Source organism: Phaethon aethereus (assembly GCF_964289735.1).
Source record: "Phaethon aethereus genome assembly, chromosome: 18".
NCBI classification, from domain to species: Eukaryota; Metazoa; Chordata; class Aves; order Phaethontiformes; family Phaethontidae; genus Phaethon; species Phaethon aethereus.
The window spans coordinates 429900-498022 of NC_138594.1; the positions used below are offsets into that span (position 1 = coordinate 429900).

The 68123-nt window shown below is 55.6% G+C and overlaps 1 protein-coding gene across 1 annotated transcript; it reads left to right on the forward strand.

Moving 5' to 3' along the window:
• Window positions 1-36337: 36337 nt before the first annotated feature.
• On the forward strand, window positions 36338-36667 carry LOC309411586 (beta-keratin-related protein; the record flags this gene model as incomplete). The annotated part of the gene is made up of 1 exon (XM_082008258.1): window positions 36338-36667. One exon carries the CDS (start codon window positions 36338-36340, stop codon window positions 36665-36667), a length of 330 nt encoding a protein of 109 aa, XP_081864384.1.
• Window positions 36668-68123: the final 31456 nt, after the last annotated feature.

Here is a 68123-nt window from a genome sequence, read left to right on the forward strand (position 1 = left end):
CCTGCAGGTGTTCCTGTTTTCCTTGCTTCTTCGTAGTTGTTTACCACAGCTCCTTCTCCTCAAGGCCGAGCCGTGCAGGTGTCCAGCAGTTTACCAGCTTCTCAATGCCGCAGCTCCTTCTCCTTAAGGTCGAGCTGTGCAGCTCAACGCCACAGCTCCTTCTCCTTAAGGTCGAGCCGTGCAGAGTGATCCCAACAAATCCCATTTCCCGAAGGTCTTTCCCAGGCCTCTAATTCTTTAGGTAATTGATTTCCAAAGATTGTGGGGCTGTTTTTAAATCCTTGGGGTAGCACTGTCCGGGTTAGCTGGGTTTTCCAATTCAAAGGAGAATAAATTGCAGCTTTCAGGGGCCAAGGTGAGGCAAAAGAATGCATCTTTCAGATCTAATACTTTGAACCATTCATAGGTTTCTTTTAAATTAGTCAATAAGGTATATGGGTTTGCCACTACCAGGTGTAAATCTTCAGCTATCTTATTTATTGCCCACGGGTCTTGTGTCAATCTGTAGGCTTTGCCATCAGGCTTTTTGACAGGCAGAATAGGAGTGTTACACTCTCAAGAGCATTCAATTAATAATCCGAATTTTATAATTTCTTCTATAATCCTTTTCACTCTTTGCCTGGCTTCCAATTTCAGGGTATAGTGCTTTACCCTAACAGGCCGTGCTCTCTTTTTAACAACAACCAATTCTGCATTTTTAGCCTTTCCAGGTATTCCTGAAGCCCATACTCTTGGGTATACCTGGCCTTTTATTTCTTGTATAATTTCTTCTTCCCTAATTTGAGGTTCAGTAAGAGCCAAACTTAAAATTTCATCATAGTTCTCTTCTGGTATTTTAAATTCAATTTCTCCATCTCTAAATCCTATTTCAGCATTCAATTGCTCCTAAACCACTTCCCAAAAGTGGTTTAGGAGCCTCAGGCAGGCAAAGGAATTTAAGAATCCCTTCACTTTTCCCAATTTTAAATTTTAGTGGTTTCAAAAAGAACGCCTTTTCAGCCTGTCCAGTTGCTCCCACAATATTAACAGTTTGCCTACTCACGGGTAATAAGGTCTGATTTAATGCTGAAAATGTGGCACCTGTATCTATTAAAAATTCTGCAAGTTTCTCTTCTTTCCCTAGCTGAACTTTTACCAAGGATTCCGTTAGGGAAAATTCCCCTGGTCCCTGTCAATTATATTCCAGGTCGGTAATCGTCACTGACTTGCCCAATCTCGGGCAATCCTTTTTCTAATGTCCCCTTTGCTTACAATAAGCACACTGATCTTTTGGGAGGGGTTGATTTCCCCTAGATGGGGCACTTACGCTACTTCTCATGGCTCCTCTCCTCCCTGTTTCCTGGTGGGTTCCCAGAGGTTACCTGGCCCCTGTGGTGTGCAAAGCAGCCGCTGTAAGCCCTGGCAATTATTTTGCATATTACTCTCTCTCTTTCTAACTATCTCTATTCCAATACACTTGCCAAACAGTCTCCAGCAATTTCTTTAAATCTCTCACATCTGTTCCTTGCACTTTCTGTAACTTTCTCCTGATATCATCCCTCATCTGTCCCAAAACCAGGAATATCAACTGACCCTTTCCCTCCTGAGGTAGGGTTTAAAGAAGTATATTTCTGCATCCCTTCTTTTAAGTAGTTCAAAAAATAAGTAGGGGATTCTTTTCTATCTTGTTTAATTTCATACAATTTAGACCAATTTACTGATTTTGGGACAGCATTTCTTATTCCATAAGCAATCCATTCCCTGTTCCGCATTAATAAGTCCTGGGCTCCTGGCTGGTTAAAGTCCCAACTGGGATTGGTAATGGGAACATGGTTATCTGCTGTTCCCGGAAGAGTTCCAGCCAAAACCAGAGCCTGTACTTTAATTTTCATGAGGCTTGCTTTCCATGTGGTTAACTGCGTACACATAGTTACAATGTTAGCATTGAGGCAAATACAGCCTAAGGACTATGAGAGTAGGCCATTAAACATAATCACATGGTTCTTAGGCTAAAGAATTCTATACTAAAATTAAACTAATGATGTAATCAATAACCTTCCATATATTAAGAAATTTGCAAAACTTACAGCTGATTAGTTACACATGCTAAAACCTTATACTTGTTTTATATCCTCGTTTCAGTATGTTTAACCTGCAGGAAGGGACTTTGCATTCCCTGGATGTCACTCTTGTTCCTGTGAGATGCAGAGCTGCAAGCAGGCAAATGCAGTGGATACAGTGAGGGCTGTGGTGGCTCTAGTGCTGTGAGTGAGCGTGTGATCTCCTGAAGGTGCGTGTTAGTACCACAGAGATAGCCACTTTCTGCACACACTAGCCACTCTCTCCAGAAATACAGAGGGTGCAGCCCCAGCCCTGCTGCTGTGACTAGTGTGGCAAGGAGCCCAGGCATTCCTCAGGTACCCTGGTTTCTGAGTCTGGTTTTTTGTGGTGCATATGGGGATACTGAAACAGCCTGACTTCATGTCAGCCCTATGCCTGAGGTAGAAGTTGCAGGAAAAGGCTGAGAAACTGTGGTCTCAGGGCGAGAATTTAGCTTTAAACATCTGCTTTTTTCCAGGGTGTTTTTAGCATAGAGTGATGGCAGGAGAGATGAATTCCTGGGACATCCTTTTGGAAGCAATGGAGGATTTTGTGTTGGACATGTTCAAGAAGTTCAAGCTTAAATTATCACATACTGATCATGAAGGCACTTACAATCTGTCTAGAGGTTTACCTGAAGAAACGAATGACCCAGTCAGCCTTGCTGACCACACGTGAACACTATGGACTAGACACTGCTGTGGACGTAGCCATCTGTGTGCTGGAAGGGATCAAAGAAAGAGACGCTGCAGCTAAGCTGAAGCAGAAGAAACAGCAAAGTGAGGAAATGGGAGATTATGAATACTTTTTCTTTCTTTCTCTTTGACTGGTCCCTGGAAAAAGCATAAGTGACTTCTTAGCAGTGGTGAGAGCGAGCAATTTTCAAGCCCTGGGGAAGGAGGAGGAGAGAAATCCAGTGCATTCCTTCCTAGGGAGAGGAACTGCAGGGACTCCTTCCTGCTGCTGCTCTACATGCCCTTTTCAGGGACTTCTGTTCTGATTCTTTTCTTTCTCCCTGGTGTCTAAGCTCTTAGAGCAGGTCTCAGCTGAGACCTCCAGGAAAGGCAACATGGAGCAGAGGTGTAAGGCGTGATGTTTCTTGGAGAGAACTATAGGCAGGTTGAAAGAAGAACTCTGGGATCTGCCTGGATTTTCAGGGGGTGAGGAGCATTCACTGTGCTGATGTGCCAGCATCAGTAGCAAATCACTGACTTTGCACTGTCCTCTGGGATTTTAGGCAAGAACTGGGTCCTGGAGGAATCTGCTGCCCCTGAGGATTGTCCATAGAATGCTGTTGCATGAAAGTGCTAATACACATGTTCAATACCTGTTTCAGTTTTGGGTCCTGTAACGTCAGTTGAAGGTAAGTGCCATTTCTGCAGAAACCACTACGCTATGTGCTACTGTTTCATAGAGTCATAGAATGATTAAGATTCTATGGAAGGACCTTTAAGATCATCGAGTCCAACCATCAACCCAACACCACCATGCCCGCTAAACCATGTCCCAAAGTACCACATTTACACATTTTTTGAAAGCCTCCAGTGATGGTGACTCCCTCCACCACTTCCCTGGGCAGCCTGTTCCAATGCTTGATCACTTTTTCAGTAAAGAAATTTTTCCCAATATCCAATCTAAACCTCCCCTGGTGCAACTTGAGCCCATATCCTCTCGTCCTATCACTAGCTAGTTGGGAGAAGAGACCAACACCCACCTCAGTACAACCTCCATTCAGGTACTTGTAGAGAGCGATAAGGTCTCCCCTCAGCCTCCTCTTCTCCAGACTGAACAAGCCCAGTTCCCTCAACTGCTTCTCATAAGGCTTGTTCTCCAGACCCCTCACCAGCTTCGTTGTCCTTCCTTGGACATGCTCAAGCACCTCAGCATCCTTCTTGTAGTGAGTGGCCCAAAACTGAGCATCGTATTCAAGGTGTGGCCTCACCTGTGCCAAGTACAGGGTCATGATCACTTCCCTACTCCTGCTGGCCACACTATTTCTGATACAGGCCAGGACACTGTTGGCCTTCTTGGCCACCTGGGCACACTGCTGGTTCATGTTCAGCCGGCTGTCAATGAGATCTCCCAAGTCCTTTTCTGCTGGGCAGCTTTACAGCCACTCTTCCGCAAGCCTGCAGCATTGCATGGGGTTGTTGTGGCTGAAGTGCAGGACCCTGCACTTCACCTTGTTAAACCTCATACAGTTGACCTTGGCGCATCGATCCAGCCTGTCCAGATACCTCTGCAGAGCCTTTCTACCCTTCAGCAGATCAACATTCCTGCCCAGTTTGGTGTCATCTGCAAACTTACTAAGGGAACACTCGATCCCCTCATTCAGATCACCGATAAAGATATTAAACAAGACCAGCCCCAAAACTGGGCCCTGGGAAACATTGCTTGTGACCTGCCACCAGCTGGATTTAACTCTGTTCACCACAAATCTGTGGGCTCAGCCATGTATGCTCAGCCATGGGCATCACATGCACAAGCCTCCAGTCATCTGGGACCTCCCCTTTTAACCAGGACTGCTGATAAATGACGGAGAGTGGCTTGGCAAGCTTCTCCGCCAGCTCTCTCAGTACTCTTGGGTGGATCCCATCAGGCCCCATAGACTTGTGGGTGTCCAAGAGGCATACAGCTCCTTAACTGCTTCCTCCTGGATTACAGGGGGTTTATTCTGCTCTCCATCCCTGTCTTCCAGCTCAGGGGGCTGAATACCCTGAGGATAACTGGTCTGACTATTAAAGACTGAGGCAAAGGTGGCATTAAGTACCTCAACTTTTTCCTCATCCTTGGTGATAATATGCCCCCCCCCCATCCAATCAAGGATGGAGATTCTCCTTGGCTCTCTTTTTGTTGTTGATGTATTTGTAAAAACATTTTTTGTTACCCCTTATGAATGTGGTCAGATTGAGTTCTAGCTGGGCTTTTGCCTTTCTAATTTTCTCTCTGCATGACCTAACGAGATCCTTGTACTCTTCTTGAGTTGCCTGCCCCTTCTTCCAAGGGTGATAAACTCTCCTCTTTTTCCTGAGTCCCAGCAAAAGCTCCCTGTTCCGCCAGGCTGGTCGCCTTCCCCACCAGCTCTTCTTACAGCACATGGGGCCCGCCTGCTCCTGCGCCTTTAAGATTTCCTTCTTGAAGACTGTCCTGCCTTGCTGGACCCTTTTGTCCTTCAGGACTGTCTCCCAAGGTACTCTCTCAACCAGTGTCCTGAACAGGCCGAAGTTTGCCCTCCTGAAGTCCATGGTAGCAGTTTTGCTGACACCTTCTATCATATCATGGTCGCTAAGCCCAAGATGACCTCCAACCACCACATCTCCCACCAGTCCTTCTCTCTTTGTAAACAGCAGGTCAAGCGGGGCACCTCCCCTGGTAGGTTGAAGTATTTGAAATTTTTCCATAGTACTATTCTTCATATATTATTACTTTTTCTTCCCCCCCTCTCCCTGATCATTTTGTCTGGACCAATAAGAATTCTTCAATTAAACTTGATTTTAAGTTTACTAAGAATAAATCCTTGGCTTTATGTCTAAGGTGTTTCCTTTTTCCCCATTAGACATTTCTGAACATAACACCACCACTGCGCATATTTTCAGTAATCAGTGCTTGCAAAAGATGAGTTTGTTATTCACATAGGACAGTTCCACGGAAGAGATACACAGCCTTCTCTTGAAGAAAGCAATCCAGAGAACTCTACCTCCTTTAACTGAGGAATAAACCATTGTAAACATCAGCTGGCACCTGCCTGGCTACAGAGAGTGGATTAGATAAATTTTCTCATTTCACAAGTAGTTAAAGCATCAAGAGCTCTGACCAGATTCCATGGGTCCAACAAAAGACACTTCCAGATGCTGCAAGTTTTGATAATGCTGGTGGGAAAAAAGGGTTCTCCAGTGTGAATGTGGGCATTGTGTCATGGGTCCAATGTATGCCTGACAGCATTTTCCCCAACTCTATTCATGCAACAAGAGAATGGCCTGGTGTCATCTTGCAATTAAAGGATCCTGACTGCGCCACTCTATCCCCAACCTAGGGAAAAAACAGGCTGGTTCTGGATCACTGACCTGAACAACCCCTGCAGCACAATATAAGGGTGTGAGGTCATTGGGATGAATGTCCTTACGCAAAAAAAAACAGCTTCGTTTGGAATGACTTTCAAGTAATCACTCAGCAGTCTCTCAACCCTCTCTGATGCTCAGCGGCTTTCCCTCTCACATCTTCTCCACTTCCCAAGCAGGATGGGTGCCGCCACTTGGAAGAGTGAAGCCAAGAAAGTCAAGTCTATGGAGCAATGGCTATGCAATTTGCAGAGAACAGTTTGACCTTTCTTCACTTGAAGAAGTCACAGAACACCTTGCATGGCAGGAAAATGTGTGAACCATGGGTGCTGGAGGTAAGCAGAGGCCCACTGTGAAATGGTCTGGGGATCTGAGCCTCCTTCATTCTCTGCCCTTCGGGCAGAGAGGCCTCCTGCAGGGGCTTAGCTGTGCTCTGAGCTCTTCCATGGCTCTGCAAGGACTTGTTTTTCTCAAGTCAGCCTTAAGGCCAACCTCAAGGCTGAGGTCAGCCTCAGCCCCTGAACTTGAGTTGCGTCAGGAATCCTTCACATCTGAAATCTGAACAGAGTAGTGGTCAAACACCTGTGGTGGATTGGCCCCAGCCAACAGCTAAGCACCCACACAGCCACCAGCTCACTCTGCTCTTCTGCAGGACAGAAAGAAAATAGAGGGAAGGCAAGATTTCTTCATCAAGATAACAGAAGTTTTATAGGTGAAGAATAAGTTGCATGTGCAAACAAAGCAAAAAAAAAGCAATATATTCACTACTTCCCATAAACAAGCAGATGTTTAGCCACTTCCTGGAAAGCAGAGCCTCAGCATGCATAAAGGGTTTCTTGGGGAGACAAATGATATAACCACAAACAACCCCCATTTTCATCCTTTCCCTGAGCTTTTCTTGATCAGCATGACATAACATGGCTTGGAATATCCCTTTAGTCAGTTCAGGTCAGCTCTCCCAGCTCTGCCTCTTCCCAATTTCTTGCCCACTCCTAGACTACACTATTAGGGAAGGAAGGGAGTGGGAGGGGGCAGAGTGGGAAAAGAGAAAGCCTTGATGCTGTGTAAGTACTGTTCAGCAACAGCCTAAACCACATGGTTTTAGTCATGAACGCAAAACACAGCACCATACAGGCTGCAATGGTGAAAATTAACTCCAGTCAGACCCAGTACCATTCCCCATGAAGGGGAGGATGTGAACAGCACATTCATGTGGCCTGAAGGTACTGAAAGGTTCTGTCACAATCTGACATGACATCTCAAATGACCATTGCTTTGAGGAGGGAGCAGAAATACTGCTGTACTCTAATGTATCACCATGCTCTCAACCAGGAGCAAATGCAAACCAGACCTTTCAGAGGAAACAGACGAGTTTTTTGTCTCATGGCCATGTTTTGCAAGCCTAAAATTGCTGTTTGTTAATACACTTCACAATGAAGAGGGGTATCAGGCTCCCCAGGGCTATGGGACACCATTTCACAGAATCACAGAATAATTTAGGTTGAAAAAGACCCTTGAGATCATCAAGTACAACTGTAAATCTAACACTACCAAGTCCACCACTAAAACGTGTCCCTAAGCACCACATCTCCATGTCCTTTAAAGACCTCCAGGGATGGTGACTCCACCACTTCCATAGGCAGCCTGTTTGGATAAGAAATTTCCAATAAGAAATTTTCTCTAATATCCAATGTAAACCTCCCCTGGTGCAACTTAAGGCCATTTCCTCTAGTCCTGTCACTTATTACTTGGGAAAAAGAGATGAATACCCACCTCACTACAACCTCCTTTCAGGTGGTAGTAGAGAGCAATAAGGTCTCCCCTCAGCCTCTCTTCTCCAGACTAAATGACCCTGGTTCCCTCAGCCACTCCTCCTAAGACTTGTTCTCCAGACCCCTCACCAGCTTCGTTGCCCTTCTCTGAACACGCTGAACACATGCAAAGAAGAAGCCAGTCTGTGAGCTATAGTCAAAGGCCCCCTGCATTGGGTCCCACCCCTACGGGATGACCATACGGTATTGCTGGGACTGACTCTGGGCTTTGCACAGTGCTGCTGTTGGAGATATGTGAGGAATGAAGCTACGGGTATTGTTTAGTCTCTGTGACTAGTTGAAGTTTAGTCTCTGTGATTAGCTCCTCTTGAAACCCCAGAAGCTCACCAGTGTTGAGTGTGTAACTCCCACTAATGTCCATTTATCCCAGCAGACACTGGACAATTTCTTCAGTGTTCCTCTCCATTGTCTTTCCTTCCATCTGGGACTGGCCCTGGTCATTCTAACCTGCTATCTCCCACTTGAAGGAGATAACACCTCTGAGTAAAACAGAAGAGGAATGCTGAGGAAACTCACTCTGGGAGGAGACAACAGTGATGGGACCAGATCTCCCATGAAAATTCCTCTTCGTGTCAAGAATGACCAAAACAGGTTACTGCACTATAGATGGGGGAGAAGCACCTGGTAACTGATTAGAGAATACCAGCACTATGCCCTGGCTTCAACAGAGCCACTGCCAAAAAGGAAACCAGCTGACTACCTCTTGGAAGGAATACGAAGTTCCAGTTTGGATTAATCTCACAGAAGAGGGACATACACCTTTTTTTGTTCCAGAACATATGTCAGAAGTATCATGCCCAGAAGAGAACCAGTCACCCTGACAGGAATCCTGCCAGCAGAAAGAGGAGCAAGTTCAGACTAACCAAGTTTGCCAGGGAGGATACAAGGGTGGGAGAGCCCGGAGTGGCACAGGCTTAAGTAGTAAGACCAGTTGTTCTCAGCCCACTGAGCTGGAAGACAGAGACAGGGAGCAGAATGAAGCCCTCAGTAATCCAAGGGGAAATGGTTAATGACCTGCTACACCACTCAGATGTGCACAAGCCTACGGGGCCAGGTGGGATCCACCCAGGGGTACTGAGGGAGTTGGCAGAAGTGCTCACCAAGCCGCTTTCAATCATTTATCAGCAGTCATGGCTTAACTGGGTAGTTCCCCGTTGACTGGAGGCTTGCCAATGTGGTGCCCATCTACAGGAGGGGCCAGAAGGAGGATCCGGGGAGCTACAGGTCTGTCAGTCTGACCTGGGTGCCAGGGAAGTTTATGGAGCAGATCGTCTTGAGTGCCATCACACAACACATACCGGACAACCAGGTGATCAGGCCCAGTCAGCATGGGTTTATGAAAGGCCAGTCCTGCTTAACCAACATCTCCTTCTATGACAAGATGACCTGCTTAACGGATGAGGGAAAAGCTGTGGATGTTGTTTACCTGGACTTTACTAAATCCTTTGACACACCCTCCCACAGCATTCTGCTAGAGAAGCTGGTGGCTCATGGCTTAGACAGGTGTACTCTTCACTGGGTAAAAAACTGGCTGGACGGCCGAGCCCAGAGAGTTCTGATGAACAGAGTTGAATCCAGTTGGTGGCTGGTCACAAGTGGTGTTCCCCAAGGGCTCAGTTTGGAGGCCCATTTTGTTTAATACTTTTACCAATGATCTAGATGAGGGGATCAAGCTCACCCTCAGTAAGTTTGCAGACTAAACCAAGCTGGGTGGGAGTGTTGATCTGCTTGAGGGTAGGAAGGCTCTACTGAGGGATCTGGACAGGTTGGATCGATGGGCCAACACCAACAGTGTGAGATTCAATAAGGCTAAATGCCAGGTCCTGCACTTGCATCATAACAACCCCATGCAGCATTACAGGCTTGGGAAAGAGTGGCTGGAGAGCTGCACAGCGGAAAAGGACATGGGAGTGTGTGAGAGACCAAACCGTGGGGCAAACCATGGGGCCTTTGTCTCAAGGATTGTTTGTCTGGGTAAGAATTCCTTCAGCTGGCGATGGGAGTGGCTGCAGGGACAGAGAGACCTCCAATTGGGGCTACAAGGCCCAATCATGCACCATCGCGTCATGCGATAGCCGCATGACAGTTGCGTGAGGAGTGGGGCTGGAGCCATGTGAAATATACGTGCATGTGCAGACGGGCAAGTACGTGTCGTTTTCATGGAAATGGCAGCCCTTGAATGAGAATACAAGGGACTGCCAAGACAAGCCCTCGTGCGTGCCGCCGCCACGATCGCTCACCACCGAAACATCGAGAAGCTTGGACTCCAGGACGATGTGGATCCATGGTGGTGACTTGCAAGTCTATCCTGAATGTTTGCTTGATTTCTGTCTTTTTATTCCATTCTGTCCTATCGCTACTAATTTCTTACTATTAATAGTAAGTTATTGCTACTAATTTTTTATTTTATTTTTGATAATAGAAGTTGTTTCGGGTATATGGCATTTGACCTCATTTGTGTCTTAATCTCGCTCTTGGGACCATACCGAAACCTCCCCCAACATTGGACCAGGACAGGCACCTCCTCCTAGGGAGCCAAGTCCTTGGCTGTGAACCTGGAGGTGACCTGGGGACAGACTGCTGGGCCTTGCAGGGTGATCAGCCGAGCTGGGAGGCAGCATGCCTGCTCTTCTTCAGCTGGAAAGACCTGTGTTATGCTCTTAGCTGATTGATAGGGAAGAAAAGAGAAAAGGTGTGTCTGTCCTTTCCAACAGTATGGTAGATCAGTTGCTGGAAGGGACAGCAGAGAGAGAGGAGAAGAAAGGCTGCACTTTGCTCATGCGCTACTCCACAGCTTCATTCTGTGCAGACCTCTTGTTAGAGCATTCATCCCGTAACCACTGGACAAGAATTCAAGTCCCATTAAAGCCTGCATCCTATTACATCCTACTACAGGCTCTAACCAATGATGTTTACCAGGCATCCACTGCCAAAAACACTGTGGGTAAGGGTGGAAGTTGAGTACAGCCCTTCTGCTCCTCTCTCCCTCTGCCCTCCCTGCCAAGTACAATTCAGGAACCTTGCAAAGAGAGAAAAGCCAGGACAGAGACACCTTTTCTTCCCTGCCCTGCCCTCCTTTCCCATTAGATGAAAGCATAACTCAACTCTTTCTACCTCAAGGCCAGCAGGCAGGCAGTGCTGTATCCGTGGTGACCCAAGCTTCGACTGGCTGCCCAAGGTCAAACTGCCCAAGAGATGCCTCAGGGAAACTTGGGTTTTGCTGAGGCTGAGCAAAGCTGAGGGGAAAGGAGAGGGCACGCCTCTCCACCTAACTCAGTAGGCTTGGAGTGCCAGCTCTGGGCACATGCCTGGAAACCCTTGAGGGCAGGAGGCAGCCAACAAGGGCCTGACTGAGTTCCCAGACACCTTCCCCTTGGCGCTGAGACTTGGCAGGAGGAGGCTGTGAGGGGGGCAGGTCTGAAGAACAAAAGTGGATCACAAGTCTATGCATGCTTCTCCTCAGCCACCTCCTTGTCAAATCAATTGGGGCAATTTCATACCTTTAAAACAAGAACAAAAAAGCCCAAATCAGGAAGACTGCACTGCCCAGCACTTCAGATTTATTGTCTGGCTTTCTACTTCAGCTGCGTTAGGGCACTTGGCGTAACCAGCAGCACAGAGCGCTGGCAGACGTTTCCCTGGCTTCTTCACAGGTATTGTCAGCCTGGTAACTTCTATTCAATCTACCTTTGCTGTGAAAAAAGTTCATTTGTCAGACAGTCCTGCTCTCATCACATTCACAAATTCTCCTGCTTCAGGGCTGAGTGTGCATGTGTGCACGTGCCTCTGTGTGTGTGTTTCTGTTGAGTATCTCCCCTTCCTTGCATGCACTAGCATTCCAGCAGGGAGGCACAGAATGAGGTCAGTGTCTAATGGGAGCAGTTAAAGCTCATCTGTTTAAAACTTGCTTTGTCAAATCTAGAGCAAGCAAGGAGGCTGTGCTCCTTGGGGATGGGGAAGGACACCCCCCCTCACATCTACGAAGGGGTGCCTAAACTCTGAGCAACAAAAGAGGGATTTCATGCTCTTATGTTTTCAGTTATGGCTGAAAATACAGCTCTGGCCCCTGCTGTGATCAATCAGGAGATGACAGTGGCAATACCTGTGAAGCCATGAGCCCATGGTGCTCACAGGGTTGCTGCTGCTGCATCCTCTCCTGCACAGAGCCAAAGCGACAGGGAAAGGTAGGTAACAAATTCTGTGCTCCAGCCGAAGCATAAACTGGCACCTGTGTATCACAGCAATGAGAGCAGAAGTCAGGTTGGCAATGGCCTCCGGAGGTCATCTGGACATCGGCCCTGCTCAAAGCGGGGCCAAAAGCAAAGCCTGATCAGGTGAACATTTCCCAGGATGGAGGAGCTGCAGTCTCTCTGGGAAGCTTGCGCTCCTATTGATCGGCTCCTGTGGTAAGAGCATTTATTTTCTCATGCTCTTCCTGCAACTTGCCATCATTGCCTCTTGTCTCCCTGCTGTGCACGTCCAAGAAGAGTCAGGTTCCACCTCCTCCCTGCCTTCCTGTGGGCACCTGAGGGAAACCACAGTGTCCCCTCCTCAGCTTTCTCTTTTCAAGGCTCAATAAATGCCCTGGTGAGTGCTTGTTTGTAACTAACTTAACCATGATCCCGGAGGGTCTGTCCAAACAGCCTCTTGTCGCATGCTGTGTGCCTCAGATCCTGATGGCCTCCTCTAGTCACTGACCACTTTGTCAGTGTCCTTCTTATTCTGGCGGTAATGGAGCAGACCCAAGACACTGAATGTCACGCTGAGAAAACCCAGAGCGGCGGAGGGGGACAATGATCACTTCCCTTGATCTGCTGGTTGTGCTCTCCCTTTTGCAGCTACTCTGAGCACACCCTGCATCTGGGTGTTTTGGAAGAGTGATCTGACTCTCAAGGAAAATCCCAACCCTCCCCTGGGCCACATGTGTGATCCCTGGAAGTAGGAAAGGAGGTGGGAGGGTGGTTGCAGGAGGGGCTGACAGCCCCGATTGTGGCAGAGCCACGCTTCTGTTGCGGGGGCAGGACAGCGAGGCTTTCCCTGTACCATCCTCGGTCCACCTTCCCTACTTCCTTCAGGCACTCAGGGAATGAGTCTCCAAGCCCAGGGAAGGGCTCAGTACCATTTGCTGTGAGTGTCTACACACCTGTTGTGCCCACCTCCTTCCCCCTCGATCAGGCTCCTGAGCTTCCTAGGCAGGAGCCCTCTCCCCCTCTGGTGCTCTCAGGCTGTGGCCTGAGTCATTGTTGAGTGCTCTAGAAAGGCACTGGCACTCATCCCTTTTCAGCTTCTCCTCGCATGTGTTTTTGCTGGGGCCTGGCCCCCTGGGGCTGGGTGGCTCTCCATCCCGGCAGGTGGGAAGGTCTGGTCTCCCCCCAGTTTGGTGCTCCAGTGCTCAGGATTTGCACTCCCTCTGCACCAGCCTGAGCTTCAGTCCCAGCCAGGGAGAAGGGTCCTTTTGCCATGCAGGATTTCACCCTTCTCTGTGAGTGGTGCTGCCCAAATTTGGCTCAGGTGTCACAGCCTTGCCCCTGGTGTCAGCAGCCTTTTAGCACTGTTGGCTGCAGATCAGTCTCTTGCTCTGATGCACAAGAAAAACATCTTCCCAGGTTTCTGGTCTTTGGGCTGGGACAGACTGAGGGAGGCTTCTGCACCTTTCCCACAAAGGTCTTAGTGCAGTGGGGGAACATATGTTTCAGGATTCAGCCTGGGAAAGGTTCTGCCCTGCCCACATGGCCCTTACAAGCAGGACCCTGCTAAAGGCATCTTGAAGAGCAGCACCCAATTTGACTGATCCTCTCTGGCCCCTAACCATGACCCTCCTTGCCTTCACTTCAGTTCCCCCTTGGAGGCCTGGCTGGCTGCTGCCTCCTCTTGGCTGCATCTTGGCCCTCACTGCACACTTCCTGCACTGCAAATTCCTTTCCTGCCTCACTGAACAGGCCCTGGTGCCCACCCTCCGCCCCCTCCGCCGCCCCTGTGCTACAGACCCTCAGTTACTGGGAAGGACCCGGCCTTCTCTCCTCCTCCTCCAGCCTGCCTGTTTCTCCTTCATGTGGTCTGGTAAAGGAGCACAGAAGGGCACTGGGCTTTTGTGTCCTGCCCTCTAACCTCCCATGTACTTTTCCCTGTGTCCCCAGGCACCAGAAATGCCTTGTGAGCAGAAATGTTCACAGCAAAAATGAAGGTCTCAAGGCTCAGCTACTATCAGTCCTTGTCAGGGGTGGGATTCAAACCAACCCGCCCCAAGAGTCTTTGACCTTAGGCCAGCACCTCTGACCTGCCCTTGGCTGGACCGTGCATGAGTGAATAACGGACCCCCACAGGCCTCTCCTCGGGAGCACAGCGGTGTGTGTCCCACTGCTGCTGTGGGAGATGCATGCTAGCTTCCACAATGGCAAAGAGGTGTGGAAGGGCTGTTCCCTTCCCTTTCACAAAAGAAAAAATTTTTGAGACGGACCTTCCATCCTAGCCCAAAGTGCCCTGGGCTGCCGCTCCCTCCAGTAAAGACTTGACACTTCCAGTGCAGGAGCAAAGGGGACTGAAGGGGGAGGCCTTTTACTCTCTGCTTTGAAGGGACAGCTTTGGCTTCTGGGCTGGACTTTCCCTCCTCACTTTTCTACATGGCTTTCTGTAGGCATTGCAGCTTTGTTCTGCCAACAGCTTTGTTGTGCCTACAGCAGCAGATTGTGATGGATGCACTCGAGTCCTTAACCAAACTAGTGGTAGTTTGGTACAGGCTCCAAAGGAGGTAAAGGCCTAAGCCATTGAAACTAGGATCTAAAACAATTATAAGGTTTTAGCATGTGTCACTAATCAACTCTAAGTTTTGCAAATTCCTTAATATATGGGAGGTTATTGATTACGTGATTAGTTTGACTTCAGTATAGAATTCTTTAGCCTAATAACTATGTGATTATGTTTAACAGCCTACTCTCATGGTCCTTAGGCTGTATTTCCTCAATGCTAACACTGTAACTATGTGTAAACGGTTAATAACGAGGAAAGCAGGCCTCACGAAAATTAAAACAAAGAAGGGTTAAGTGCAAGGACTGAGAGATTAAAGAGAACAGAGAAGATATCTTAACCTTGAGCGTAGAGACAGACTGGCAGGAGTGCTCTAACAAGGATGATAAGAAGGAACCACTTGGCTGGACAACAGAAGGGGCAAACATCCAAGGAGAAGAAATTATCCTGGAGACCCGTGACCATAAAAGGGAAAAAGGAGTAGGAGATTAACTCCCCAAACGACCACTGACGACCACCCGAGACCCCCGCGCATGCGTAGTGTAGTTTTGCAACGCCAGCATTATGTAAATGTAATAGATAAGCAAGGAGGCGTTGATTTCTTGGAAAATGTGTGAATATTCTTGTCTTTAAGGTATATAAAGGATGAACTTCTGTTTCAGCACATGCATGTTAGGAGGAGATATCCCCCATGTGTCCAGCGCTGCAATAAAGATGTCTGCTTAATAACACTTTGATGTTACTGAGTTTAAATTTCTTAAGTTTGGATTTCTTTGAATCACCATAATTGGGTCAAGAACTTCTCTAGCTCCAGTCTGTTCTCTGGAAACCCACAAAGGAACAGTGACATGGTGAGCATCGATGCATGTGAGCTTGGAACACTGATAAGGCGGTTAACACAGGAATAGCAAGTGGCTTTTCCAAGACTGCTTTATCACAGAACAAAGAAAGTTGTGCATACAAGAAGTCTCCTGCATACTTTTTCCATCACATATGATTTGGCTACAAGCCAGCCACTTTATTCCATAAATACGACAGCCTAAGTGAGCCTTTTATGAGCTCTCCCTGCTAAGCAGATGGCTGCATGGTGGTGATCTCCCCTTGAGCTGGGACACCTCTCAAGGCATTGCTCCTCAAGGCAGAGAGACCGCTTACCAACTGCAGATCTTTGGTATTATAGCATAACTTGTATTACAGAATCATAGAATCATAAAGGTTGGAAAAGGCCTCTGAAATCATCAAGTCCAACCGACAACCCAACGCCACCATGCCCACTAAACCGTGTCCCAAAGTGCCAGGTCTACACGCTTTCTGAATGCCTCCAGTGATGATGACTCCACCACTTCCCTGCACAGCCTGTTCCAATGTTTGACCACTCTCTCAGTAAAGCAGTTTTCCCTAATATCCAATCTAAACCTCCCCTGGTGCAACTTGAGGCCATTTCCTCTCGTAAGTTGAAGTCCCACATGAGAAGAAGGGCTAGTGACGGTGAGACTTTTGGCAGCTGCTTGTAGAATGCTTCATCTACCTCTTCATCCTGGTTGGGTGGTCCATAACAGGCTCCCAGCAGGATATCTGCCTCGTTGGCCTTCCCCCTCATCCTTACCCATAAGCACTTGACCTTGTCATCACAATCATTGATTTCTATACAATCAAAACACTCCCTAACATACAGAGCCACCCCGCCGCCTCTCTTCCCTTGCCTATTCCTTCGGAAGAGCTTATAGCCATCCATTGCAGCACTCCAGTCATGACAGTCATCCCACCATGTTTCTGTGATGGTGACTAAGTCATAGCTATCCTGCTGCACAATGGCTTCCAGCTCCTCCTGTTTGGTGCCCATGCTGCGTGCATTGGTGTAGATTCACTTGAGCTGGGCTATTGATTTCACCCTCAACGCTGGCATGTCACCCCGAGGACCCTCTCTAGGGAGCCTGGTTTTATCCCCTTCCCCCTTCAAACCTAGTTTAAAGCCCTCTTGATGAGCCCCGACAACTCATGAGCGAGAATCCTTTCCCCACTTGGAGATAGCTGAACTTCATCTGCTGCCAGCAGGCCCAGTGCTGGCCAGTAAACATCCCCGTGGGCAAAAAACTCAGAATTCCACCAGTGGCACCAGCCTCTGAGCCACGTGTTAATCAGGTGTGTTTTTCTGTTCCTTTCAGTATTCCTCCCTGCCACTGAAGCGATTGAGGAAAACTCTACCTGTGCACCTGATCCTTCAACCAGTCGCCTCAGTGCTCTGAAGTCCCTTTTGATCACTTTTGGACTTCTCTCCACAACCTCAACACTGCCAACCTGCATAACCAATAGCCAGTAATAATGGGTGGCCTGTACCAGACCAGGGAGTTTCCTAGTAACGTCTCTCACCTGGGCCCCAGGGAGGCAGCACACTTCCCTGTGGATTGGGTCTGGTCGGCATATTGGGCCCTCTGTTCCCCTGAGAAGGTAATCACCTATGACAGTTACCCTCTGTTTTTTATTAATCGAGGCAGTTGTAATGCATGGGGCTGACTGACTGACCCTAGGCAACCCCCTCATGACCTTCATCTACATCCTTATTAGCCCAGCCCTCAAGTTCCAGAGCCCCATATCTGTTGTGCAAGGGCAGCTGGGAAGATGACGGAGGCTGGGAGGGGGTTTGCTTCTAATCCCAGGGAGAGTGCACTGAGATTCTGTATTGGTAAATTTGATCCTGTATTGGTAAATTTGATTCTGTATTGCTAACTTTGAAGCATTGTTATGTCCTTTGTGCAGTAAGTAATAGAGTGAACCTTGCCATTAAACTTTGTTAAGTTGCACCTTTACAACATCATATTTCAATAAAACCACTTTTGTGGATACCTTTGGCAGTGGTTCTTTAAGCGATCTAAATCAACCATTCACAACACCGATACACATACCATGGAGACAAAGAGAAGTGTGAAGTTCCTGCACAGTTGCACTGTTGCACTCTTAGTGGGTTCACAGAGCTGGAGTGGGATATTGGGCATGAGTGGAGTGCTGCCCTGGATGTGGAGGAGCTCCTTAGAAAGGACAGTGATGGAAGCTAGGGGAGGGGTGGTTGTGCTTCCTGCAGGGAACTGGCCACAATGCACAGAGGTTTCCCATCGAGTGGGTGAGGATCCCCTCAAGAGCCTGTTCCTCAGGACTGGAGGGAAGGCCATCCAGTCAAGGGGAGGACATGGTGATAGGATGTTAAATGGCAGAATGATGAACGTGGGAGCTCATGAGAGCCTGAGAGCCTTGAAGCTTCAAGTTTCAAACTTCAAGAGGAGTCTGGCTTGTTCAGTGTACAGGTAGACAGGATCCTTTGTCTCGCTCCTACAGTCTTGCACACAGACACAAAGAGGCCCTATGGTGTTGCTGGCAGATGGCCAGGACCCTCTGGTGCCTCTTGTAGCCAACTCCTTCTGTGACCTCGCTCTTAGAGGTCCACATCCATACGTGGCTCCCAAGCCACTTTTCCCATTCACTGCATCATCTAGCTTGATACTCGAGACCAGTCACACATTGACTTGCATAGCGTCACATGCTCCACGTCCTGGCACGCTATGTCTACGCACCCTGGCCTGTCCAGGTGCCGCCACCCCAAACAAACAGTCCCTATGACGTCTGTTCCCACTCCAGTGACTGTCACCACTGAGGCATGAACCACAGCAACCTGTGGTTTGACTCCAGTTGCTGGCCCCGAGACTTCCATACACACACATACACGCAGATCTGAGAGCCCCTCACATGGGAAACTAGTTACAAACAGATCTTAAGTAGAAGATAAGTCTGTAAGTAAGGCTGCACTGATCAGAAGCAGGACATGGCCAGGCAAGCATCCTGAACAGCAACCAGTTCTTGAGTGACAGCCATGTTATCCCATCTTCCCTCTAGTTTTCTCACATTTCTTCCTCCCAGTACTACCCTGAACCCTCCCTTCCCCCACCTCTGGTTCCTCCCCCAAAACACCCCATGCTAAGTCTCGTTCTGTCCCGTCATGCTCCTCCCCTGCATTCGTCGTGGTTTTGCAGTTCTTAAAGGCCGCTACAAAGAGGATGGAGGCACTTTCTTAACACAGAGCCGCATGGAGAGCAACCAGGAGAGGTTTCACCTTGGTATAAGAAAGACATTTTTTACGGAGAGAACGATCATTCACTGCAACAACCTCCCCAGGACCAAGGTGCAGTCCCCATGACTGGAGGTTTTCAAGATGCGATTGGACAGGGTGCTTTCCCACAAAAGGTTGGACCAGGTGACCTTTCGAGGTCCCTACCAATCGGGGCGATTCTGTGATTCTATGACTATTCAGCCTTCCTTCATACTTTGCTTTCGAGGTGTGACGCTGGGTGATGGGGCTCCTTCCACAAGAGCTCCCCCCCGCAAACTGGCCTTGTCTCCATTGCTATGGGATGTCAGGGGCGAAAGGCAAGACTCGCTCAAACCCAGGAACTCCTGGGTTTCTCCTGTGGAGAAACCCGTAGTTTTACCAAGGGAGGAACTCTTTTGGGTACTCAGCTGGCTGGGATTGGAGAAGAGGGAAGAACGAAACATGACTCTCTTGCAAAGCTGATGCCCACTGTCTTTAATGAGACCATCGAAGGAAAATGGAAAAGGAGAGAGCTTAAGCAATGCATTCTGGGGGGCTGAGTAAAGCTCAGAGAAGTGCTGCCACCTGAAGGAAAACCTCCACGCCAGGGATGCTTCTTTGCCGGTTCTCCTTCCAGGCTCTGGCAATCACGTATCACCTAGGCCCTTTGCTACGGAAGGAAGGAGGAGGTACTTCACGGGGAGCATAAGGAGCACGGCGGAGCAAGAGGGGGAAAGAGAGAGGCTTCCTTGGGAAGAGACGGAAGGCCAGCGCAGGCCCCTTCCGCCGTGGCGGCGCTCTCAGGGCTTTCCTCGAGGCTCCTGGCGCTCGAGCATGGGCAGGCAATCCACAGGCTTCAGCATAAGAGATTGCCCCGTCCCAGAGGCCCGCGGAGCCCACGGCCCAGACCAGACCACCCAAAGGCCCCCAGCCCCAGGGAGCCCCCAGAAGCAATGGGCACGCTGCCAGCGCTGAGAGAGCTCCCCACGGCAGCCGACGCGGTGGATCCCACGGCTGTGCTCTGAGGGAAGGAGCTGAGGATTGGGCCCGGCAGCGTCACCAGGACTGGCGGGGGCTGGATCGCAACGCTGGAGTCGGCGCACCGGATGACGCACGGCTCGTTGCAGCTGTTGGCAAGCGGGGCTGGGCCGCAGGCAGCTGGCAGGCACGGGCTGTAGCACGACATGTCTCGCGGCGGGAGGCGACCCTGCAAGGCCGGGAGGGAGCAGAGGGCCTTAGCCGTGGGGTCCTTTCAGTTCCCCATCCTGGCTCCTCTGAGAACGAGCAGCACCTGGGTAGGGCCAGATCTCCCTGGAAAGTTGCTTTCCATGCCAAGAGTGACCAAGGCAGGTCGCTGCACTATAGGTGCGGGAGGAAGCCCCTGGTGACCACTTAGCCGGTACTGGGCGTCCAGCCTCAGAGTTCAGCAAAGCCACTGCTACAAAAGATCCCAAGTGGCTCCCTCCCGGAAGGGAACAAAGCCTTCCCTCTTGCCTCACCAACTCAGCACCCAGAAGAGGGAAGCACAGTGTATTTTCAAGCCTGCACCACGTATCAGAAGGGCCACGCACAGGAGGGAGGCAGTCCCCCTGACAGAAATCCTACCGTCAGGAAGAGGAGGAGTGAGTTCGGCCTTACCAAGTTCACCGTGGAGAGCACGGGAAGAGATGTGGATGGAAGGGCCTGGAGTGGCACAGGCTTTTTATACGTTGAGCCAGCGCCTCAGGAGACGTGGAACACACCTTCTTTGTGGAGCACGTTAACAAACAGCAATTTGAGGCTTGCAAAGCACAGCCAAGAGATGAAGAGCTTGTCTCTTTCATCTGAAAGGTCTGGCTGGCATTTCCCTATTGGGTGAGAGCACGGTGATGCATTAGATGCCGGCTCCTCAAAGCAACGCTCATCTGAGGTCCTATGCCAGTTCCCAGGAGAGGGTTTCAGTAGCTCCAGGCCCTGTGTGTGGGTTGTGCCCATCCTTGCTGGGGAACGTGACTACCACCCTCAGACAGGCCTTGAGCTGATGAAGGCCACTCACGTGGGTCTCCTGTTGAAGGGCTGAGGCTGACCCTGAGAAACACAAGGCCCCGCGGGGCCATGGGCGGGCCCAGCCACCAGACAAGCCCCGGCTGGATGCGTGTCCGACCGAGGGACACACAAAGGAGGGGACTCAAATCCCCAGAGGTGGCTGAAAGGCGAAGGCCAAACAAGGAGCCTCTGTGAGAGGGAAAGAAGCACCGCTGTGTGAAGGGGTGGGGGCACTGGGGCTGTTGCTAGAGGTGGCCAGGCAGCTCTGTGGCGGCCTCAAAACAAAGGAAAAAAGGGGAAGGAGGAAAAAAGGAAAAGGTCTCGTTCTATGGAAATCTGTCGGTTCTCATTCTCAAAATTCTCATTCTCAAAGTGGGTAGTCAGCCCCAGGGGTGCAAGGTCAAAGTGGCTGAGGAGTAAGCTCATAGGCATTTGACTGAGGGTGCTTTTCACTTTCGGTCGCCTTGCCAGCACGGGGAAGGATGTGTCCTCTTGTGGCTGCAGTTCGAAGCAGAAGGCATCTTGCGGAGCGAGGATGGGCCTGCGCGGTCTGCTTCCTGCCCCCGGGCGTTACCACACACCTGCTGAGGCGGGTGGACGCTTGTGCCCTCTCCCGCTGCCTCAGCTGTGCTCAGGCGCAGCAAATGCCAGGCTCCTCATGCAGTAGGGGAGTGACGCTCCACCCTTCCCGCGTCCAGCAGTGGGGCAGGATGGCAGGACAAGGAGGAGAGCAGCCCAGCGATGGCACTCACTGCCTGCTGTAGCGGAGCTGTGACGGGCTGTGTTGTGCTCCCGTCTGGTGGCAAAGGAGGCTACGTGAGGAGCAGAATGTCTGTCCTGGCGTCTGCTCCTCTTTGCGTGCCCTCTCAGGTGCCAGTAGTGAGAGCAGAGAGGGAGGAGCAGCAAGGCCGTACTCGACTTCTCTCCTTACCCACTGCGGCCTTTGGCATTTGCTGGCGCACATCAGCAGTCTGAGCGCTCGTGCACTAGTGTGCCACCCGGGAACAGAACAGCCACAGGGCAGGATGCCCCATTCGGGGAGTTTCCCTCGGGGGTGGTTCCTGCTGGCAGCTTCCCCCATGGAGATTGCTGTGGGCAGCCCGTGCCTCTTCTGCGGGACCGGTCCGTGTCTCAAAGGGCCACACCCCGGGCCTTTGGGGGCTGGAAGAGATAGGCAGCCACTTCCCTGCCCTGACTCCCAGTTGAGGACATGCTGGGGGTCGAGTGCCTCGCAAGTTCCTCACAGAGCCTCAGAGCCTTTCAGGAGGGAGCATCACTGGCTGCTTTGTCAGTACACTTCCAGTGCCACCTGGAAAAGAGGCACGGGTGGCTGCCTCCCACCATGGTGCCCTGCAGACTCCTGGGACCTGTTTCTGCCTGTATGGAGCGAGCATGTTTCTGTTGTGAGCTGTGGCACTGCGTCGACCGTCCTGGCGGGAGGATGGCAGGACAGCCCCAGAGCATGGCCCTGCTGGAAACTACGGCAGAAGTGAGACAGAGCTATCGATCCTTTTCAGGAGAAGGCAACACTGGCCTTTGAAGACCCTTCCCCCAAACGGCACGGCCGCCGGGCTGAGAGCGTGGCCCATCTTCCCAAGCAGCACGGGCAGTCAGAGGCTTTTTCCAGGCAGCTCTCAGGGCTGGTGACACACGCCTGGCCTTTGAGCTTCCCCCAGACCTTTCCAGACCGGCACAGTCTCCTCTACGTCTCGTAGGGTAGCAAGGAGCACCATCTGGTGCCACTCGGTGGCTGCAGCCTGAGGCCCACTGGTCTGTCACAATGGTCTGTCAAAAAAGCAGGCTCCCCAGGCCCTGGACACAGAGGGGCGGCGGCAGCTTTCCTCAACTTGGTCTGTGCTCCAGAAACGTCCGGGGGTGGAACGTCAGCGCACATCCGTGCTGTCCTCCTTTGGCTGCTCTTTCACCAAGAAAGAGGAGCGTGACAGGATTTCAAGGAGTCACCAAGCGGTTGGGCAAGACGCTAACAGCCATGACGACGCTGTACAAAAAGCTGCATTTCTGCAGGAATGAGGCCTGAGGTTGCGCCTAGGGTCCCGTACGTGTCTGGATCCTTTTCCCCGAGAGCCCCTGATGCCAGCGCATGGATGATTCGCACCGAGGGGGAGCTGAGGTCTCTCCTAGTGCCTCAGCACTTTTGGGTGACTCACGGGTGACTCCGAGGTGGCCTGCTGGTGCCACCTTGCAATTAAAGGGACCCGAGTGTGCCAATCCATCCCTGAGCCAGGGAAAACAAGCCAGACCCTCTGGGTCGGTGAGCTGAACAAGCCACCCGGCAATGATGCAAAGGTGAGTGTTGTTTGAGAAGACTGTGCCGAAACATAAAGGTTCATTTGGCGATGGCTCACTTTCAGGCATGAGTCAGCAGGCTTCTTCACCGCTCTCCAGGGCCACGTTGAGCCGTTGCTTCTCCTCAGGAGAGCACTGAGTAAAGTCCTGGCAGGCAAGGCAAGGGCTGTGCAGTTCCCAAAGAGAACGCTCTGGCCTTTCCTGTCTGAAGAGAACAGCTGAACCGCTGGGCTCCCTTTGCATGGCTGGAAAGCGTGTGCATCACCGAGGCCCGAGGCACGCAGAGATCTGCACCCAGGGGCCTGACCCACTCCAGCCATGGCCTCAGCGTCCCCATCCCTGCGCACAACGGGGTTTCTCTCCAGACTCGCAGAAGGGCCTTGTTTGACCATCACCTTCCAATCACCCTGGGGACCTGGGTCTCGTCCGGTTCTCCGTCCCTCAGCAGAACCGCCATGCTGCAGAGGCTTGACTGGGCTCTGAGCAAGTCCGTAGCCTGCAGGCACTGGTGTTGCTCAGGGTCAGCTTCAGCCCGTGAATGAGAGAGAGACCCTTCTGAGTGGCCTTCAGGCGTGCTCCACAGGCAAAGTCCTAAGGAAGTGGTGGCCATGTTCCCCCGGAAGGGCAGGATGCGCACAGCACCTGCTCATGGCCTGAATCTGCTGCAAGGCTTCACCAGCAACGGGAATGAGACCTCAGGCGAGCATTGGTCTGGGGAGGAACCATAATTGCCTTCAACAAAATCACTTCAGCGCTACCCAGGATGAAAAGGGAGACAAGCATTTCAGGCAAAGTGGGCATGTCTTTGATCTACCAGCTGAGCTTTGAGAAGCCAAAATTGCTGTTTCTCAACATGCTTCATGTTTGTGTCATTTTTCAGCTCCCCTGGGGCTCTGGGGTGCAGTACAAAAGTGTGCCCAACTCCCAGCTCCTCTATCTTCTCCTCGTGCCTTCCTCTGCTCTGTGAAGCTGGTAAGCCTCAGCTCATTTTGCCTCTTGTCTCCCCAGACAGTTTTTGTGGAGAGGGCTGCATGCGTTTTGCCTCCCTTGTCCTCCGTGAATGGTCTAGGACGTGAAACAGGGCATTGGTTGGTTTCTTTGCCAGCCGTAGCTCTTTGCAAGGCTCAGGACGTACGGCCAGCGCTCTCTAAGCCACAACCAGGCACTGCCTCCACCATCCGCAGTTCAGCTATGCTCCTTTTGCATTATTGGCATGACAAGGAGCTTCCTCAGGAGAGCTGGTCCCACCATAGATGTCGTCTTCCATAGTGGCTGCTGTTTTCAGAAGCCCCGTTGTGTTTTACTCAGACATGTCTCCTCCTGAGAGGAGTGGGTGAGAGAAGCCTGTCCTGACAAGACTAGGGGTCTCGAGGGTGGGGCGGGAGGACGAGACCCGTTTGGCTGGGGGAACAAATTGATGCTGGTACGAGGGCTGATGATCCGGCAGTACACAGCCCGATGCCAAGAAGAGGGACTCTCTGGGTCGGCAGTAGAAAATCTTTCCCTGACTAAGGTTGCAGCATCAAGGCTATGCTCAACCCCTCTGAAAAACCTGGCATCCATTTCCTCATACCGGTGCGGGGCTTACTGAGGACTCTCTCGGGGGCACCTTCCCTACCAAGCCTTCAAGGCTCTGAGCAGAAGGATCGTTGTGAAACATCCTCGCAGCTTGCAGACGTACCCTTGGTAATGGAGCAACCGTAGGTAGCAGAGTGGCTCCGTGGGGCAGGCATGCCTGCGAGTGGCAAGGCCAGCTGAGGTATAGGCTGCGAAGGAGCTTGACTTGGGCAGGGGGAGCTTCCTTGCATGTGGACGGACCCTCTCGGATCACCCTTCAATTACAAACAAATGCCCGCCGCAGGCCCACCAAAATGCCCAGAAACCCCTTCTCTGCAGACACTGGAGGTCCATCAACTGTTGGGCCATGCCACTGCCTCCGCCTTTGAGACTGTTTACCAGGTGGGACCCTGCATTTCATGGGGCCGTTGCAAGTAACACTGGCCAGGATAGCCCGGGTGCCTGTGGGTGAGACATCCCAGGCGGGTGAGAGAAGAGGTCTTCAGATATGGCAGGGAGTGACGAGGCAGCGGGGAGGTTCAGGCGGCAGAGAGGAGGCTGCATTGTGGTGTTCTGCCAAAAGCAGAGCAGGGCACCATTGCTGGCCCTCCTGCAGGACACGGCTTGCTTGACTCGTGCCCCATCCCAATTCTCCCTCCGCTGAGTTCGCAGTCACTGCTCGTTCTCAGAGGAGCCAGGATGGGGAACTGAAAGGACCCCACGGCTAAGGCCCTCTGCTCCCTCCCGGCCTTGCAGGGTCGCCTCCCGCCGCGAGACATGTCGTGCTACAGCCCGTGCCTGCCAGCTGCCTGCGGCCCAGCCCCGCTTGCCAACAGCTGCAACGAGCCGTGCGTCATCCGGTGCGCCGACTCCAGCGTTGCGATCCAGCCCCCGCCAGTCCTGGTGACGCTGCCGGGCCCAATCCTCAGCTCCTTCCCTCAGAGCACAGCCGTGGGATCCACCGCGTCGGCTGCCGTGGGGAGCTCTCTCAGCGCTGGCAGCGTGCCCATTGCTTCTGGGGGCTCCCTGGGGCTGGGGGCCTTTGGGTGGTCCGGTCTGGGCCGTGGGCTCTGCGGGCCTCTGGGACGGGGCAATCTCTTATGCTGAAGCCTGTGGATTGCCTGCCCATGCTCGAGCGCCAGGAGCCTCGAGGAAAGCCCTGAGAGCGCCGCCACGGTCTGCAGAGGAGCCGAGCTCCCACCGCTCCGCCTGGAGGAAGGGGCCTGCGCTGGCCTTCTGTCTCTTCCCAAGGAAGCCTCTCTCTTTCCCCCTCTTGCTCCGCCGTGCTCCTTATGCTCCCCGTGAAGTACCTCCTCCTTCCTTCCGTAGCAAAGGGCCTAGGTGATACGTGATTGCCAGAGCCTGGAAGGAGAACCGGCAAAGAAGCATCCCTGGCGTGGAGGTTTTCCTTCAGGTGGCAGCACTTCTCTGAGCTTTACTCAGCCCCCCAGAATGCATTGCTTAAGCTCTCTCCTTTTCCATTTTCCTTCGATGGTCTCATTAAAGACAGTGGGCATCAGCTTTGCAAGAGAGTCATGTTTCGTTCTCCTCTCTTCTCCAATCCCAGCCAGCTGAGTACCCAAAAGAGTTCCTCCCTTGGTAAAACTACGGGTTTCTCCACAGGAGAAACCCAGGAGTTCCTGGGTTTGAGCGAGCCTCGCCTTTCGCCCCTGACATCCCATAGCAATGGAGACAAGGCCAGTTTGTGGGGGGGAGCTCTTGTGGAAGGAGCCCCGTCACTCAGTGGCACACCGTGAGAGCCACAAAAGAAAGCATGAAGGAAGCCCGGAATTCTTTCTGAATTCTGCCCGTGCTGCAGTGATTACTGCAGGGGCTCAACAAACTGCTGGGTTAAGGAGAGCCAACGATGGCCCTCGCTCCTGCCCCAGAGGCAATTGTGAATCTGCCAGTCCTCCTTGTTCACGTGTCTCTGCAATTACCGGCCCATGGGTGGGCTGGGGCTGGAGAAACTACTCAGAGTGAGCGGGGAGCAAGTGGTTCCGGTCCCAGCTCGCAGGCTGTGGGCTGCGCTCCTCTCCTGCTTCCAGGACAGGACTTGACCAGGCGAGGAGAAAGAGAGGCTCCCAGGGTCCTGCCGTTAGTGTGCATCCCACGGTGCGCAATTCCATACCCACCTTTCTGTTATCCGCCAGGGGCACCAAGCCTGGCCTCTTGCACCCTCTCCCCCAGCTCAAGGTCTGACCTTCAAGGCACAGGGAGGTCTGGGCTCAGGGGGAGCACTGCAGTGGTTTCAACTCTGCAGCACTGGACCTCTGGCGGGTAAAAAGAGGAGTTGTGCGCAGTGGGGCTGGTGCCCCTCAGCTCCCTCTTCATTCCTGACCGTTAGCTGTGCTGGGAGAGAAGCAGTCTGCCATGAGATCCCGGGTGAGCGCCAGGGGGAACGGCACGGAGTCGCCACGGCCAAGCCTGAGGCACATGCTCTGTCCTGGTGAAAAGTGCATCAGCCAAGGGTCAGTGACTCCTGTCCATATGAGCTGGTGGTATCCTTCCATGATGTGGGGGGAACGTGGCTGGTGACAAATTAACCTCAAAGGCGGGCTCAAGTCCTTTGGAGGCGCTAAGCCACTCTGGGCTCACCGTCCTGTGTTGCTTCCCAGGAAGGAGCGTGGGGCTCTGCTGTTCAGTCATTTTGTGATGTGAACGCTGGGACCTATTTCCCAAAGGTCCCCGGAGCTCAGCCCAGCTATCGGGAGAGTGGCCCAGTCCCACAAGGCAAAAGCTGGAGGCTGGCTCCTTCTCCCCCATGTCAAACAGTATGAAAAGGTGTAGGTGTCAAGAGCAGGAGTTGGAGCTGGAGCAGGAACAGGAGCAAGAGCAGCAGGAGCTGCAAGATCAGGAGCAGTGTCCGCAGCAGTGTCAGCAGCGGCAGCAGGAGCAGTAGGAGCAGTGTCAGTGTCAGCGGTGGCAGCAGCAGTGGCATGAGCAGCAGCAGCATGCTGACGAGGTGGCCGAGTGGTGAAGGCGATGGACTGCTAATCCATTGTGCTCTGCACGCGTGGGTTCGAATCCCATCCTCGTCGGCCAGCCCAAAAATGCCCAGAGTTTCTGAGTGTGAGCAGCTGGATGTGTGCCCCCAAGTAGGCCTTTGTTTTGAGTTGAGAGTTGCCTGAAAAGAACTCACAAGGTTTTGAGGTGGCTCAGGACACACCTCAACCTCTTGACTGTCTCCACCTCGGCAAGAGGAATAAGAAGGGGAGAGAGGAAGGAAGACCCAGGGGCCTCACAGGACGGCCAGCCTCTCCTCAGCCCCTGGGAAGGTGATAGAGCAAAACATCCTGGACTTTCCATTTCCAAACATAAGTAGCACAGGCAGGTGGTTGGGAGTAGCAAGCATGGGTTTACGAAGGAGAAGTCGTGCTTAACCAAGCTGGTAGCTTTCTACAGTGAGGTGACTAGCTTGGCGGAGGAGGAAAGAGCAGTGGATGTTGTTTACCTTGCCGCCTTCTGTAAGGCTCAGCCAGCCACGGGAACGAAGAACAAGAAAAACAAAATACGCGTAAACCACTTTCTGTCACAGAACAGTTCAAGTAAGGTATTTTTTTATGGCAGGCATTGCCCTTATCTGTTCGCAGAATCCCAGAATCACTGCGGTTGAAAGGGACCTCCTGAGACCCTCTCGTCCGAGCCAACTGCTCCAGCAGGGTCAACTTGAGCTGGTTGCTTAGGACATAGTCCAGTTGGGTTTTGAGTGTCTCCAAGGATGGAGACTCCACAACCTCTCTGGGCTCCCTCTTCCATCAGGTATGAGAAGAATCCCGGCTCTCACAGCCTCCGCTCATACTTCAGACACATCAAGCCCTTAACCAGCTTTGTGACAAAGCAGGGGTCTGCAGGGAAGACCCACGTGGAGGCAGGAGTAGCCAGCAGCCAGCCATGCCACCAAGGGATGTGCTGTCCTGGGTGGTCGGGAGCGACTTGGCAGGGGTCAGACGGCCAGGGACGGTCCGGTGTGGTTATGAAAGGCACAGAGGTGGCTGGAGCCTGATCTTAAAGGTCTTCTCCAACCTTAATGATTCTATGATTCCTGCCCACATGACCTCCCCTCTCTTACGCACATTTGCACTTCTGCCTCTCCGGCCACCTGCCTCCCTCTCCCAGTCCCTGGACATTTCCTTGGGATATCTCTTCCCCACGACTGTGGGCCTCTTGCTCTCCCCACCCTGCTCTCCTCTGGGCGCCCTTCCCTGTAGTTTTGCCATTCCAAGGATGCCTCGCGGCTCATTGGTGATCCCCACCTGTGAGCAGCGTGCCTGGACACACCAGCATGCAAACAAGATGCGAGAAGGAGAGGCTGGGCTTTGGCCAAGGGGCTCAGAGCTCAGAATGTTGCTGACCCCACCCCGCTACCCACCCCGCCGCCAAGCTTGCTATCCCTAAGGCCTGCGAGCCAGGAAAAAGGGGACCACTGCCCCCGCTGCCAGCCCCGTTGGGTCTGACTCCAGAGGAAGAGCCTGTGGGAGATGAGGAAGGAGCTGCCTGCTGCGGAGAGGTCAGCTTCTTCATCGGCACCTTAACCTCACCTGGCCAGCGTCAGGGAAGAGAAGAAGACTAGAGCTCTTTCTCATCGACAGACGAGCTCAGCGTTTTGGAGAGCCCCGAAGAACCCCTTTCTGTTTGGTGGCTGCTGAACCCAGGAGCCCAGCAGAGCTCAGGCTGCCACAGCTCCATGCCCCCAGGCCCGGCCAGCAGCGAGGCCGAGCATCCCTCCCAGGAGGCTCACACGCACACATCCATGAATACAAACCATACACACATGGGCGACGGCACCCATCGACCCGGGCAGAAACACTCAGCACTCAGCAGACGGCACTGAGAGCCTCGTCCAGGTCCCCTTTCTGGCTGATCACGATGAAGGTTTGTGAGTGGGAAAGTATTACACACGGGTACAACGTGGATCCCTCCATCAGCTGGGCTGAGACCACTGCAGTGACTGTCACCACCGAGGCATGAACCACGGCGACCTGTGGTTTGACTCCAGTTGCTGGCCCCGAGACTTCCATACACGCAGATCTGAGAGCCCCTGAGAACAATCATTCACTGCAACAACCTCCCCAGGACCAAGGTGCAGTCCCCATGACTGGAGGTTTTCAAGATGCGATTGGACAGGGTGCTTTCCCACAAAAGGTTGGACCAGGTGACCTTTCGAGGTCCCTACCAATCGGGGCGATTCTGTGATTCTATGACTATTCAGCCTTCCTTCATACTTTGCTTTCGAGGTGTGACGCTGGGTGATGGGGCTCCTTTCCACAAGAGCTCCCCCCCACAAACTGGCCTTGTCTCCATTGCTATGGGATGTCAGGGGCGAAAGGCGAGGCTCGCTCAAACCCAGGAACTCCTGGGTTTCTCCTGTGGAGAAACCCGTAGTTTTACCAAGGGAGGAACTCTTTTGGGTACTCAGCTGGCTGGGATTGGAGAAGAGGGGAGAACGAAACATGACTCTCTTGCAAAGCTGATGCCCACTGTCTTTAATGAGACCATCGAAGGAAAATGGAAAAGGAGAGAGCTTAAGCAATGCATTCTGGGGGGCTGAGTAAAGCTCAGAGAAGTGCTGCCACCTGAAGGAAAACCTCCACGCCAGGGATGCTTCTTTGCCGGTTCTCCTTCCAGGCTCTGGCAATCACGTATCACCTAGGCCCTTTGCTACGGAAGGAAGGAGGAGGTACTTCACGGGGAGCATAAGGAGCACGGCGGAGCAAGAGGGGGAAAGAGAGAGGCTTCCTTGGGAAGAGACGGAAGGCCAGCGCAGGCCCCTTCCGCCGTGGCGGCGCTCTCAGGGCTTTCCTCGAGGCTCCTGGCGCTCGAGCATGGGCAGGCAATCCACAGGATTCAGCATAAGAGATTGCCCCGTCCCAGAGGCCCGCAGAGCCCACGGCCCAGACCGGACCACCCAAAGGCCCCCAGCCCCAGGGAGCCCCCAGAAGCAATGGGCACGCTGCCAGCGCTGAGAGAGCTCCCCACGGCAGCCGACGCGGTGGATCCCATGGCTGTGCTCTGAGGGAAGGAGCTGAGGATTGGGCCCGGCAGCGTCACCAGGACTGGCGGGGGCTGGATCGCAACGCTGGAGTCGGCGCACCGGATGACGCACAGCTCGTTGCAGCTGTTGGCAAGCGGGGCTGGGCCGCAGGCAGCTGGCAGGCACGGGCTGTAGCACGACATGTCTCGCGGCGGGAGGCGACCCTGCAAGGCCGGGAGGGAGCAGAGGGCCTTAGCCGTGGGGTCCTTTCAGTTCCCCATCCTGGCTCCTCTGAGAACGAGCAGCACCTGGGTAGGGCCAGATCTCCCTGGAAAGTTGCTTTCCATGCCAAGAGTGACCAAGGCAGGTCGCTGCACTATGGGTGCGGGAGGAAGCCCCTGGTGACCACTTAGCCGGTACTGGGCGTCCAGCCTCAGAGTTCAGCAAAGCCACTGCTACAAAAGATCCCAAGTGGCTCCCTCCCGGAAGGGAACAAAGCCTTCCCTCTTGCCTCACCAACTCAGCACCCAGAAGAGGGAAGCACAGTGTATTTTCAAGCCTGCACCACGTATCAGAAGGGCCACGCACAGGAGGGAGGCAGTCCCCCTGACAGAAATCCTACCGTCAGGAAGAGGAGGAGTGAGTTCGGCCTTACCAAGTTCACCGTGGAGAGCACGGGAAGAGATGTGGATGGAAGGGCCTGGAGTGGCACAGGCTTTTTATACGTTGAGCCAGCGCCTCAGGAGACGTGGAACACACCTTCTTTGTGGAGCACGTTAACAAACAGCAATTTGAGGCTTGCAAAGCACAGCCAAGAGATGAAGAGCTTGTCTCTTTCATCTGAAAGGTCTGGCTGGCATTTCCCTATTGGGTGAGAGCACGGTGATGCATTAGATGCCGGCTCCTCAAAGCAACGCTCATCTGAGGTCCTATGCCAGTTCCCAGGAGAGGGTTTCAGTAGCTCCAGGCCCTGTGTGTGGGTTGTGCCCATCCTTGCTGGGGAACGTGACTACCACCCTCAGACAGGCCTTGAGCTGATGAAGGCCACTCACGTGGGTCTCCTGTTGAAGGGCTGAGGCTGACCCTGAGAAACACAAGGCCCCGCGGGGCCATGGGCGGGCCCAGCCACCAGACAAGCCCCGGCTGGATGCGTGTCCGACCGAGGGACACACAAAGGAGGGGACTCAAATCCCCAGAGGTGGCTGAAAGGCGAAGGCCAAACAAGGAGCCTCTGTGAGAGGGAAAGAAGCACCGCTGTGTGAAGGGGTGGGGGCACTGGGGCTGTTGCTAGAGGTGGCCAGGCAGCTCTGTGGCGGCCTCAAAACAAAGGAAAAAAGGGGAAGGAGGAAAAAAGGAAAAGGTCTCGTTCTATGGAAATCTGTCGGTTCTCATTCTCAAAATTCTCATTCTCAAAGTGGGTAGTCAGCCCCAGGGGTGCAAGGTCAAAGTGGCTGAGGAGTAAGCTCATAGGCATTTGACTGAGGGTGCTTTTCACTTTCGGTCGCCTTGCCAGCACGGGGAAGGATGTGTCCTCTTGTGGCTGCAGTTCGAAGCAGAAGGCATCTTGCGGAGCGAGGATGGGCCTGCGCGGTCTGCTTCCTGCCCCCGGGCGTTACCACACACCTGCTGAGGCGGGTGGACGCTTGTGCCCTCTCCCGCTGCCTCAGCTGTGCTCAGGCGCAGCAAATGCCAGGCTCCTCATGCAGTAGGGGAGTGACGCTCCACCCTTCCCGCGTCCAGCAGTGGGGCAGGATGGCAGGACAAGGAGGAGAGCAGCCCAGCGATGGCACTCACTGCCTGCTGTAGCGGAGCTGTGACGGGCTGTGTTGTGCTCCCGTCTGGTGGCAAAGGAGGCTACGTGAGGAGCAGAATGTCTGTCCTGGCGTCTGCTCCTCTTTGCGTGCCCTCTCAGGTGCCAGTAGTGAGAGCAGAGAGGGAGGAGCAGCAAGGCCGTACTCGACTTCTCTCCTTACCCACTGCGGCCTTTGGCATTTGCTGGCGCACATCAGCAGTCTGAGCGCTCGTGCACTAGTGTGCCACCCGGGAACAGAACAGCCACAGGGCAGGATGCCCCATTCGGGGAGTTTCCCTCGGGGGTGGTTCCTGCTGGCAGCTTCCCCCATGGAGATTGCTGTGGGCAGCCCGTGCCTCTTCTGCGGGACCGGTCCGTGTCTCAAAGGGCCACACCCCGGGCCTTTGGGGGCTGGAAGAGATAGGCAGCCACTTCCCTGCCCTGACTCCCAGTTGAGGACATGCTGGGGGTCGAGTGCCTCGCAAGTTCCTCACAGAGCCTCAGAGCCTTTCAGGAGGGAGCATCACTGGCTGCTTTGTCAGTACACTTCCAGTGCCACCTGGAAAAGAGGCACGGGTGGCTGCCTCCCACCATGGTGCCCTGCAGACTCCTGGGACCTGTTTCTGCCTGTATGGAGCGAGCATGTTTCTGTTGTGAGCTGTGGCACTGCGTCGACCGTCCTGGCGGGAGGATGGCAGGACAGCCCCAGAGCATGGCCCTGCTGGAAACTACGGCAGAAGTGAGACAGAGCTATCGATCCTTTTCAGGAGAAGGCAACACTGGCCTTTGAAGACCCTTCCCCCAAACGGCACGGCCGCCGGGCTGAGAGCGTGGCCCATCTTCCCAAGCAGCACGGGCAGTCAGAGGCTTTTTCCAGGCAGCTCTCAGGGCTGGTGACACACGCCTGGCCTTTGAGCTTCCCCCAGACCTTTCCAGACCGGCACAGTCTCCTCTACGTCTCGTAGGGTAGCAAGGAGCACCATCTGGTGCCACTCGGTGGCTGCAGCCTGAGGCCCACTGGTCTGTCACAATGGTCTGTCAAAAAAGCAGGCTCCCCAGGCCCTGGACACAGAGGGGCGGCGGCAGCTTTCCTCAACTTGGTCTGTGCTCCAGAAACGTCCGGGGGTGGAACGTCAGCGCACATCCGTGCTGTCCTCCTTTGGCTGCTCTTTCACCAAGAAAGAGGAGCGTGACAGGATTTCAAGGAGTCACCAAGCGGTTGGGCAAGACGCTAACAGCCATGACGACGCTGTACAAAAAGCTGCATTTCTGCAGGAATGAGGCCTGAGGTTGCGCCTAGGGTCCCGTACGTGTCTGGATCCTTTTCCCCGAGAGCCCCTGATGCCAGCGCATGGATGATTCGCACCGAGGGGGAGCTGAGGTCTCTCCTAGTGCCTCAGCACTTTTGGGTGACTCACGGGTGACTCCGAGGTGGCCTGCTGGTGCCACCTTGCAATTAAAGGGACCCGAGTGTGCCAATCCATCCCTGAGCCAGGGAAAACAAGCCAGACCCTCTGGGTCGGTGAGCTGAACAAGCCACCCGGCAATGATGCAAAGGTGAGTGTTGTTTGAGAAGACTGTGCCGAAACATAAAGGTTCATTTGGCGATGGCTCACTTTCAGGCATGAGTCAGCAGGCTTCTTCACCGCTCTCCAGGGCCACGTTGAGCCGTTGCTTCTCCTCAGGAGAGCACTGAGTAAAGTCCTGGCAGGCAAGGCAAGGGCTGTGCAGTTCCCAAAGAGAACGCTCTGGCCTTTCCTGTCTGAAGAGAACAGCTGAACCGCTGGGCTCCCTTTGCATGGCTGGAAAGCGTGTGCATCACCGAGGCCCGAGGCACGCAGAGATCTGCACCCAGGGGCCTGACCCACTCCAGCCATGGCCTCAGCGTCCCCATCCCTGCGCACAACGGGGTTTCTCTCCAGACTCGCAGAAGGGCCTTGTTTGACCATCACCTTCCAATCACCCTGGGGACCTGGGTCTCGTCCGGTTCTCCGTCCCTCAGCAGAACCGCCATGCTGCAGAGGCTTGACTGGGCTCTGAGCAAGTCCGTAGCCTGCAGGCACTGGTGTTGCTCAGGGTCAGCTTCAGCCCGTGAATGAGAGAGAGACCCTTCTGAGTGGCCTTCAGGCGTGCTCCACAGGCAAAGTCCTAAGGAAGTGGTGGCCATGTTCCCCCGGAAGGGCAGGATGCGCACAGCACCTGCTCATGGCCTGAATCTGCTGCAAGGCTTCACCAGCAACGGGAATGAGACCTCAGGCGAGCATTGGTCTGGGGAGGAACCATAATTGCCTTCAACAAAATCACTTCAGCGCTACCCAGGATGAAAAGGGAGACAAGCATTTCAGGCAAAGTGGGCATGTCTTTGATCTACCAGCTGAGCTTTGAGAAGCCAAAATTGCTGTTTCTCAACATGCTTCATGTTTGTGTCATTTTTCAGCTCCCCTGGGGCTCTGGGGTGCAGTACAAAAGTGTGCCCAACTCCCAGCTCCTCTATCTTCTCCTCGTGCCTTCCTCTGCTCTGTGAAGCTGGTAAGCCTCAGCTCATTTTGCCTCTTGTCTCCCCAGACAGTTTTTGTGGAGAGGGCTGCATGCGTTTTGCCTCCCTTGTCCTCCGTGAATGGTCTAGGACGTGAAACAGGGCATTGGTTGGTTTCTTTGCCAGCCGTAGCTCTTTGCAAGGCTCAGGACGTACGGCCAGCGCTCTCTAAGCCACAACCAGGCACTGCCTCCACCATCCGCAGTTCAGCTATGCTCCTTTTGCATTATTGGCATGACAAGGAGCTTCCTCAGGAGAGCTGGTCCCACCATAGATGTCGTCTTCCATAGTGGCTGCTGTTTTCAGAAGCCCCGTTGTGTTTTACTCAGACATGTCTCCTCCTGAGAGGAGTGGGTGAGAGAAGCCTGTCCTGACAAGACTAGGGGTCTCGAGGGTGGGGCGGGAGGACGAGACCCGTTTGGCTGGGGGAACAAATTGATGCTGGTACGAGGGCTGATGATCCGGCAGTACACAGCCCGATGCCAAGAAGAGGGACTCTCTGGGTCGGCAGTAGAAAATCTTTCCCTGACTAAGGTTGCAGCATCAAGGCTATGCTCAACCCCTCTGAAAAACCTGGCATCCATTTCCTCATACCGGTGCGGGGCTTACTGAGGACTCTCTCGGGGGCACCTTCCCTACCAAGCCTTCAAGGCTCTGAGCAGAAGGATCGTTGTGAAACATCCTCGCAGCTTGCAGACGTACCCTTGGTAATGGAGCAACCGTAGGTAGCAGAGTGGCTCCGTGGGGCAGGCATGCCTGCGAGTGGCAAGGCCAGCTGAGGTATAGGCTGCGAAGGAGCTTGACTTGGGCAGGGGGAGCTTCCTTGCATGTGGACGGACCCTCTCGGATCACCCTTCAATTACAAACAAATGCCCGCCGCAGGCCCACCAAAATGCCCAGAAACCCCTTCTCTGCAGACACTGGAGGTCCATCAACTGTTGGGCCATGCCACTGCCTCCGCCTTTGAGACTGTTTACCAGGTGGGACCCTGCATTTCATGGGGCCGTTGCAAGTAACACTGGCCAGGATAGCCCGGGTGCCTGTGGGTGAGACATCCCAGGCGGGTGAGAGAAGAGGTCTTCAGATATGGCAGGGAGTGACGAGGCAGCGGGGAGGTTCAGGCGGCAGAGAGGAGGCTGCATTGTGGTGTTCTGCCAAAAGCAGAGCAGGGCACCATTGCTGGCCCTCCTGCAGGACACGGCTTGCTTGACTCGTGCCCCATCCCAATTCTCCCTCCGCTGAGTTCGCAGTCACTGCTCGTTCTCAGAGGAGCCAGGATGGGGAACTGAAAGGACCCCACGGCTAAGGCCCTCTGCTCCCTCCCGGCCTTGCAGGGTCGCCTCCCGCCGCGAGACATGTCGTGCTACAGCCCGTGCCTGCCAGCTGCCTGCGGCCCAGCCCCGCTTGCCAACAGCTGCAACGAGCCGTGCGTCATCCGGTGCGCCGACTCCAGCGTTGCGATCCAGCCCCCGCCAGTCCTGGTGACGCTGCCGGGCCCAATCCTCAGCTCCTTCCCTCAGAGCACAGCCGTGGGATCCACCGCGTCGGCTGCCGTGGGGAGCTCTCTCAGCGCTGGCAGCGTGCCCATTGCTTCTGGGGGCTCCCTGGGGCTGGGGGCCTTTGGGTGGTCCGGTCTGGGCCGTGGGCTCTGCGGGCCTCTGGGACGGGGCAATCTCTTATGCTGAAGCCTGTGGATTGCCTGCCCATGCTCGAGCGCCAGGAGCCTCGAGGAAAGCCCTGAGAGCGCCGCCACGGTCTGCAGAGGAGCCGAGCTCCCACCGCTCCGCCTGGAGGAAGGGGCCTGCGCTGGCCTTCTGTCTCTTCCCAAGGAAGCCTCTCTCTTTCCCCCTCTTGCTCCGCCGTGCTCCTTATGCTCCCCGTGAAGTACCTCCTCCTTCCTTCCGTAGCAAAGGGCCTAGGTGATACGTGATTGCCAGAGCCTGGAAGGAGAACCGGCAAAGAAGCATCCCTGGCGTGGAGGTTTTCCTTCAGGTGGCAGCACTTCTCTGAGCTTTACTCAGCCCCCCAGAATGCATTGCTTAAGCTCTCTCCTTTTCCATTTTCCTTCGATGGTCTCATTAAAGACAGTGGGCATCAGCTTTGCAAGAGAGTCATGTTTCGTTCTCCTCTCTTCTCCAATCCCAGCCAGCTGAGTACCCAAAAGAGTTCCTCCCTTGGTAAAACTACGGGTTTCTCCACAGGAGAAACCCAGGAGTTCCTGGGTTTGAGCGAGCCTCGCCTTTCGCCCCTGACATCCCATAGCAATGGAGACAAGGCCAGTTTGTGGGGGGGAGCTCTTGTGGAAGGAGCCCCGTCACTCAGTGGCACACCGTGAGAGCCACAAAAGAAAGCATGAAGGAAGCCCGGAATTCTTTCTGAATTCTGCCCGTGCTGCAGTGATTACTGCAGGGGCTCAACAAACTGCTGGGTTAAGGAGAGCCAACGATGGCCCTCGCTCCTGCCCCAGAGGCAATTGTGAATCTGCCAGTCCTCCTTGTTCACGTGTCTCTGCAATTACCGGCCCATGGGTGGGCTGGGGCTGGAGAAACTACTCAGAGTGAGCGGGGAGCAAGTGGTTCCGGTCCCAGCTCGCAGGCTGTGGGCTGCGCTCCTCTCCTGCTTCCAGGACAGGACTTGACCAGGCGAGGAGAAAGAGAGGCTCCCAGGGTCCTGCCGTTAGTGTGCATCCCACGGTGCGCAATTCCATACCCACCTTTCTGTTATCCGCCAGGGGCACCAAGCCTGGCCTCTTGCACCCTCTCCCCCAGCTCAAGGTCTGACCTTCAAGGCACAGGGAGGTCTGGGCTCAGGGGGAGCACTGCAGTGGTTTCAACTCTGCAGCACTGGACCTCTGGCGGGTAAAAAGAGGAGTTGTGCGCAGTGGGGCTGGTGCCCCTCAGCTCCCTCTTCATTCCTGACCGTTAGCTGTGCTGGGAGAGAAGCAGTCTGCCATGAGATCCCGGGTGAGCGCCAGGGGGAACGGCACGGAGTCGCCACGGCCAAGCCTGAGGCACATGCTCTGTCCTGGTGAAAAGTGCATCAGCCAAGGGTCAGTGACTCCTGTCCATATGAGCTGGTGGTATCCTTCCATGATGTGGGGGGAACGTGGCTGGTGACAAATTAACCTCAAAGGCGGGCTCAAGTCCTTTGGAGGCGCTAAGCCACTCTGGGCTCACCGTCCTGTGTTGCTTCCCAGGAAGGAGCGTGGGGCTCTGCTGTTCAGTCATTTTGTGATGTGAACGCTGGGACCTATTTCCCAAAGGTCCCCGGAGCTCAGCCCAGCTATCGGGAGAGTGGCCCAGTCCCACAAGGCAAAAGCTGGAGGCTGGCTCCTTCTCCCCCATGTCAAACAGTATGAAAAGGTGTAGGTGTCAAGAGCAGGAGTTGGAGCTGGAGCAGGAACAGGAGCAAGAGCAGCAGGAGCTGCAAGATCAGGAGCAGTGTCCGCAGCAGTGTCAGCAGCGGCAGCAGGAGCAGTAGGAGCAGTGTCAGTGTCAGCGGTGGCAGCAGCAGTGGCATGAGCAGCAGCAGCATGCTGACGAGGTGGCCGAGTGGTGAAGGCGATGGACTGCTAATCCATTGTGCTCTGCACGCGTGGGTTCGAATCCCATCCTCGTCGGCCAGCCCAAAAATGCCCAGAGTTTCTGAGTGTGAGCAGCTGGATGTGTGCCCCCAAGTAGGCCTTTGTTTTGAGTTGAGAGTTGCCTGAAAAGAACTCACAAGGTTTTGAGGTGGCTCAGGACACACCTCAACCTCTTGACTGTCTCCACCTCGGCAAGAGGAATAAGAAGGGGAGAGAGGAAGGAAGACCCAGGGGCCTCACAGGACGGCCAGCCTCTCCTCAGCCCCTGGGAAGGTGATAGAGCAAAACATCCTGGACTTTCCATTTCCAAACATAAGTAGCACAGGCAGGTGGTTGGGAGTAGCAAGCATGGGTTTACGAAGGAGAAGTCGTGCTTAACCAAGCTGGTAGCTTTCTACAGTGAGGTGACTAGCTTGGCGGAGGAGGAAAGAGCAGTGGATGTTGTTTACCTTGCCGCCTTCTGTAAGGCTCAGCCAGCCACGGGAACGAAGAACAAGAAAAACAAAATACGCGTAAACCACTTTCTGTCACAGAACAGTTCAAGTAAGGTATTTTTTTATGGCAGGCATTGCCCTTATCTGTTCGCAGAATCCCAGAATCACTGCGGTTGAAAGGGACCTCCTGAGACCCTCTCGTCCGAGCCAACTGCTCCAGCAGGGTCAACTTGAGCTGGTTGCTTAGGACATAGTCCAGTTGGGTTTTGAGTGTCTCCAAGGATGGAGACTCCACAACCTCTCTGGGCTCCCTCTTCCATCAGGTATGAGAAGAATCCCGGCTCTCACAGCCTCCGCTCATACTTCAGACACATCAAGCCCTTAACCAGCTTTGTGACAAAGCAGGGGTCTGCAGGGAAGACCCACGTGGAGGCAGGAGTAGCCAGCAGCCAGCCATGCCACCAAGGGATGTGCTGTCCTGGGTGGTCGGGAGCGACTTGGCAGGGGTCAGACGGCCAGGGACGGTCCGGTGTGGTTATGAAAGGCACAGAGGTGGCTGGAGCCTGATCTTAAAGGTCTTCTCCAACCTTAATGATTCTATGATTCCTGCCCACATGACCTCCCCTCTCTTACGCACATTTGCACTTCTGCCTCTCCGGCCACCTGCCTCCCTCTCCCAGTCCCTGGACATTTCCTTGGGATATCTCTTCCCCACGACTGTGGGCCTCTTGCTCTCCCCACCCTGCTCTCCTCTGGGCGCCCTTCCCTGTAGTTTTGCCATTCCAAGGATGCCTCGCGGCTCATTGGTGATCCCCACCTGTGAGCAGCGTGCCTGGACACACCAGCATGCAAACAAGATGCGAGAAGGAGAGGCTGGGCTTTGGCCAAGGGGCTCAGAGCTCAGAATGTTGCTGACCCCACCCCGCTACCCACCCCGCCGCCAAGCTTGCTATCCCTAAGGCCTGCGAGCCAGGAAAAAGGGGACCACTGCCCCCGCTGCCAGCCCCGTTGGGTCTGACTCCAGAGGAAGAGCCTGTGGGAGATGAGGAAGGAGCTGCCTGCTGCGGAGAGGTCAGCTTCTTCATCGGCACCTTAACCTCACCTGGCCAGCGTCAGGGAAGAGAAGAAGACTAGAGCTCTTTCTCATCGACAGACGAGCTCAGCGTTTTGGAGAGCCCCGAAGAACCCCTTTCTGTTTGGTGGCTGCTGAACCCAGGAGCCCAGCAGAGCTCAGGCTGCCACAGCTCCATGCCCCCAGGCCCGGCCAGCAGCGAGGCCGAGCATCCCTCCCAGGAGGCTCACACGCACACATCCATGAATACAAACCATACACACATGGGCGACGGCACCCATCGACCCGGGCAGAAACACTCAGCACTCAGCAGACGGCACTGAGAGCCTCGTCCAGGTCCCCTTTCTGGCTGATCACGATGAAGGTTTGTGAGTGGGAAAGTATTACACACGGGTACAACGTGGATCCCTCCATCAGCTGGGCTGAGACCACTGCAGTGACTGTCACCACCGAGGCATGAACCACGGCGACCTGTGGTTTGACTCCAGTTGCTGGCCCCGAGACTTCCATACACGCAGATCTGAGAGCCCCTGAGAACAATCATTCACTGCAACAACCTCCCCAGGACCAAGGTGCAGTCCCCATGACTGGAGGTTTTCAAGATGCGATTGGACAGGGTGCTTTCCCACAAAAGGTTGGACCAGGTGACCTTTCGAGGTCCCTACCAATCGGGGCGATTCTGTGATTCTATGACTATTCAGCCTTCCTTCATACTTTGCTTTCGAGGTGTGACGCTGGGTGATGGGGCTCCTTTCCACAAGAGCTCCCCCCCACAAACTGGCCTTGTCTCCATTGCTATGGGATGTCAGGGGCGAAAGGCGAGGCTCGCTCAAACCCAGGAACTCCTGGGTTTCTCCTGTGGAGAAACCCGTAGTTTTACCAAGGGAGGAACTCTTTTGGGTACTCAGCTGGCTGGGATTGGAGAAGAGGGGAGAACGAAACATGACTCTCTTGCAAAGCTGATGCCCACTGTCTTTAATGAGACCATCGAAGGAAAATGGAAAAGGAGAGAGCTTAAGCAATGCATTCTGGGGGGCTGAGTAAAGCTCAGAGAAGTGCTGCCACCTGAAGGAAAACCTCCACGCCAGGGATGCTTCTTTGCCGGTTCTCCTTCCAGGCTCTGGCAATCACGTATCACCTAGGCCCTTTGCTACGGAAGGAAGGAGGAGGTACTTCACGGGGAGCATAAGGAGCACGGCGGAGCAAGAGGGGGAAAGAGAGAGGCTTCCTTGGGAAGAGACGGAAGGCCAGCGCAGGCCCCTTCCGCCGTGGCGGCGCTCTCAGGGCTTTCCTCGAGGCTCCTGGCGCTCGAGCATGGGCAGGCAATCCACAGGATTCAGCATAAGAGATTGCCCCGTCCCAGAGGCCCGCAGAGCCCACGGCCCAGACCGGACCACCCAAAGGCCCCCAGCCCCAGGGAGCCCCCAGAAGCAATGGGCACGCTGCCAGCGCTGAGAGAGCTCCCCACGGCAGCCGACGCGGTGGATCCCATGGCTGTGCTCTGAGGGAAGGAGCTGAGGATTGGGCCCGGCAGCGTCACCAGGACTGGCGGGGGCTGGATCGCAACGCTGGAGTCGGCGCACCGGATGACGCACAGCTCGTTGCAGCTGTTGGCAAGCGGGGCTGGGCCGCAGGCAGCTGGCAGGCACGGGCTGTAGCACGACATGTCTCGCGGCGGGAGGCGACCCTGCAAGGCCGGGAGGGAGCAGAGGGCCTTAGCCGTGGGGTCCTTTCAGTTCCCCATCCTGGCTCCTCTGAGAACGAGCAGCACCTGGGTAGGGCCAGATCTCCCTGGAAAGTTGCTTTCCATGCCAAGAGTGACCAAGGCAGGTCGCTGCACTATGGGTGCGGGAGGAAGCCCCTGGTGACCACTTAGCCGGTACTGGGCGTCCAGCCTCAGAGTTCAGCAAAGCCACTGCTACAAAAGATCCCAAGTGGCTCCCTCCCGGAAGGGAACAAAGCCTTCCCTCTTGCCTCACCAACTCAGCACCCAGAAGAGGGAAGCACAGTGTATTTTCAAGCCTGCACCACGTATCAGAAGGGCCACGCACAGGAGGGAGGCAGTCCCCCTGACAGAAATCCTACCGTCAGGAAGAGGAGGAGTGAGTTCGGCCTTACCAAGTTCACCGTGGAGAGCACGGGAAGAGATGTGGATGGAAGGGCCTGGAGTGGCACAGGCTTTTTATACGTTGAGCCAGCGCCTCAGGAGACGTGGAACACACCTTCTTTGTGGAGCACGTTAACAAACAGCAATTTGAGGCTTGCAAAGCACAGCCAAGAGATGAAGAGCTTGTCTCTTTCATCTGAAAGGTCTGGCTGGCATTTCCCTATTGGGTGAGAGCACGGTGATGCATTAGATGCCGGCTCCTCAAAGCAACGCTCATCTGAGGTCCTATGCCAGTTCCCAGGAGAGGGTTTCAGTAGCTCCAGGCCCTGTGTGTGGGTTGTGCCCATCCTTGCTGGGGAACGTGACTACCACCCTCAGACAGGCCTTGAGCTGATGAAGGCCACTCACGTGGGTCTCCTGTTGAAGGGCTGAGGCTGACCCTGAGAAACACAAGGCCCCGCGGGGCCATGGGCGGGCCCAGCCACCAGACAAGCCCCGGCTGGATGCGTGTCCGACCGAGGGACACACAAAGGAGGGGACTCAAATCCCCAGAGGTGGCTGAAAGCCGAAGGCCAAACAAGGAGCCTCTGTGAGAGGGAAAGAAGCACCGCTGTGTGAAGGGGTGGGGGCACTGGGGCTGTTGCTAGAGGTGGCCAGGCAGCTCTGTGGCGGCCTCAAAACAAAGGAAAAAAGGGGAAGGAGGAAAAAAGGAAAAGGTCTCGTGCTATGGAAATCTGTCGGTTCTCATTCTCAAAATTCTCATTCTCAAAGTGGGTAGTCAGCCCCAGGGGTGCAAGGTCAAAGTGGCTGAGGAGTAAGCTCATAGGCATTTGACTGAGGGTGCTTTTCACTTTCGGTCGCCTTGCCAGCACGGGGAAGGATGTGTCCTCTTGTGGCTGCAGTTCGAAGCAGAAGGCATCTTGCGGAGCGAGGATGGGCCTGCGCGGTCTGCTTCCTGCCCCCGGGCGTTACCACACACCTGCTGAGGCGGGTGGACGCTTGTGCCCTCTCCCGCTGCCTCAGCTGTGCTCAGGCGCAGCAAATGCCAGGCTCCTCATGCAGTAGGGGAGTGACGCTCCACCCTTCCCGCGTCCAGCAGTGGGGCAGGATGGCAGGACAAGGAGGAGAGCAGCCCAGCGATGGTACTCACTGCCTGCTGTAGCGGAGCTGTGACGGGCTGTGTCGTGCTCCCGTCTGGTGGCAAAGGAGGCTACGTGAGGAGCAGAATGTCTGTCCTGGCGTCTGCTCCTCTTTGCGTGCCCTCTCAGGTGCCAGTAGTGAGAGCAGAGAGGGAGGAGCAGCAAGGCCGTACTCGACTTCTCTCCTTACCCACTGCGGCCTTTGGCATTTGCTGGCGCACATCAGCAGTCTGAGCGCTCGTGCACTAGTGTGCCACCCGGGAACAGAACAGCCACAGGGCAGGATGCCCCATTCGGGGAGTTTCCCTCGGGGGTGGTTCCTGCTGGCAGCTTCCCCCATGGAGATTGCTGTGGGCAGCCCGTGCCTCTTCTGCGGGACCGGTCCGTGTCTCAAAGGGCCACACCCCGGGCCTTTGGGGGCTGGAAGAGATAGGCAGCCACTTCCCTGCCCTGACTCCCAGTTGAGGACATGCTGGGGGTCGAGTGCCTCGCAAGTTCCTCACAGAGCCTCAGAGCCTTTCAGGAGGGAGCATCACTGGCTGCTTTGTCAGTACACTTCCAGTGCCACCTGGAAAAGAGGCACGGGTGGCTGCCTCCCACCATGGTGCCCTGCAGACTCCTGGGACCTGTTTCTGCCTGTATGGAGCGAGCATGTTTCTGTTGTGAGCTGTGGCACTGCGTCGACCGTCCTGGCGGGAGGATGGCAGGACAGCCCCAGAGCATGGCCCTGCTGGAAACTACGGCAGAAGTGAGACAGAGCTATCGATCCTTTTCAGGAGAAGGCAACACTGGCCTTTGAAGACCCTTCCCCCAAACGGCACGGCCGCCGGGCTGAGAGCGTGGCCCATCTTCCCAAGCAGCACGGGCAGTCAGAGGCTTTTTCCAGGCAGCTCTCAGGGCTGGTGACACACGCCTGGCCTTTGAGCTTCCCCCAGACCTTTCCAGACCGGCACAGTCTCCTCTACGTCTCGTAGGGTAGCAAGGAGCACCATCTGGTGCCACTCGGTGGCTGCAGCCTGAGGCCCACTGGTCTGTCACAATGGTCTGTCAAAAAAGCAGGCTCCCCAGGCCCTGGACACAGAGGGGCGGCGGCAGCTTTCCTCAACTTGGTCTGTGCTCCAGAAACGTCCGGGGGTGGAACGTCAGCGCACATCCGTGCTGTCCTCCTTTGGCTGCTCTTTCACCAAGAAAGAGGAGCGTGACAGGATTTCAAGGAGTCACCAAGCGGTTGGGCAAGACGCTAACAGCCATGACGACGCTGTACAAAAAGCTGCATTTCTGCAGGAATGAGGCCTGAGGTTGCGCCTAGGGTCCCGTACGTGTCTGGATCCTTTTCCCCGAGAGCCCCTGATGCCAGCGCATGGATGATTCGCACCGAGGGGGAGCTGAGGTCTCTCCTAGTGCCTCAGCACTTTTGGGTGACTCACGGGTGACTCCGAGGTGGCCTGCTGGTGCCACCTTGCAATTAAAGGGACCCGAGTGTGCCAATCCATCCCTGAGCCAGGGAAAACAAGCCAGACCCTCTGGGTCGGTGAGCTGAACAAGCCACCCGGCAATGATGCAAAGGTGAGTGTTGTTTGGGAATTCTGTGCCGAAACATAAAGGTTCATTTGGCGATGGCTCACTTTCAGGCATGAGTCAGCAGGCTTCTTCACCGCTCTCCAGGGCCACGTTGAGCCGTTGCTTCTCCTCAGGAGAGCACTGAGTAAAGTCCTGGCAGGCAAGGCAAGGGCTGTGCAGTTCCCAAAGAGAACGCTCTGGCCTTTCCTGTCTGAAGAGAACAGCTGAACCGCTGGGCTCCCTTTGCATGGCTGGAAAGCGTGTGCATCACCGAGGCCCGAGGCACGCAGAGATCTGCACCCAGGGGCCTGACCCACTCCAGCCATGGCCTCAGCGTCCCCATCCCTGCGCACAACGGGGTTTCTCTCCAGACTCGCAGAAGGGCCTTGTTTGACCATCACCTTCCAATCACCCTGGGGACCTGGGTCTCGTCCGGTTCTCCGTCCCTCAGCAGAACCGCCATGCTGCAGAGGCTTGACTGGGCTCTGAGCAAGTCCGTAGCCTGCAGGCACTGGTGTTGCTCAGGGTCAGCTTCAGCCCGTGAATGAGAGAGAGACCCTTCTGAGTGGCCTTCAGGCGTGCTCCACAGGCAAAGTCCTAAGGAAGTGGTGGCCATGTTCCCCCGGAAGGGCAGGATGCGCACAGCACCTGCTCATGGCCTGAATCTGCTGCAAGGCTTCACCAGCAACGGGAATGAGACCTCAGGCGAGCATTGGTCTGGGGAGGAACCATAATTGCCTTCAACAAAATCACTTCAGCGCTACCCAGGATGAAAAGGGAGACAAGCATTTCAGGCAAAGTGGGCATGTCTTTGATCTACCAGCTGAGCTTTGAGAAGCCAAAATTGCTGTTTCTCAACATGCTTCATGTTTGTGTCATTTTTCAGCTCCCCTGGGGCTCTGGGGTGCAGTACAAAAGTGTGCCCAACTCCCAGCTCCTCTATCTTCTCCTCGTGCCTTCCTCTGCTCTGTGAAGTTGGTAAGCCTCAGCTCATTTTGCCTCTTGTCTCCCCAGACAGTTTTTGTGGAGAGGGCTGCATGCGTTTTGCCTCCCTTGTCCTCCGTGAATGGTCTAGGACGTGAAACAGGGCATTGGTTGGTTTCTTTGCCAGCCGTAGCTCTTTGCAAGGCTCAGGACGTACGGCCAGCGCTCTCTAAGCCACAACCAGGCACTGCCTCCACCATCCGCAGTTCAGCTATGCTCCTTTTGCATTATTGGCATGACAAGGAGCTTCCTCAGGAGAGCTGGTCCCACCATAGATGTCGTCTTCCATAGTGGCTGCTGTTTTCAGAAGCCCCGTTGTGTTTTACTCAGACATGTCTCCTCCTGAGAGGAGTGGGTGAGAGAAGCCTGTCCTGACAAGACTAGGGGTCTCGAGGGTGGGGCGGGAGGACGAGACCCGTTTGGCTGGGGGAACAAATTGATGCTGGTACGAGGGCTGATGATCCGGCAGTACACAGCCCGATGCCAAGAAGAGGGACTCTCTGGGTCGGCAGTAGAAAATCTTTCCCTGACTAAGGTTGCAGCATCAAGGCTATGCTCAACCCCTCTGAAAAACCTGGCATCCATTTCCTCATACCGGCGCGGGGCTTACTGAGGACTCTCTCGGGGGCACCTTCCCTACCAAGCCTTCAAGGCTCTGAGCAGAAGGATCGTTGTGAAACATCCTCGCAGCTTGCAGACGTACCCTTGGTAATGGAGCAACCGTAGGTAGCAGAGTGGCTCCGTGGGGCAGGCATGCCTGCGAGTGGCAAGGCCAGCTGAGGTATAGGCTGCGAAGGAGCTTGACTTGGGCAGGGGGAGCTTCCTTGCATGTGGACGGACCCTCTCGGATCACCCTTCAATTACAAACAAATGCCCGCCGCAGGCCCACCAAAATGCCCAGAAACCCCTTCTCTGCAGACACTGGAGGTCCATCAACTGTTGGGCCATGCCACTGCCTCCGCCTTTGAGACTGTTTACCAGGTGGGACCCTGCATTTCATGGGGCCGTTGCAAGTAACACTGGCCAGGATAGCCCGGGTGCCTGTGGGTGAGACATCCCAGGCGGGTGAGAGAAGAGGTCTTCAGATATGGCAGGGAGTGACGAGGCAGCGGGGAGGTTCAGGCGGCAGAGAGGAGGCTGCATTGTGGTGTTCTGCCAAAAGCAGAGCAGGGCACCATTGCTGGCCCTCCTGCAGGACACGGCTTGCTTGACTCGTGCCCCATCCCAATTCTCCCTCCGCTGAGTTCGCAGTCACTGCTCGTTCTCAGAGGAGCCAGGATGGGGAACTGAAAGGACCCCACGGCTAAGGCCCTCTGCTCCCTCCCGGCCTTGCAGGGTCGCCTCCCGCCGCGAGACATGTCGTGCTACAGCCCGTGCCTGCCAGCTGCCTGCGGCCCAGCCCCGCTTGCCAACAGCTGCAACGAGCCGTGCGTCATCCGGTGCGCCGACTCCAGCGTTGCGATCCAGCCCCCGCCAGTCCTGGTGACGCTGCCGGGCCCAATCCTCAGCTCCTTCCCTCAGAGCACAGCCGTGGGATCCACCGCGTCGGCTGCCGTGGGGAGCTCTCTCAGCGCTGGCAGCGTGCCCATTGCTTCTGGGGGCTCCCTGGGGCTGGGGGCCTTTGGGTGGTCCGGTCTGGGCCGTGGGCTCTGCGGGCCTCTGGGACGGGGCAATCTCTTATGCTGAAGCCTGTGGATTGCCTGCCCATGCTCGAGCGCCAGGAGCCTCGAGGAAAGCCCTGAGAGCGCCGCCACGGTCTGCAGAGGAGCCGAGCTCCCACCGCTCCGCCTGGAGGAAGGGGCCTGCGCTGGCCTTCCGTCTCTTCCCAAGGAAGCCTCTCTCTTTCCCCCTCTTGCTCCGCCGTGCTCCTTATGCTCCCCGTGAAGTACCTCCTCCTTCCTTCCGTAGCAAAGGGCCTAGGTGATACGTGATTGCCAGAGCCTGGAAGGAGAACCGGCAAAGAAGCATCCCTGGCGTGGAGGTTTTCCTTCAGGTGGCAGCACTTCTCTGAGCTTTACTCAGCCCCCCAGAATGCATTGCTTAAGCTCTCTCCTTTTCCATTTTCCTTCGATGGTCTCATTAAAGACAGTGGGCATCAGCTTTGCAAGAGAGTCATGTTTCGTTCTCCCCTCTTCTCCAATCCCAGCCAGCTGAGTACCCAAAAGAGTTCCTCCCTTGGTAAAACTACGGGTTTCTCCACAGGAGAAACCCAGGAGTTCCTGGGTTTGAGCGAGCCTCGCCTTTCGCCCCTGACATCCCATAGCAATGGAGACAAGGCCAGTTTGCGGGGGGGAGCTCTTGTGGAAGGAGCCCCGTCACTCAGTGGCACACCGTGAGAGCCACAAAAGAAAGCATGAAGGAAGCCCGGAATTCTTTCTGAATTCTGCCCGTGCTGCAGTGATTACTGCAGGGGCTCAACAAACTGCTGGGTTAAGGAGAGCCAACGATGGCCCTCGCTCCTGCCCCAGAGGCAATTGTGAATCTGCCAGTCCTCCTTGTTCACGTGTCTCTGCAATTACCGGCCCATGGGTGGGCTGGGGCTGGAGAAACTACTCAGAGTGAGCGGGGAGCAAGTGGTTCCGGTCCCAGCTCGCAGGCTGTGGGCTGCGCTCCTCTCCTGCTTCCAGGACAGGACTTGACCAGGCGAGGAGAAAGAGAGGCTCCCAGGGTCCTGCCGTTAGTGTGCATCCCACGGTGCGCAATTCCATACCCACCTTTCTGTTATCCGCCAGGGGCACCAAGCCTGGCCTCTTGCACCCTCTCCCCCAGCTCAAGGTCTGACCTTCAAGGCACAGGGAGGTCTGGGCTCAGGGGGAGCACTGCAGTGGTTTCAACTCTGCAGCACTGGACCTCTGGCGGGTAAAAAGAGGAGTTGTGCGCAGTGGGGCTGGTGCCCCTCAGCTCCCTCTTCATTCCTGACCGTTAGCTGTGCTGGGAGAGAAGCAGTCTGCCATGAGATCCCGGGTGAGCGCCAGGGGGAACGGCACGGAGTCGCCACGGCCAAGCCTGAGGCACATGCTCTGTCCTGGTGAAAAGTGCATCAGCCAAGGGTCAGTGACTCCTGTCCATATGAGCTGGTGGTATCCTTCCATGATGTGGGGGGAACGTGGCTGGTGACAAATTAACCTCAAAGGCGGGCTCAAGTCCTTTGGAGGCGCTAAGCCACTCTGGGCTCACCGTCCTGTGTTGCTTCCCAGGAAGGAGCGTGGGGCTCTGCTGTTCAGTCATTTTGTGATGTGAACGCTGGGACCTATTTCCCAAAGGTCCCCGGAGCTCAGCCCAGCTATCGGGAGAGTGGCCCAGTCCCACAAGGCAAAAGCTGGAGGCTGGCTCCTTCTCCCCCATGTCAAACAGTATGAAAAGGTGTAGGTGTCAAGAGCAGGAGTTGGAGCTGGAGCAGGAACAGGAGCAAGAGCAGCAGGAGCTGCAAGATCAGGAGCAGTGTCCGCAGCAGTGTCAGCAGCGGCAGCAGGAGCAGTAGGAGCAGTGTCAGTGTCAGCGGTGGCAGCAGCAGTGGCATGAGCAGCAGCAGCATGCTGACGAGGTGGCCGAGTGGTGAAGGCGATGGACTGCTAATCCATTGTGCTGTGCACGCGTGGGTTCGAATCCCATCCTCGTCGGCCAGCCCAAAAATGCCCAGAGTTTCTGAGTGTGAGCAGCTGGATGTGTGCCCCCAAGTAGGCCTTTGTTTTGAGTTGAGAGTTGCCTGAAAAGAACTCACAAGGTTTTGAGGTGGCTCAGGACACACCTCAACCTCTTGACTGTCTCCACCTCGGCAAGAGGAATAAGAAGGGGAGAGAGGAAGGAAGACCCAGGGGCCTCACAGGACGGCCAGCCTCTCCTCAGCCCCTGGGAAGGTGATAGAGCAAAACATCCTGGACTTTCCATTTCCAAACATAAGTAGCACAGGCAGGTGGTTGGGAGTAGCAAGCATGGGTTTACGAAGGAGAAGTCGTGCTTAACCAAGCTGGTAGCTTTCTACAGTGAGGTGACTAGCTTGGCGGAGGAGGAAAGAGCAGTGGATGTTGTTTACCTTGCCTTCTGTAAGGCTCAGCCAGCCACAGGAACGAAGAACAAGAAAAACAAAATACGCGTAAACCACTTTCTGTCACAGAACAGTTCAAGTAAGGTATTTTTTTATGGCAGGCATTGCCCTTATCTGTTCGCAGAATCCCAGAATCACTGCGGTTGAAAGGGACCTCCTGAGACCCTCTCGTCCGAGCCAACTGCTCCAGCAGGGTCAACTTGAGCTGGTTGCTTAGGACATAGTCCAGTTGGGTTTTGAGTGTCTCCAAGGATGGAGACTCCACAACCTCTCTGGGCTCCCTCTTCCATCAGGTATGAGAAGAATCCCGGCTCTCACAGCCTCCGCTCATACTTCAGACACATCAAGCCCTTAACCAGCTTTGTGACAAAGCAGGGGTCTGCAGGGAAGACCCACGTGGAGGCAGGAGTAGCCAGCAGCCAGCCATGCCACCAAGGGATGTGCTGTCCTGGGTGGTCGGGAGCGACTTGGCAGGGGTCAGACGGCCAGGGACGGTCCGGTGTGGTTATGAAAGGCACAGAGGTGGCTGGAGCCTGATCTTAAAGGTCTTCTCCAACCTTAATGATTCTATGATTCCTGCCCACATGACCTCCCCTCTCTTACGCACATTTGCACTTCTGCCTCTCCGGCCACCTGCCTCCCTCTCCCAGTCCCTGGACATTTCCTTGGGATATCTCTTCCCCACGACTGTGGGCCTCTTGCTCTCCCCACCCTGCTCTCCTCTGGGCGCCCTTCCCTGTAGTTTTGCCATTCCAAGGATGCCTCGCGGCTCATTGGTGATCCCCACCTGTGAGCAGCGTGCCTGGACACACCAGCATGCAAACAAGATGCGAGAAGGAGAGGCTGGGCTTTGGCCAAGGGGCTCAGAGCTCAGAATGTTGCTGACCCCACCCCGCTACCCACCCCGCCGCCAAGCTTGCTATCCCTAAGGCCTGCGAGCCAGGAAAAAGGGGACCACTGCCCCCGCTGCCAGCCCCGTTGGGTCTGACTCCAGAGGAAGAGCCTGTGGGAGATGAGGAAGGGGCTGCCTGCTGCGGAGAGGTCAGCTTCTTCATCGGCACCTTAACCTCACCTGGCCAGCGTCAGGGAAGAGAAGAAGACTAGAGCTCTTTCTCATCGACAGACGAGCTCAGCGTTTTGGAGAGCCCCGAAGAACCCCTTTCTGTTTGGTGGCTGCTGAACCCAGGAGCCCAGCAGAGCTCAGGCTGCCACAGCTCCATGCCCCCAGGCCCGGCCAGCAGCGAGGCCGAGCATCCCTCCCAGGAGGCTCACACGCACACATCCATGAATACAAACCATACACACATGGGCGACGGCACCCATCGACCCGGGCAGAAACACTCGGCACTCAGCAGACGGCACTGAGAGCCTCGTCCAGGTCCCCTTTCTGGCTGATCACGATGAAGGTTTGTGAGTGGGAAAGTATTACACACGGGTACAACGTGGATCCCTCCATCAGCTGGGCTGAGACCACTGCAGTGACTGTCACCACCGAGGCATGAACCACGGCGACCTGTGGTTTGACTCCAGTTGCTGGCCCCGAGACTTCCATACACGCAGATCTGAGAGCCCCTGAGAACAATCATTCACTGCAACAACCTCCCCAGGACCAAGGTGCAGTCCCCATGACTGGAGGTTTTCAAGATGCGATTGGACAGGGTGCTTTCCCACAAAAGGTTGGACCAGGTGACCTTTCGAGGTCCCTACCAATCGGGGCGATTCTGTGATTCTATGACTATTCAGCCTTCCTTCATACTTTGCTTTCGAGGTGTGACGCTGGGTGATGGGGCTCCTTTCCACAAGAGCTCCCCCCCACAAACTGGCCTTGTCTCCATTGCTATGGGATGTCAGGGGCGAAAGGCGAGGCTCGCTCAAACCCAGGAACTCCTGGGTTTCTCCTGTGGAGAAACCCGTAGTTTTACCAAGGGAGGAACTCTTTTGGGTACTCAGCTGGCTGGGATTGGAGAAGAGGGGAGAACGAAACATGACTCTCTTGCAAAGCTGATGCCCACTGTCTTTAATGAGACCATCGAAGGAAAATGGAAAAGGAGAGAGCTTAAGCAATGCATTCTGGGGGGCTGAGTAAAGCTCAGAGAAGTGCTGCCACCTGAAGGAAAACCTCCACGCCAGGGATGCTTCTTTGCCGGTTCTCCTTCCAGGCTCTGGCAATCACGTATCACCTAGGCCCTTTGCTACGGAAGGAAGGAGGAGGTACTTCACGAGGAGCATAAGGAGCACGGCGGAGCAAGAGGGGGAAAGAGAGAGGCTTCCTTGGGAAGAGACGGAAGGCCAGCGCAGGCCCCTTCCGCCGTGGCGGCGCTCTCAGGGCTTTCCTCGAGGCTCCTGGCGCTCGAGCATGGGCAGGCAATCCACAGGCTTCAGCATAAGAGATTGCCCCGTCCCAGAGGCCCGCAGAGCCCACGGCCCAGACCGGACCACCCAAAGGCCCCCAGCCCCAGGGAGCCCCCAGAAGCAATGGGCACGCTGCCAGCGCTGAGAGAGCTCCCCACGGCAGCCGACGCGGTGGATCCCACGGCTGTGCTCTGAGGGAAGGAGCTGAGGATTGGGCCCGGCAGCGTCACCAGGACTGGCGGGGGCTGGATCGCAACGCTGGAGTCGGCGCACCGGATGACGCACGGCTCGTTGCAGCTGTTGGCAAGCGGGGCTGGGCCGCAGGCAGCTGGCAGGCACGGGCTGTAGCACGACATGTCTCGCGGCGGGAGGCGACCCTGCAAGGCCGGGAGGGAGCAGAGGGCCTTAGCCGTGGGGTCCTTTCAGTTCCCCATCCTGGCTCCTCTGAGAACGAGCAGCACCTGGGTAGGGCCAGATCTCCCTGGAAAGTTGCTTTCCATGCCAAGAGTGACCAAGGCAGGTCGCTGCACTATGGGTGCGGGAGGAAGCCCCTGGTGACCACTTAGCCGGTACTGGGCGTCCAGCCTCAGAGTTCAGCAAAGCCACTGCTACAAAAGATCCCAAGTGGCTCCCTCCCGGAAGGGAACAAAGCCTTCCCTCTTGCCTCACCAACTCAGCACCCAGAAGAGGGAAGCACAGTGTATTTTCAAGCCTGCACCACGTATCAGAAGGGCCACGCACAGGAGGGAGGCAGTCCCCCTGACAGAAATCCTACCGTCAGGAAGAGGAGGAGTGAGTTCGGCCTTACCAAGTTCACCGTGGAGAGCACGGGAAGAGATGTGGATGGAAGGGCCTGGAGTGGCACAGGCTTTTTATACGTTGAGCCAGCGCCTCAGGAGACGTGGAACACACCTTCTTTGTGGAGCACGTTAACAAACAGCAATTTGAGGCTTGCAAAGCACAGCCAAGAGATGAAGAGCTTGTCTCTTTCATCTGAAAGGTCTGGCTGGCATTTCCCTATTGGGTGAGAGCACGGTGATGCATTAGATGCCGGCTCCTCAAAGCAACGCTCATCTGAGGTCCTATGCCAGTTCCCAGGAGAGGGTTTCAGTAGCTCCAGGCCCTGTGTGTGGGTTGTGCCCATCCTTGCTGGGGAACGTGACTACCACCCTCAGACAGGCCTTGAGCTGATGAAGGCCACTCACGTGGGTCTCCTGTTGAAGGGCTGAGGCTGACCCTGAGAAACACAAGGCCCCGCGGGGCCATGGGCGGGCCCAGCCACCAGACAAGCCCCGGCTGGATGCGTGTCCGACCGAGGGACACACAAAGGAGGGGACTCAAATCCCCAGAGGTGGCTGAAAGGCGAAGGCCAAACAAGGAGCCTCTGTGAGAGGGAAAGAAGCACCGCTGTGTGAAGGGGTGGGGGCACTGGGGCTGTTGCTAGAGGTGGCCAGGCAGCTCTGTGGCGGCCTCAAAACAAAGGAAAAAAGGGGAAGGAGGAAAAAAGGAAAAGGTCTCGTGCTATGGAAATCTGTCGGTTCTCATTCTCAAAATTCTCATTCTCAAAGTGGGTAGTCAGCCCCAGGGGTGCAAGGTCAAAGTGGCTGAGGAGTAAGCTCATAGGCATTTGACTGAGGGTGCTTTTCACTTTCGGTCGCCTTGCCAGCACGGGGAAGGATGTGTCCTCTTGTGGCTGCAGTTCGAAGCAGAAGGCATCTTGCGGAGCGAGGATGGGCCTGCGCGGTCTGCTTCCTGCCCCCGGGCGTTACCACACACCTGCTGAGGCGGGTGGACACTTGTGCCCTCTCCCGCTGCCTCAGCTGTGCTCAGGCGCAGCAAATGCCAGGCTCCTCATGCAGTAGGGGAGTGACGCTCCACCCTTCCCGCGTCCAGCAGTGGGGCAGGATGGCAGGACAAGGAGGAGAGCAGCCCAGCGATGGTACTCACTGCCTGCTGTAGCGGAGCTGTGACGGGCTGTGTCGTGCTCCCGTCTGGTGGCAAAGGAGGCTACGTGAGGAGCAGAATGTCTGTCCTGGCGTCTGCTCCTCTTTGCGTGCCCTCTCAGGTGCCAGTAGTGAGAGCAGAGAGGGAGGAGCAGCAAGGCCGTACTCGACTTCTCTCCTTACCCACTGCGGCCTTTGGCATTTGCTGGCGCACATCAGCAGTCTGAGCGCTCGTGCACTAGTGTGCCACCCGGGAACAGAACAGCCACAGGGCAGGATGCCCCATTCGGGGAGTTTCCCTCGGGGGTGGTTCCTGCTGGCAGCTTCCCCCATGGAGATTGCTGTGGGCAGCCCGTGCCTCTTCTGCGGGACCGGTCCGTGTCTCAAAGGGCCACACCCCGGGCCTTTGGGGGCTGGAAGAGATAGGCAGCCACTTCCCTGCCCTGACTCCCAGTTGAGGACATGCTGGGGGTCGAGTGCCTCGCAAGTTCCTCACAGAGCCTCAGAGCCTTTCAGGAGGGAGCATCACTGGCTGCTTTGTCAGTACACTTCCAGTGCCACCTGGAAAAGAGGCACGGGTGGCTGCCTCCCACCATGGTGCCCTACAGACTCCTGGGACCTGTTTCTGCCTGTACGGAGCGAGCATGTTTCTGTTGTGAGCTGTGGCACTGCGTCGACCGTCCTGGCGGGAGGATGGCAGGACAGCCCCAGAGCATGGCCCTGCTGGAAACTACGGCAGAAGTGAGACAGAGCTATCGATCCTTTTCAGGAGAAGGCAACACTGGCCTTTGAAGACCCTTCCCCCAAACGGCACGGCCGCCGGGCTGAGAGCGTGGCCCATCTTCCCAAGCAGCACGGGCAGTCAGAGGCTTTTTCCAGGCAGCTCTCAGGGCTGGTGACACACGCCTGGCCTTTGAGCTTCCCCCAGACCTTTCCAGACCGGCACAGTCTCCTCTACGTCTCGTAGGGTAGCAAGGAGCACCATCTGGTGCCACTCGGTGGCTGCAGCCTGAGGCCCACTGGTCTGTCACAATGGTCTGTCAAAAAAGCAGGCTCCCCAGGCCCTGGACACAGAGGGGCGGCGGCAGCTTTCCTCAACTTGGTCTGTGCTCCAGAAACGTCCGGGGGTGGAACGTCAGCGCACATCCGTGCTGTCCTCCTTTGGCTGCTCTTTCACCAAGAAAGAGGAGCGTGACAGGATTTCAAGGAGTCACCAAGCGGTTGGGCAAGACGCTAACAGCCATGACGACGCTGTACAAAAAGCTGCATTTCTGCAGGAATGAGGCCTGAGGTTGTGCCTAGGGTCCCGTACGTGTCTGGATCCTTTTCCCCGAGAGCCCCTGATGCCAGCGCATGGATGATTCGCACCGAGGGGGAGCTGAGGTCTCTCCTAGTGCCTCAGCACTTTTGGGTGACTCACGGGTGACTCCGAGGTGGCCTGCTGGTGCCACCTTGCAATTAAAGGGACCCGAGTGTGCCAATCCATCCCTGAGCCAGGGAAAACAAGCCAGACCCTCTGGGTCGGTGAGCTGAACAAGCCACCCGGCAATGATGCAAAGGTGAGTGTTGTTTGGGAAGACTGTGCCGAAACATAAAGGTTCATTTGGCGATGGCTCACTTTCAGGCATGAGTCAGCAGGCTTCTTCACCGCTCTCCAGGGCCACGTTGAGCCGTTGCTTCTCCTCAGGAGAGCACTGAGTAAAGTCCTGGCAGGCAAGGCAAGGGCTGTGCAGTTCCCAAAGAGAACGCTCTGGCCTTTCCTGTCTGAAGAGAACAGCTGAACCGCTGGGCTCCCTTTGCATGGCTGGAAAGCGTGTGCATCACCGAGGCCCGAGGCACGCAGAGATCTGCACCCAGGGGCCTGACCCACTCCAGCCATGGCCTCAGCGTCCCCATCCCTGCGCACAACGGGGTTTCTCTCCAGACTCGCAGAAGGGCCTTGTTTGACCATCACCTTCCAATCACCCTGGGGACCTGGGTCTCGTCCGGTTCTCCGTCCCTCAGCAGAACCGCCATGCTGCAGAGGCTTGACTGGGCTCTGAGCAAGTCCGTAGCCTGCAGGCACTGGTGTTGCTCAGGGTCAGCTTCAGCCCGTGAATGAGAGAGAGACCCTTCTGAGTGGCCTTCAGGCGTGCTCCACAGGCAAAGTCCTAAGGAAGTGGTGGCCATGTTCCCCCGGAAGGGCAGGATGCGCACAGCACCTGCTCATGGCCTGAATCTGCTGCAAGGCTTCACCAGCAACGGGAATGAGACCTCAGGCGAGCATTGGTCTGGGGAGGAACCATAATTGCCTTCAACAAAATCACTTCAGCGCTACCCAGGATGAAAAGGGAGACAAGCATTTCAGGCAAAGTGGGCATGTCTTTGATCTACCAGCTGAGCTTTGAGAAGCCAAAATTGCTGTTTCTCAACATGCTTCATGTTTGTGTCATTTTTCAGCTCCCCTGGGGCTCTGGGGTGCAGTACAAAAGTGTGCCCAACTCCCAGCTCCTCTATCTTCTCCTCGTGCCTTCCTCTGCTCTGTGAAGTTGGTAAGCCTCAGCTCATTTTGCCTCTTGTCTCCCCAGACAGTTTTTGTGGAGAGGGCTGCATGCGTTTTGCCTCCCTTGTCCTCCGTGAATGGTCTAGGACGTGAAACAGGGCATTGGTTGGTTTCTTTGCCAGCCGTAGCTCTTTGCAAGGCTCAGGACGTACGGCCAGCGCTCTCTAAGCCACAACCAGGCACTGCCTCCACCATCCGCAGTTCAGCTATGCTCCTTTTGCATTATTGGCATGACAAGGAGCTTCCTCAGGAGAGCTGGTCCCACCATAGATGTCGTCTTCCATAGTGGCTGCTGTTTTCAGAAGCCCCGTTGTGTTTTACTCAGACATGTCTCCTCCTGAGAGGAGTGGGTGAGAGAAGCCTGTCCTGACAAGACTAGGGGTCTCGAGGGTGGGGCGGGAGGACGAGACCCGTTTGGCTGGGGGAACAAATTGATGCTGGTACGAGGGCTGATGATCCGGCAGTACACAGCCCGATGCCAAGAAGAGGGACTCTCTGGGTCGGCAGTAGAAAATCTTTCCCTGACTAAGGTTGCAGCATCAAGGCTATGCTCAACCCCTCTGAAAAACCTGGCATCCATTTCCTCATACCGGCGCGGGGCTTACTGAGGACTCTCTCGGGGGCACCTTCCCTACCAAGCCTTCAAGGCTCTGAGCAGAAGGATCGTTGTGAAACATCCTCGCAGCTTGCAGACGTACCCTTGGTAATGGAGCAACCGTAGGTAGCAGAGTGGCTCCGTGGGGCAGGCATGCCTGCGAGTGGCAAGGCCAGCTGAGGTATAGGCTGCGAAGGAGCTTGACTTGGGCAGGGGGAGCTTCCTTGCATGTGGACGGACCCTCTCGGATCACCCTTCAATTACAAACAAATGCCCGCCGCAGGCCCACCAAAATGCCCAGAAACCCCTTCTCTGCAGACACTGGAGGTCCATCAACTGTTGGGCCATGCCACTGCCTCCGCCTTTGAGACTGTTTACCAGGTGGGACCCTGCATTTCATGGGGCCGTTGCAAGTAACACTGGCCAGGATAGCCCGGGTGCCTGTGGGTGAGACATCCCAGGCGGGTGAGAGAAGAGGTCTTCAGATATGGCAGGGAGTGACGAGGCAGCGGGGAGGTTCAGGCGGCAGAGAGGAGGCTGCATTGTGGTGTTCTGCCAAAAGCAGAGCAGGGCACCATTGCTGGCCCTCCTGCAGGACACGGCTTGCTTGACTCGTGCCCCATCCCAATTCTCCCTCCGCTGAGTTCGCAGTCACTGCTCGTTCTCAGAGGAGCCAGGATGGGGAACTGAAAGGACCCCACGGCTAAGGCCCTCTGCTCCCTCCCGGCCTTGCAGGGTCGCCTCCCGCCGCGAGACATGTCGTGCTACAGCCCGTGCCTGCCAGCTGCCTGCGGCCCAGCCCCGCTTGCCAACAGCTGCAACGAGCCGTGCGTCATCCGGTGCGCCGACTCCAGCGTTGCGATCCAGCCCCCGCCAGTCCTGGTGACGCTGCCGGGCCCAATCCTCAGCTCCTTCCCTCAGAGCACAGCCGTGGGATCCACAGCGTCGGCTGCCGTGGGGAGCTCTCTCAGCGCTGGCAGCGTGCCCATTGCTTCTGGGGGCTCCCTGGGGCTGGGGGCCTTTGGGTGGTCCGGTCTGGGCCGTGGGCTCTGCGGGCCTCTGGGACGGGGCAATCTCTTATGCTGAAGCCTGTGGATTGCCTGCCCATGCTCGAGCACCAGGAGCCTCGAGGAAAGCCCTGAGAGCGCCGCCACGGTCTGCAGAGGAGCCGAGCTCCCACCGCTCCGCCTGGAGGAAGGGGCCTGCGCTGGCCTTCCGTCTCTTCCCAAGGAAGCCTCTCTCTTTCCCCCTCTTGCTCCGCCGTGCTCCTTATGCTCCCCGTGAAGTACCTCCTCCTTCCTTCCGTAGCAAAGGGCCTAGGTGATACGTGATTGCCAGAGCCTGGAAGGAGAACCGGCAAAGAAGCATCCCTGGCGTGGAGGTTTTCCTTCAGGTGGCAGCACTTCTCTGAGCTTTACTCAGCCCCCCAGAATGCATTGCTTAAGCTCTCTCCTTTTCCATTTTCCTTCGATGGTCTCATTAAAGACAGTGGGCATCAGCTTTGCAAGAGAGTCATGTTTCGTTCTCCCCTCTTCTCCAATCCCAGCCAGCTGAGTACCCAAAAGAGTTCCTCCCTTGGTAAAACTACGGGTTTCTCCACAGGAGAAACCCAGGAGTTCCTGGGTTTGAGCGAGCCTCGCCTTTCGCCCCTGACATCCCATAGCAATGGAGACAAGGCCAGTTTGCGGGGGGGAGCTCTTGTGGAAGGAGCCCCGTCACTCAGTGGCACACCGTGAGAGCCACAAAAGAAAGCATGAAGGAAGCCCGGAATTCTTTCTGAATTCTGCCCGTGCTGCAGTGATTACTGCAGGGGCTCAACAAACTGCTGGGTTAAGGAGAGCCAACGATGGCCCTCGCTCCTGCCCCAGAGGCAATTGTGAATCTGCCAGTCCTCCTTGTTCACGTGTCTCTGCAATTACCGGCCCATGGGTGGGCTGGGGCTGGAGAAACTACTCAGAGTGAGCGGGGAGCAAGTGGTTCCGGTCCCAGCTCGCAGGCTGTGGGCTGCGCTCCTCTCCTGCTTCCAGGACAGGACTTGACCAGGCGAGGAGAAAGAGAGGCTCCCAGGGTCCTGCCGTTAGTGTGCATCCCACGGTGCGCAATTCCATACCCACCTTTCTGTTATCCGCCAGGGGCACCAAGCCTGGCCTCTTGCACCCTCTCCCCCAGCTCAAGGTCTGACCTTCAAGGCACAGGGAGGTCTGGGCTCAGGGGGAGCACTGCAGTGGTTTCAACTCTGCAGCACTGGACCTCTGGCGGGTAAAAAGAGGAGTTGTGCGCAGTGGGGCTGGTGCCCCTCAGCTCCCTCTTCATTCCTGACCGTTAGCTGTGCTGGGAGAGAAGCAGTCTGCCATGAGATCCCGGGTGAGCGCCAGGGGGAACGGCACGGAGTCGCCACGGCCAAGCCTGAGGCACATGCTCTGTCCTGGTGAAAAGTGCATCAGCCAAGGGTCAGTGACTCCTGTCCATATGAGCTGGTGGTATCCTTCCATGATGTGGGGGGAACGTGGCTGGTGACAAATTAACCTCAAAGGCGGGCTCAAGTCCTTTGGAGGCGCTAAGCCACTCTGGGCTCACCGTCCTGTGTTGCTTCCCAGGAAGGAGCGTGGGGCTCTGCTGTTCAGTCATTTTGTGATGTGAACGCTGGGACCTATTTCCCAAAGGTCCCCGGAGCTCAGCCCAGCTATCGGGAGAGTGGCCCAGTCCCACAAGGCAAAAGCTGGAGGCTGGCTCCTTCTCCCCCATGTCAAACAGTATGAAAAGGTGTAGGTGTCAAGAGCAGGAGTTGGAGCTGGAGCAGGAACAGGAGCAAGAGCAGCAGGAGCTGCAAGATCAGGAGCAGTGTCCGCAGCAGTGTCAGCAGCGGCAGCAGGAGCAGTAGGAGCAGTGTCAGTGTCAGCGGTGGCAGCAGCAGTGGCATGAGCAGCAGCAGCATGCTGACGAGGTGGCCGAGTGGTGAAGGCGATGGACTGCTAATCCATTGTGCTCTGCACGCGTGGGTTCGAATCCCATCCTCGTCGGCCAGCCCAAAAATGCCCAGAGTTTCTGAGTGTGAGCAGCTGGATGTGTGCCCCCAAGTAGGCCTTTGTTTTGAGTTGAGAGTTGCCTGAAAAGAACTCACAAGGTTTTGAGGTGGCTCAGGACACACCTCAACCTCTTGACTGTCTCCACCTCGGCAAGAGGAATAAGAAGGGGAGAGAGGAAGGAAGACCCAGGGGCCTCACAGGACGGCCAGCCTCTCCTCAGCCCCTGGGAAGGTGATAGAGCAAAACATCCTGGACTTTCCATTTCCAAACATAAGTAGCACAGGCAGGTGGTTGGGAGTAGCAAGCATGGGTTTACGAAGGAGAAGTCGTGCTTAACCAAGCTGGTAGCTTTCTACAGTGAGGTGACTAGCTTGGCGGAGGAGGAAAGAGCAGTGGATGTTGTTTACCTTGCCGCCTTCTGTAAGGCTCAGCCAGCCACGGGAACGAAGAACAAGAAAAACAAAATACGCGTAAACCACTTTCTGTCACAGAACAGTTCAAGTAAGGTATTTTTTTATGGCAGGCATTGCCCTTATCTGTTCGCAGAATCCCAGAATCACTGCGGTTGAAAGGGACCTCCTGAGACCCTCTCGTCCGAGCCAACTGCTCCAGCAGGGTCAACTTGAGCTGGTTGCTTAGGACATAGTCCAGTTGGGTTTTGAGTGTCTCCAAGGATGGAGACTCCACAACCTCTCTGGGCTCCCTCTTCCATCAGGTATGAGAAGAATCCCGGCTCTCACAGCCTCCGCTCATACTTCAGACACATCAAGCCCTTAACCAGCTTTGTGACAAAGCAGGGGTCTGCAGGGAAGACCCACGTGGAGGCAGGAGTAGCCAGCAGCCAGCCATGCCACCAAGGGATGTGCTGTCCTGGGTGGTCGGGAGCGACTTGGCAGGGGTCAGACGGCCAGGGACGGTCCGGTGTGGTTATGAAAGGCACAGAGGTGGCTGGAGCCTGATCTTAAAGGTCTTCTCCAACCTTAATGATTCTATGATTCCTGCCCACATGACCTCCCCTCTCTTACGCACATTTGCACTTCTGCCTCTCCGGCCACCTGCCTCCCTCTCCCAGTCCCTGGACATTTCCTTGGGATATCTCTTCCCCACGACTGTGGGCCTCTTGCTCTCCCCACCCTGCTCTCCTCTGGGCGCCCTTCCCTGTAGTTTTGCCGTTCCAAGGATGCCTCGCGGCTCATTGGTGATCCCCACCTGTGAGCAGCGTGCCTGGACACACCAGCATGCAAACAAGATGCGAGAAGGAGAGGCTGGGCTTTGGCCAAGGGGCTCAGAGCTCAGAATGTTGCTGACCCCACCCCGCTACCCACCCCGCCGCCAAGCTTGCTATCCCTAAGGCCTGCGAGCCAGGAAAAAGGGGACCACTGCCCCCGCTGCCAGCCCCGTTGGGTCTGACTCCAGAGGAAGAGCCTGTGGGAGATGAGGAAGGGGCTGCCTGCTGCGGAGAGGTCAGCTTCTTCATCGGCACCTTAACCTCACCTGGCCAGCGTCAGGGAAGAGAAGAAGACTAGAGCTCTTTCTCATCGACAGACGAGCTCAGCGTTTTGGAGAGCCCCGAAGAACCCCTTTCTGTTTGGTGGCTGCTGAACCCAGGAGCCCAGCAGAGCTCAGGCTGCCACAGCTCCATGCCCCCAGGCCCGGCCAGCAGCGAGGCCGAGCATCCCTCCCAGGAGGCTCACACGCACACATCCATGAATACAAACCATACACACATGGGCGACGGCACCCATCGACCCGGGCAGAAACACTCGGCACTCAGCAGACGGCACTGAGAGCCTCGTCCAGGTCCCCTTTCTGGCTGATCACGATGAAGGTTTGTGAGTGGGAAAGTATTACACACGGGTACAACGTGGATCCCTCCATCAGCTGGGCTGAGACCACTGCAGTGACTGTCACCACCGAGGCATGAACCACGGCGACCTGTGGTTTGACTCCAGTTGCTGGCCCCGAGACTTCCATACACGCAGATCTGAGAGCCCCTGAGAACAATCATTCACTGCAACAACCTCCCCAGGACCAAGGTGCAGTCCCCGTGACTGGAGGTTTTCAAGATGCGATTGGACAGGGTGCTTTCCCACAAAAGGTTGGACCAGGTGACCTTTCGAGGTCCCTACCAATCGGGGCGATTCTGTGATTCTATGACTATTCAGCCTTCCTTCATACTTTGCTTTCGAGGTGTGACGCTGGGTGATGGGGCTCCTTTCCACAAGAGCTCCCCCCCACAAACTGGCCTTGTCTCCATTGCTATGGGATGTCAGGGGCGAAAGGCGAGGCTCGCTCAAACCCAGGAACTCCTGGGTTTCTCCTGTGGAGAAACCCGTAGTTTTACCAAGGGAGGAACTCTTCTGGGTACTCAGCTGGCTGGGATTGGAGAAGAGGGGAGAACGAAACATGACTCTCTTGCAAAGCTGATGCCCACTGTCTTTAATGAGACCATCGAAGGAAAATGGAAAAGGAGAGAGCTTAAGCAATGCATTCTGGGGGGCTGAGTAAAGCTCAGAGAAGTGCTGCCACCTGAAGGAAAACCTCCACGCCAGGGATGCTTCTTTGCCGGTTCTCCTTCCAGGCTCTGGCAATCACGTATCACCTAGGCCCTTTGCTACGGAAGGAAGGAGGACGTACTTCACGGGGAGCATAAGGAGCACGGCGGAGCAAGAGGGGGAAAGAGAGAGGCTTCCTTGGGAAGAGACGGAAGGCCAGCGCAGGCCCCTTCCGCCGTGGCGGCGCTCTCAGGGCTTTCCTCGAGGCTCCTGGCGCTCGAGCATGGGCAGGCAATCCACAGGCTTCAGCATAAGAGATTGCCCCGTCCCAGAGGCCCGCAGAGCCCACGGCCCAGACCGGACCACCCAAAGGCCCCCAGCCCCAGGGAGCCCCCAGAAGCAATGGGCACGCTGCCAGCGCTGAGAGAGCTCCCCACGGCAGCCGACGCGGTGGATCCCACGGCTGTGCTCTGAGGGAAGGAGCTGAGGATTGGGCCCGGCAGCGTCACCAGGACTGGCGGGGGCTGGATCGCAACGCTGGAGTCGGCGCACCGGATGACGCACGGCTCGTTGCAGCTGTTGGCAAGCGGGGCTGGGCCGCAGGCAGCTGGCAGGCACGGGCTGTAGCACGACATGTCTCGCGGCGGGAGGCGACCCTGCAAGGCCGGGAGGGAGCAGAGGGCCTTAGCCGTGGGGTCCTTTCAGTTCCCCATCCTGGCTCCTCTGAGAACGAGCAGCACCTGGGTAGGGCCAGATCTCCCTGGAAAGTTGCTTTCCATGCCAAGAGTGACCAAGGCAGGTCGCTGCACTATGGGTGCGGGAGGAAGCCCCTGGTGACCACTTAGCCGGTACTGGGCGTCCAGCCTCAGAGTTCAGCAAAGCCACTGCTACAAAAGATCCCAAGTGGCTCCCTCCCGGAAGGGAACAAAGCCTTCCCTCTTGCCTCACCAACTCAGCACCCAGAAGAGGGAAGCACAGTGTATTTTCAAGCCTGCACCACGTATCAGAAGGGCCACGCACAGGAGGGAGGCAGTCCCCCTGACAGAAATCCTACCGTCAGGAAGAGGAGGAGTGAGTTCGGCCTTACCAAGTTCACCATGGAGAGCACGGGAAGAGATGTGGATGGAAGGGCCTGGAGTGGCACAGGCTTTTTATACGTTGAGCCAGCGCCTCAGGAGACGTGGAACACACCTTCTTTGTGGAGCACGTTAACAAACAGCAATTTGAGGCTTGCAAAGCACAGCCAAGAGATGAAGAGCTTGTCTCTTTCATCTGAAAGGTCTGGCTGGCATTTCCCTATTGGGTGAGAGCACGGTGATGCATTAGATGCCGGCTCCTCAAAGCAACGCTCATCTGAGGTCCTATGCCAGTTCCCAGGAGAGGGTTTCAGTAGCTCCAGGCCCTGTGTGTGGGTTGTGCCCATCCTTGCTGGGGAACGTGACTACCACCCTCAGACAGGCCTTGAGCTGATGAAGGCCACTCACGTGGGTCTCCTGTTGAAGGGCTGAGGCTGACCCTGAGAAACACAAGGCCCCGCGGGGCCATGGGCGGGCCCAGCCACCAGACAAGCCCCGGCTGGATGCGTGTCCGACCGAGGGACACACAAAGGAGGGGACTCAAATCCCCAGAGGTGGCTGAAAGCCGAAGGCCAAACAAGGAGCCTCTGTGAGAGGGAAAGAAGCACCGCTGTGTGAAGGGGTGGGGGCACTGGGGCTGTTGCTAGAGGTGGCCAGGCAGCTCTGTGGCGGCCTCAAAACAAAGGAAAAAAGGGGAAGGAGGAAAAAAGGAAAAGGTCTCGTGCTATGGAAATCTGTCGGTTCTCATTCTCAAAATTCTCATTCTCAAAGTGGGTAGTCAGCCCCAGGGGTGCAAGGTCAAAGTGGCTGAGGAGTAAGCTCATAGGCATTTGACTGAGGGTGCTTTTCACTTTCGGTCGCCTTGCCAGCACGGGGAAGGATGTGTCCTCTTGTGGCTGCAGTTCGAAGCAGAAGGCATCTTGCGGAGCGAGGATGGGCCTGCGCGGTCTGCTTCCTGCCCCCGGGCGTTACCACACACCTGCTGAGGCGGGTGGACGCTTGTGCCCTCTCCCGCTGCCTCAGCTGTGCTCAGGCGCAGCAAATGCCAGGCTCCTCATGCAGTAGGGGAGTGACGCTCCACCCTTCCCGCGTCCAGCAGTGGGGCAGGATGGCAGGACAAGGAGGAGAGCAGCCCAGCGATGGTACTCACTGCCTGCTGTAGCGGAGCTGTGACGGGCTGTGTCGTGCTCCCGTCTGGTGGCAAAGGAGGCTACGTGAGGAGCAGAATGTCTGTCCTGGCGTCTGCTCCTCTTTGCGTGCCCTCTCAGGTGCCAGTAGTGAGAGCAGAGAGGGAGGAGCAGCAAGGCCGTACTCGACTTCTCTCCTTACCCACTGCGGCCTTTGGCATTTGCTGGCGCACATCAGCAGTCTGAGCGCTCGTGCACTAGTGTGCCACCCGGGAACAGAACAGCCACAGGGCAGGATGCCCCATTCGGGGAGTTTCCCTCGGGGGTGGTTCCTGCTGGCAGCTTCCCCCATGGAGATTGCTGTGGGCAGCCCGTGCCTCTTCTGCGGGACCGGTCCGTGTCTCAAAGGGCCACACCCCGGGCCTTTGGGGGCTGGAAGAGATAGGCAGCCACTTCCCTGCCCTGACTCCCAGTTGAGGACATGCTGGGGGTCGAGTGCCTCGCAAGTTCCTCACAGAGCCTCAGAGCCTTTCAGGAGGGAGCATCACTGGCTGCTTTGTCAGTACACTTCCAGTGCCACCTGGAAAAGAGGCACGGGTGGCTGCCTCCCACCATGGTGCCCTACAGACTCCTGGGACCTGTTTCTGCCTGTACGGAGCGAGCATGTTTCTGTTGTGAGCTGTGGCACTGCGTCGACCGTCCTGGCGGGAGGATGGCAGGACAGCCCCAGAGCATGGCCCTGCTGGAAACTACGGCAGAAGTGAGACAGAGCTATCGATCCTTTTCAGGAGAAGGCAACACTGGCCTTTGAAGACCCTTCCCCCAAACGGCACGGCCGCCGGGCTGAGAGCGTGGCCCATCTTCCCAAGCAGCACGGGCAGTCAGAGGCTTTTTCCAGGCAGCTCTCAGGGCTGGTGACACACGCCTGGCCTTTGAGCTTCCCCCAGACCTTTCCAGACCGGCACAGTCTCCTCTACGTCTCGTAGGGTAGCAAGGAGCACCATCTGGTGCCACTCGGTGGCTGCAGCCTGAGGCCCACTGGTCTGTCACAATGGTCTGTCAAAAAAGCAGGCTCCCCAGGCCCTGGACACAGAGGGGCGGCGGCAGCTTTCCTCAACTTGGTCTGTGCTCCAGAAACGTCCGGGGGTGGAACGTCAGCGCACATCCGTGCTGTCCTCCTTTGGCTGCTCTTTCACCAAGAAAGAGGAGCGTGACAGGATTTCAAGGAGTCACCAAGCGGTTGGGCAAGACGCTAACAGCCATGACGACGCTGTACAAAAAGCTGCATTTCTGCAGGAATGAGGCCTGAGGTTGTGCCTAGGGTCCCGTACGTGTCTGGATCCTTTTCCCCGAGAGCCCCTGATGCCAGCGCATGGATGATTCGCACCGAGGGGGAGCTGAGGTCTCTCCTAGTGCCTCAGCACTTTTGGGTGACTCACGGGTGACTCCGAGGTGGCCTGCTGGTGCCACCTTGCAATTAAAGGGACCCGAGTGTGCCAATCCATCCCTGAGCCAGGGAAAACAAGCCAGACCCTCTGGGTCGGTGAGCTGAACAAGCCACCCGGCAATGATGCAAAGGTGAGTGTTGTTTGGGAAGACTGTGCCGAAACATAAAGGTTCATTTGGCGATGGCTCACTTTCAGGCATGAGTCAGCAGGCTTCTTCACCGCTCTCCAGGGCCACGTTGAGCCGTTGCTTCTCCTCAGGAGAGCACTGAGTAAAGTCCTGGCAGGCAAGGCAAGGGCTGTGCAGTTCCCAAAGAGAACGCTCTGGCCTTTCCTGTCTGAAGAGAACAGCTGAACCGCTGGGCTCCCTTTGCATGGCTGGAAAGCGTGTGCATCACCGAGGCCCGAGGCACGCAGAGATCTGCACCCAGGGGCCTGACCCACTCCAGCCATGGCCTCAGCGTCCCCATCCCTGCGCACAACGGGGTTTCTCTCCAGACTCGCAGAAGGGCCTTGTTTGACCATCACCTTCCAATCACCCTGGGGACCTGGGTCTCGTCCCGTTCTCCGTCCCTCAGCAGAACCGCCATGCTGCAGAGGCTTGACTGGGCTCTGAGCAAGTCCGTAGCCTGCAGGCACTGGTGTTGCTCAGGGTCAGCTTCAGCCCGTGAATGAGAGAGAGACCCTTCTGAGTGGCCTTCAGGCGTGCTCCACAGGCAAAGTCCTAAGGAAGTGGTGGCCATGTTCCCCCGGAAGGGCAGGATGCGCACAGCACCTGCTCATGGCCTGAATCTGCTGCAAGGCTTCACCAGCAACGGGAATGAGACCTCAGGCGAGCATTGGTCTGGGGAGGAACCATAATTGCCTTCAACAAAATCACTTCAGCGCTACCCAGGATGAAAAGGGAGACAAGCATTTCAGGCAAAGTGGGCATGTCTTTGATCTACCAGCTGAGCTTTGAGAAGCCAAAATTGCTGTTTCTCAACATGCTTCATGTTTGTGTCATTTTTCAGCTCCCCTGGGGCTCTGGGGTGCAGTACAAAAGTGTGCCCAACTCCCAGCTCCTCTATCTTCTCCTCGTGCCTTCCTCTGCTCTGTGAAGTTGGTAAGCCTCAGCTCATTTTGCCTCTTGTCTCCCCAGACAGTTTTTGTGGAGAGGGCTGCATGCGTTTTGCCTCCCTTGTCCTCCGTGAATGGTCTAGGACGTGAAACAGGGCATTGGTTGGTTTCTTTGCCAGCCGTAGCTCTTTGCAAGGCTCAGGACGTACGGCCAGCGCTCTCTAAGCCACAACCAGGCACTGCCTCCACCATCCGCAGTTCAGCTATGCTCCTTTTGCATTATTGGCATGACAAGGAGCTTCCTCAGGAGAGCTGGTCCACCATAGATGTCGTCTTCCATAGTGGCTGCTGTTTTCAGAAGCCCCGTTGTGTTTTACTCAGACATGTCTCCTCCTGAGAGGAGTGGGTGAGAGAAGCCTGTCCTGACAAGACTAGGGGTCTCGAGGGTGGGGCGGGAGGACGAGACCCGTTTGGCTGGGGAACAAATTGATGCTGGTACGAGGGCTGATGATCTGGCAGTACACAGCCCGATGCCAAGAAGAGGGACTCTCTGGGTC